The sequence below is a fragment of the Globicephala melas genome, chromosome 14, assembly GCF_963455315.2.
Source record: "Globicephala melas chromosome 14, mGloMel1.2, whole genome shotgun sequence".
Classification (NCBI taxonomy): Eukaryota; Metazoa; Chordata; class Mammalia; order Artiodactyla; family Delphinidae; genus Globicephala; species Globicephala melas.
This window is the reverse complement of record NC_083327.1, coordinates 62,434,846-62,504,228: the sequence shown is the minus strand read 5'-3', so window position 1 is coordinate 62,504,228 and position 69,383 is coordinate 62,434,846. Positions and strand designations below refer to the sequence as shown.

Sequence of the window (69,383 nt, the reverse complement as noted above, 5' to 3'; positions counted from 1 at the left end):
TCAGCAGATCCATGATACAAGAGCTAATTATGTGTTATCCAAAAGGCTGATAAATTATCCATTATCCAAATGGCTAATAACTTACGAAAAAGTTCTTAACATAATTAATCATCAGAAAAATGCAAATGAAAACCACAATGAGATAATTCTACATATCTTCTAAAATGGCTACAATTATAAAGCCTGAAAATACCAAATATTAGCAAGAATGTGGAAAAAGAACTCTCATTACAGCTGATAGGGGTGTAGATTGTTACAAGTACTTCAGAAATCAGGTTTGGCATTATTTAAGTTACTGAGGTTGAAATTAGGTATGTCTTATGATCCAGCAATTACACTTCTGGGTGTGTATCTGGCAGGAATATGTGCACATAAGCAAGAGACATGTACAAGAATGTTCAAAGCAGCACTTTTAATAGCTTCAAACCAGAAACAATTTAAATGTCATCAAAAATAGAATGCATAAATAAATTGTGGCATAGTCATGCAATGAATAACTTCACAGCATGGCACAACAGCTACAGGCAACAACATGGATAACTCTTATAGCCTAATGTTGAGTGAGACAAGCCAAATACAATAGAATACACCCTGAGTGATTTGGAGGAGAAGAGAAAGAGTAGGCGAGGTGACTCTGTCAGGTTAGAATTGTCCTATTTCTTGACTTGAGTGATGCTTACGAATGCTTACACTCCGTGATAACTCATTGAGTTGGAACAACTACCTTTGTGCATTTTTCTGTATACATATTAGGCTTCACAATTACAAAATTTTTTAAAATGCATGAACCACTTTTCAAAACAAAAACTGAAGAGTTGGAGGAAGATTTGATGAGATAGGATGCCATAGGATTTTTAATATTGGATATAATTTGATTTAAGCAGACAGCATGACAAAAACTGCTAGTGGCCCCAAACAGCCACAGAGAATGGCAGAGTGGACTAAAAGGCTCATAGAAATCCTCTAAGTACCAGATGCTTATTATTTCCCCAGAACTCTCCTTTTCTCGAATTTGTCCCCACCCCCAATACTTTTCAGAGAGCTTTATCTTGCCAGCTCTCTCCCTCTAACTGCCACCTGTCCTCTAATCTTCAGGTTTACTTCTGGAGCAATCACCTTAGTACATTCTGAGCCTGCCCTGTCCACAGCTGAGTATCCAAGAATGGACACCTCTTCTCCCTTACAGAGTAACTTACGCTAAGGAAATCACACCCATGCTGCATTTTCATAAATTAATAAGTATACATCTTAATATATGTGTTATTTTACAGTTCACCCCTCAAATGTATTGGCTTCATTTTCTTTCTTTTTTTTTTGCTGGGGGGAGGCAAACAGTCCTTTACCACATATGGTTTTATTTTATTTTATTTAACATCTTTATTGGAGTATAATTGTTTTACAATGGTGTGTTAGTTTCTGCTTTATAAAAAAAGTGAATCAGCTATACATATACATATATCCCCATATCTCCTCCCTCTTGCGTCTGCCTCCCTCCCACCCCTCTAGGTGGTCACAAAGCACCGAGCTGCTCTCCCTGTGCTATGCAGCTGCTTCCCACTAGCTAACTGTTTTACATTTGGTAGTGTATATATGTCCATGTCACTCTCTCACTTCGTCCCAGCTTACCCTTCCCCCTCCCCGTGTCCTCAAGTCCACTCTCTACATCTGCGTCTTTATTCCTATCCTGCCCCTAGGTTCTTCAGAACTTTTTTTTTTTTAGATTCCATATATATGTGTTAGCATACAGTACATGTTTTTCTCTTTCAGACTTACTTCAGTCTGTATGACAGACTCTAGGTCCATCCACCTAACTACAAATAACTCAATTTCATTTCTTTTTATGGCTGAGTAATATTCCATTGTATATATGTGCCACATCTTCTTTATCCATTCATCTGTTGATGGACACTTAGGTTGCTTCCATGTGCGGGCCTCTCACTGTTGTGGCCTCTCCCGTTGCGGAGCACAGGCTCCGGACGCGCAGGCTCAGCGGCCATGGCTCATGGGTCCAGCCGCTCCGCGGCATGTGGGATCCCCCCGGACCGGGTCACGAACCCGTGTCCCCTGCATCGGCAGGCGGACTCTCAACCACTGCGCCACCAGGGAAGCCCTCAATACATTTTTTTTTAACTGAAGTCAGAGTTGATTTACATTGTTGTGTTAGTTTCTGGTGTACAACAAAGTGATTCAGATAGATAGATATAGAGAGATATAATATAGGTTATTACAAGATATTGAATATAGTTCCCTGTGCTATACAGTAGGACCTTGTTGTTTATCTATTTTATATACAGTAGTTTGTATCTGCTAATCCCAAACTCCTAATTTACCCTTCCCCTACTCCCTTTCCTCTTTGCGAATCATAAATTTGTTTTCTACATCTGTGACTCTTCAGCACATTTCTTAATTTCAGCCCCGCCCTCCCATTATGAAGAGCATGGGACCTAGAATCAAGCCTGTGTGGAAATCCGGGCGTCACTGCTCACAGGCTTGTGGGAGTTCAGGCCGACGCCCCAACTTTCTGAGTGTCCCTTTCCTCATCTGTAAAATGGGACAATGCCTAATTGCAGATGATGAGGATTAAATGGAATCAATGGAATCAAATACAATGGATGGCAGAGTGACTGACAGCGTGTGGAGAAATAAATATCCATTCTTCCTCCGGCACTGAACTCGGACATTTCAAAAGTTTTACAGAAATGACCATCAGGCCCGAAGACCAGAATCACTCTTCAGTGTGCGTGGCTCACGCTCCCTTTACTGGAGGGAGGTTTTCCCTGCAGCAGTAATCTCGTTGGTCGCGGCGGTGGAGAGTCTCAGATTGTCAGAGCTGCGAGCCTGAGGAGCTGGGACTAGAAGTCGCGGGCCCTCCCCTCTCCCTAGCGTCCGGCCCGGGCTGCGGCGGGACGCGACTCCGCCTCCCCGGCCGCCCCGCCGACCCGAGCGCGGCGCGCAGTGGGAGCTGGGGCCCGGGGCGCCGAGGGGAGGCCGCGCTCCCACCGCCCGCGGCCCGAGGGGGCGTCGGACACTACCGGCCGCCCGCGGAGATGTGACCCGGCCCCGCCGCCCATGTGCGCCCCCCGACCCCCAGCGAAGACGGCTGCCATAGGGGCCCCGGCACCCGGCCTCCCGGCCCTGCCGCTGCTGCTGCTGCTGGTGGCCGCGCCGACGGGACGGGCAGGTAGGAGGGTAGCGCCGGGGCCGCGACGACCGCCCAGTTCCGGCTGGTTTAGGCCCTCCAGCCCCCGGGTTTCGCTTTCAAGCGCGCAGAGCGGGAGGAGCGCGGGTCAGCGCCGGGAGCCCTGGACTCCCAGGGAGAAACTCGCCGCTGCCTCGCGTGGGCCGGCTTCAGGGTCAAGTTCGCGCGCTCTGCGTTTCACACTTTTCGTTGCGGGCGAGGTAGAGGAAGGTTGACGGTGGTCGCTCCGAGCGGTCCCACAGCTGGTAACTTACGGTCGGTGACAGTGACCTTTCGCATTGCACTCGCCGGCACGTCGCAGGTTCCCGCCACCCAAGCCGTGGCCGCACAGACCTGTAGCCTTTCAACAGAGCACCCCAGGGAAGGAGGCGATGTCTGCGCTTTAAAAATCAAACTTCCTGAAAGAGTGGGCTTTGAGGGAACCGGAGCTAGAAAGTGCAGCGTTTCTAAAGTAAGATCTTTCTGGGCACGTCATTTTTTTCCTTTGCAGTTTTGATCTTGTACATATATGTGCTCTTTGATTTTTTTGCAAGTAACAAAACTTTGAACTGATCCATGATATAGGTAACTCAAGGCTTTTTGGTTTTAAGTGTTAACTCTCTACCATCTGGAATCCAGTAAACCAGAATGATTCATTAACCTGATTTCTTTTTTTTTTTTTTTCCTTCTGCATTTCTGGTGTATGAGAGAAAGAAATTTTTTAAAAGCAAGATATCTAGGACCCTCCTTTTTTTTAAAAAAAAAAAAAGTTAAAGCAACACAACTTCCCAGAATACTGTGCTTTGTACAGATTTGATCCAGGCTTCCATGTTTTTATCCCAGAGCTGAACAATAGCAGTGAATGCAGGAAGAAAGTTGTTCATGAAACTGCGGTGTCCTTAGTAGTCAAAGAAAAAGTTACTAAAGTTCAATACAGTTACAAAGGTAAGAATTGTGTGCATATAGATCTTGGAGAGATTTTTGGACAATAGACATTATACACAAAAAGTTTCTCTTCTAAATCCTAAAGTTACCAGAAATTGTAGTTCTTTTGTCTTGTGATAAATATTCTTAGGTAAGCTGAATGGGAAGATCTGCTCCTGACCTATCCAGATACTGAACCTCAACTAACAGATATGAATTTAGTTGTTTCTATTTCTAATCAAAGAAATAAAGCTTGCTCCTTAATTGGGTTGGGAGGCTGACATTAGAAGGTAATAATATTCTTGGCTTCAAAGCAAAATTGGGGAAAAAACAAAACAGAAGAAACTCTTTTCGGACCCACGAGACTCAGGTACTTTCTTAGCTCTTTTTAAAGAGTTCCTGTCCTCTTCTGGGCCTCCAGGCACCCTGAGGACTGCTGGGAAAACCAGGTGAGAAGGCATATGTGGTTACATGGTATGTGGTTACATACCTGGCTCTTAAGAGAGAGCTATTCTATCTTGATTGATCCGCCACCATATCTGCTGAGCAGTGTGAACCTTCTAATAGTTATATGACATTACCATTCTCCAGTAGGCGAATTCTTTAATTTTTCGAACTTTTAGCACAAAAGTTCAAAGTCACACAACTCTGTGATTGGATCAGGCTGTACAATACCAAACATCCAAAGAGAAAGAAAAAAAAATTCAATGGGGCATCAACATTTTAGGAAAGTTCTTCGTAGTTCATTTCAGGTAAACTTTTAAAGGAATCCAGAACGTCTGTGCCACTCCCTCAAGGCAGGAGGGATACACATCTGTACCTTCACTCTCTTATGTCTCCAGGGACAGAAGTTTCACTAGGAAGTTTATCACTGTGGTTTATCAAACTCTGCCCTGTTGGCCCAATCCCATGTCTTATTCCTCAGTGAAGATAAAGAACCGTGGTCAGCATAATATAAACAAGCATTTAAAGCCAGTAAGAGAGTGGAAGGAGATGACTTTCCAAGGTCATGTATCTCCTCTCCTCAAGCCCTTCAGAGGCTTCCATCTGAATTCTCCTACGTGGTCTTATACGGCTCAGTCCTGCCTGTGTCTCCAGCCTTACATCACTTAATTCCTGCTATCCTGGCCTTTTTCCAGTTCCTAGAGCAAACCAAACCGTTTTCCCTCTCAGGACTTCATACTTGCAGTTCCTTGTGCTGGAATGTTCCTGTCCACTCTGTCCCCGGCTAACTCCTATTCAGACTTGGCATCTCACCTCCAATGTGCGTCCTTCAAGGAGATCTTCCCAAAATCCCCAGAGAGGGAAAAAATATTGTTTATTATGCCTATGAACAAATGAGCCAAACTCTAGGTTTGGAGCTTTTGAATGCAGTCTATTACAGCATCTCTACTTATTAGAACTAATATACTATAATTAACAGAATGAGGGTATTTGTTGAAGTGTGTCTTCTTTGATATGAACACAACAGCATCAGGTATTTTATTTCACTGAGAAATTATTTCAGGATATTTTTCAAACACACACAAATTATCCCAGTGAACTAATTAAATTTTCTTCATTATTTTATTCTTTTTAGCTTTTAATTTTGAACTATTCTGAGACTTACAGAAAAGCTATAGAAATAATAGAGCTCTCATAAACCCCTCACCCAGTTTCTCTTAATTTTAACATGTTACGTAACTGTGGTACAGTGTTCAGAATGAGGAAATTAACATTGGTATAGTATTGACACTATTCACTAAACTATAGACTTTGTTCCAATTTCACCCTTTTTTCCACTAATTCCCCTTTTCTGTTCCAGGATCAATCCAGGGTCCTTATTACACTTAGTTGCTGTGTCTCCTTCCTCTCTTCCAATCTATGACAGTTCCTCAGCCTCTCTGCTTTCATGTCTTTGACATTTTTGAAGAGCTCTTATCACCTCCTCCTCAGGCTGCCCCTCAATGTGGGTTCATTTGAAGTTTCCTCTTGATTAGAGTGAGGTTATTCCTTTTGGGCAATAATACCACAGAGATTATGTTGTCTTTCCCAGCGCATCATATCAAAGGGTTTATGATGTCAATGTGTCTTCTTCCTGGCGATGTTAACCTTGATCATTTGGTTTAGGTGGTGTCTGCAGGGGTTTTCACTGTATAGTTACTATTTTCACTTTCTGATTAATAAATACATTGTGGGAAGATACTTTGAGATCATGCAAATATCCTGTTTCTCCTCAAACTTACACCCACTAATTTAGTATTCATCAGTGGATACTGAATGCAACAACTATGATGCCTAATGGTGATTTTTTTAATTTCATTTTTTCCTTCTCTATTTATTAAATTGGAATTCTAATGCAAAGAAGAGCATTTACTTCTCCCCCATTTATTTATTTATTCAATTGCTTAAATATATCAATATGGACTCATAAATATTTACTTTATTCTTTGAGTTATAATCCAATACTATTATTATTAATTTTGCTGCTCAAATTGTTCCAGCTTTGGCCATTAGAAGCTCTTTTAGTTTGGCTCCCATGTCCTTTCAACAAGCCCCATTCTTTTTAAGCATTTCATTGCTTTCTAGCAACATAATATGTTTCAGGTTCATCTTGTATTTTCCCTTCCCCAGGGCTGAATCAGCTACTTCCCCAAGGAGCTCTAGCTCCTTCTACTGGAGAATAGGATCTAGAAACCAAAATCTAGTTGCCAGGCATACTCATTGCTACTGGAATGTTGTTTCTAGGCTCTCTCAGCGGAGAGAGCTGGAAGTTATAAATATGTATACTAACCCAGGCATCCACACACATCTGTATTTCTGTATCTATATGTATGTGTCTATGTATACAAAAGACAATAAGCTTACACTGATACCTCTGATTCCAAGAGCACAGAGTTCATTGTCTTTATTTGTAGCTTCTTTCTCCAACAGTGAGAAACCTGATATCATTATCTATAATAGATTTACTTATTTCTTCATTTCTAGTTTAGAGTTTCAGAAGTATTAACCCATGCTTCTATGAGAAGGACATTTACTAACTAGATTATAGCATCTATATACAGTTCTTTTGTCTTTAGCTTTATAATACCCAGTCAAGATACTGTTGACCAAAGTTACTTAGATTAGACCGGTTTTCTTTCACCTTCTTTACTTTATTGTCTATTTGTAATAAGGTTAGGTTCATTTGTTACTGTTTGTATTTCAGTTGGGGTTTCCCACATGCTAGTTGGTTTTGTTTCTTGATTTGGGAGTATTTGAAGGGTATGTGAGACATTACTGTAGTTTAAGAGTCAGAGAGAGATGTACCAAATGGTACACTTGGAGAGGGGTTGCCCCCTCATCATCCTTACAATCTGGTTCCTATTCTCATTCCACGTCACCCCCGTAGGTAACCAGTCTCCTTAGTTACTGGTTTATCCTTCCTGTATTTCTTTTGCACCAGTGAACAGATAAGTGTGTATTTTCTCATATTCCCCTTCTTTCTCACATGAAACCTAGCATACTACAGGTTCTCTTTTCCACTTAGCATTTTTTCACTTAACAGGATATGTCTTTTCTGCTTCACAAATCTGTAATCCTCAAAGGTAGGCCCTGACTATACCAGCCAAATTCATATCAAGGCTAAATCGTTTCCAAATCTTGCTTCAACTTCGCAGGAAAGCACCTGGTTTTAAACATATTGTATGCTAAAAGTCGAGAACTTGGTCTACATCTGGGTGCTCTATTGCAGCTAAAGCAGGATTTGTCTTTTCAAATGTTCTTTCCATCAAACAAGCTTGTCCTCTTTTCCAGCTTCTCTCCCATTCCCTTTGGAGCAGACATGAGGGATTTCTTGTACATTTGCATGTACATTTATCATTTATTGGCTATTATATAGCTCCTCATTGATCAGCTCGAAGCCCATCCTCAGCATGTCTGGAGAGCATCATATACCTGAGATCTGAGCGTGTGGCTATAGGTATCACCAGCCTCCCCTTTTAGAAGATGTGCTCCTACTGCCTGTAGCTATTTATCCAGCTTCCTATAGAACAAACCCAGGAAAGGCAGAATTTGCTCCCTAGAGAACAATAAAGGAGATCTGTTACCCACAGGAGGTGGCATGGTGTACGACCAAGGCGGTAGGGCTGAGGAGGGGCGTCAGTTCCCTGAGTGCACCATTCCATACAGCTCTGACTCAGAGCCATAGGTAGGATGCAGATTTTGCATTTAAGCCTAAACTTTAGACAAAGACAATAAGCAGTCACATATATTTTAAATTTTTAGTATTAATGCTATAAAACTAATACTTTAGTATAAGCATCTCATAAAACGTTATGAGCATAAAACATTAACTATGTTTAAGTGCTTGGCATAGTGCTTTTCACAAATGTCACTCAGTAAATTTGCCTTTTTGGTTAAAAGGCATCTTTCATTATATGCATGATTTTTTTTTTTTTTTTTTGGCTGTACGTGGGCCTCTCACTGTTGTAGCCTCTCCCGTTGCAGAGCACAGGCTCCGGACGCGCAGGCTCAGCGGCCATGGCTCACGGGCCCAGCTGCTTCGTGGCATGTGGGATCTTCCCGGACCGGGGCACGAACCCGTGTCCCCTGCATCGGCAGGCGGACTCTCAACCACTGCGCCACCAGGGAAGCCCTGCATGATACTTTTAAACTGACTCTCTACTTGCATCTTTTTCTTCATGTACAATTTTACCAGGTATCTTTGACATGTTTACTTCCATGATGATAAAAAAAAAGACTGCTAAGTATTAACTGCAGCTTAAGGTAGTATATATTTTAAGAAGTGAAATCATTTTATTCATCTTATTTATAACATTACCTTTATGCTATGATTGTGATGTTCTGACAGCATTTTTACTTTTTCTTGCTCCACATTTATGATTATTTGACTCAAAAGGTGATACTAGAAAAATGAATTAAATCTCTATAATCTGTCTCAAGATGTGTCAATTCCATATAAAATTGGAGAACAAGAGAACTTTTTTAAAAAAGAATGCTGGCTGAAGACAATACAATTAAATACTTCCTCTGCTTTATTTTCAGAATTCCTTTTGATATAGAAAACTAGGCTTGAAAGGGCCTTAAAATCCCATCCAACTGCTTCCCTTGTGAATGTTCCCTGCAACATAACTTCAGAGTCATTACCTATCTGCTGTTGGAGCACCTCTCATCACAAGAAACTTGATACCTGACACCCAAGACAGGATGTCCTGTCGTTGTAGACTTCCAGCTACTAGAATGTTCTTCCCATGAACGAGCTGAGGTCTTGATCTCTCATCTTGTCACATTGTTGGTCCTCACTCTAAGCTGATGCAGTCATGCAGAACAAGCTGCTCAGCTCATTGACTGCAACCATCACATTTCCTCTGTCTTCATTCGTCTCAGCTAAGCACCTTCCCAGTTGTGTCATGCCAGGCATCTCTCTCTCTCCTGGTCTTTTCTGTATGTGTGTGTTCCAGATTGTCTGTAAGTTCTCAGGCATACTCACTGTAGATCATGATGACATGGCTGGTCTGCCAGATTGTAATCACTGCCCCTGGCATGTTGGTCCTTAAGTGATTCAGTATCAGTTTCCTGGTGAACAAAGGGTTCCTGATGCCTAAAAGTTACCCTCCCTTTTTACCTTTGCTGTCTTTTCCTATAAGACACAGACCTTGACCCCTCATTTAAACTCAGCATTTCATATTAATACAATTTCAGTTTGTGGAGGCAATTTTCTTTCTCTTTACTTCTCAGAATACAGAGAATGGAAGTATGGTATGATTTTTTTTTTTTTTTTTTTTTTTTTGCGGTACGCGGGCCTCTAGCTGTAGTGGCCTCTCACCCGTTGTGGAGCACAGGCTCCGGACGCGCAGGCTCAGCAGCCATGGCTCATGGGTCCAGCCGCTCCGCGGCATGTGGGATCCTCCCGGACCAGGGCACGAACCCGTGTCCCCTCCATTGGCAGGCGGACTCTCATCCACTGTGCCACCAGGGAAGCCCGGTATGATGTTTTATCTAGAGCACATGATGTCCGTCACGGTGGACTTTAACGCAATTAAGGAGACTCTTCTGGAAAGGAAATTTTTATTGATTACAAATATTATCTATTCAAAATCAGATCTGTTTTTCAAGTGTGGTGGTCACCACAGTGCACGTTGAGACGCCAAAATGGCTTCCACTCAGCTTCTCCAATCACTTTATGCACCGCATCATCGAACTCCAGCTCCACCCCCCGGCACAGAGAATGGGCAAACCTTGTCCTGTACAGATTTGTCAGGGAGTTTTCCTTATACTTCTTGAGTCTCAACATGTATGCCTTTAATCCAGCCCCCTGAAATTTTCCATTCCATACCATTAACATTTGTATTTTGGTGATATGAGATATTTTGGCAAGTGTATCCTCTTAGTTGAAGCATTTGTTTACATTACTTCCGCCATTTGAATTTCCTCTTTTTCAACTTTGCAGACATTTTTTTTTTCTCCTACTTCAATCCCTCCATCCTTACTTCCAGGTTACTTGGCAGCCCTTAAAGCATTCATGCTTCTGTTAAATAAACATTGTGTTCATTTTCGAGGAAAGATACAAGGAACAGACACCTACTATGTTACTTTCCTGAGGCTGCCATAACAAAGTACCACAAACTGGGTAGCTTAAAATAACATAAATGTATTAGCTCACAGTTCTGGAAGCTAGAAGTCTGAAATCAAGATGTTGGCAGGGTTGCTTCCTTCCGAAGGCTGTAGGGGAGCATCTGTTCCACGCCTCTCTCCTGGCATCTGGTGGTTGCTGGCAATCCTTGGCATTCCTCGGCCTGTTGAGCATCATTCCAATCCTCTGCCTTCACTCACTGTTCTCTGTCTCTTCACATAATCTTCCCTCTGTGCATGTCTCTCTTTGCGTCCAAATTTTCCGTTTATATAAGGATACGAGTCATGTTGGATTGAAGCCCACCCTAATGACCTCTTTTTAACTTGATTACCTCTATAAAGACATTATATCTAATTAAGGTTACTTTATGAGGTACTGGAGACTAGGATTTCAACATATTTCTTTGCGGGGCCACGGTTGAATTTATAACACCTACCACACCCTCAGCGGCTTGTAGGGCAGTGAGCAGGACTTGAGCTTGGCTTCTAAAGTGGAGAAAAGCTACCTTTTCTTTCTTTTTTTTTTTTTTTCCGGTACGCGGGCCTCTCACTGTTGTGGCCTCTCCCGTTGCGGAGCACAGGCTCCGGACGCACAGGCTCAGTGGCCATGGCTCACGGGCCCAGCCACTCCGCGGCATGTGGGATCTTCCCAGACCGGGGCACGAACCTGTGTCCCCTGCATCGGCAGGCAGACCCTCAACCACTGCGCCACCAGGGAAGCCCGAAAAGCTACCTTTTCAACCTCATGCAGTTTTCCTCCTCAACGCATTTATTAGTCTTTGTCCACTGCCAAAAGGAAACCTTTGCAGAAGTCTCACGTCTGAAAGGCTCTCCTGAGAATGTAAAGGGCAGAGATGAGTCGTCTCCTGTACTTTCCATAACATGAACATAAAAGATAGCCACCATTTTGCAATATGTACATACATGGAATCATTATGTTGTACACCTTAAACTAATACGTTGTATGTTCATTATACCTGTTTTTTAAAAAGGAGAGAAACGTCAATGGGTATGTAATAAAGATGGTGGAGTTTAAATTTCTTCAGCAGAGGGGTTCACTCTCGTCAGACCTCCATCTCTGTTGCTCTACGTGGCACGTTCATTGCAAAATCTTCACCCTTGCTCCAGCATGGACCATTTTCGTACTTGAGGCTAACTGTCCACGTGACTCCAAGTCAGCCCTCCTCCGCCATTTTAGATGAAAGTATAAAAGAAGTAAAAGGTCCTCTGAATTATCCTACCGAATGCTTTACGTTGTTATTTTTTAAATTTGCTGATAGTTTTTAGGTGCAAAATAGAATATCACATGTGCCTTAGGAGCAAATAACTTAGGGGAATGAGGTATTTGAGATGGTCAGAGTTAATGAAAAAGAATTAACCTTCACACCCCACACATTCATTTTGAGTTTTCATAAGTTAAAATACAACTTGACACAATGTGATTTTTAAATAACCTTCTTTTGAGCATTTTTCATTTATTCATTCTTTCTTTCATTTATTCAATATCTTTCATTCATACGTATCAGCAACTGTTCTCGGTATTGAGGTGAACAAGAAAACAGGGCCTCTTTCTTCGTGGAGCTTTTAACTTCGGGTGATTACATCAAAGTATAAATGCCAGAACTGAGGAAACCAAGCTTCTTTAGAAGCACAGAGCAAGGCAACGGATCTAATCTAGGAGTCAGGCAGGGCTTCCTATGAAAAGGGAAAGTGAGACTTACGAGAATTGCCAATATACTTTTTACATTTTGCATTTAAAATGCTAGCAAGAAAATAAAGTTAAATCCTTCTCTAAGCATATTCTATCTATAAACTACCACGTAGTTAACATTCCTTTTTCCCACCTACATTTCTTTCTTGTAAAACTACAAATCAACCAACAAAACCCAACAGCAAAAAGCAGAATCCTATGAAACAGGTGATTTTTTTTCTGACAATGGTATTTATTGCCGGGTGGGTGGGAGTAAGGAGCTTTGCAGCTGTAGGACAGCCCGACCTCAAGGTCACTGACAGCTTCAACAGGTCACTGTGGTCTGCGGCTCTGTGCAACACTGAATCCAACCACAAACAGGTATCAAAAGGCTCCCTTGTTACAGCTGTGGTTTTCTAGGGGGCTGGTGCCCGAGGCGCACTTTCTCACTTCCTGAATCAACACAGTCCTTTGAAGGCTCTGTTAGCTTTAACAGCAAGAGCAAAGGGAATGTCTTCATTGATCCATTCTCTGAGAGGTTCCAGTGTCGTCAGAGCCTTTGGCTCTTCGTGGGTGGCCTCTTCACCGTTGCTCTGCTTTTATCCTGACCAGTGTGTTTTAATATCTTTGTGGTAGGATAACCACCTCAGAGAGCTGATCTTCAGTGAGCCCCGCGCAGCACGTGGATCCCCTGTCCATTTTATCACATTTAGTTACACAACTTCATTGAGGCTTAATTCAACCCTGAAGAGGTGTGATCCGAGCCCCCGTCACCATCAAAAACATCAAAGCATGGACTTGTCACTGTGGAGGAGAGTTAACCTATTGAAAAATATTGCACCTTTTTGACAGTGGTCTTGAGGGCTGCTGTACACCTCTGTCTTCATCTTGTTTGACTGGAAAGTCTGAGATCACACTCTCAACCTCGTTTGCCTCAAAATCCCAATCGACGGCCAAGAGAAGTAAATACTACTAATTACTTCCAAATCTCCACTAAGTCATTATTTTTGTCTCTCTTACTTTTTCTATTAATTTTTTTCTCACATTTTTATCTTGATTTTCTCTCTGAAAATTTCAAGTGATGGAGATGTTAGTGGAAGCATCACATTCCTTATGTGAGGATATAAAGAAGTACTATGATTTATGAAAATTATTTGAAAAATAAAGTGGACGATGTATGTTGATACTTAGTAAACACCTAGTGATGGAACTGGGAGTTCCCAACAGCTATTCTTTCCAATACCTTAGTGGTTTCAAATGGTTTGTCTTTGACTCTGTTATTTCTTTTATCTTTTCCTTTCTGAGGCAAGTTATCAAGTTGTAGAGACTCCAACCCACATTTGAATCTATTTTTCCACAGTTACTATGATATTCAATTTGGATAAACACTTTGGAGATCACAAAATGTGGAGAAAAATCAAGTCCCTGGCCTCAAAAAGCAAGTCTGAAAGGGAAAGGGAAGGGAAGACATACATACAGGAGATGACATAAGGAAGTGGGACTGCTTTTCTAACGAGACCAACATATTCAAATTAATAATGGCAGCTTCAAAATAGACATTTTAGGAGGCTGTGCACAAAAATCTCACAATGTATTTCCTAAACTCCTTTTTTCAGAGTTCTCAATAGAACCTGTATGCATCGGTCAGATTAAGGTTTGCCATTAAGTGGCAAACCTTCCTCGTGGAGGTGTGGTTTAATTTTCAAAAGCATTCAAAGCCACTTCTGACCAACTTGGGTAATCAAGTAAGAAGTGCTATGTTGGGCAAAAACAAGGTGTGACTATAAAAAAAAAATGAGATGGAATTTTTTGCATGTATGCAAGCAACCGCTGAAGACAGTTGTAGCTGAAAGGAAGCATGCCCCAGATGCCAGAGCTGAGCAGTACCAGGGAATAATTATAAACCCTCCCAAGGGAACTGCTAGGACAATGCACACTCTTTTTGATGGGTAGATGCCAGTATATTTATTTTAAGAAGTAGTCTCAACCTTAAAGTCCTACTTGCTCTCAAGCATCAACAGCAATATTCCAAAACATGTTTAAGCACATAGATTTACTTATTGAGGTGTGGCTATAAAGAAATAACATGCTTTTTATGTATGACTTATATATTGCTCATCCATATGAAAGTTCACATACCTGGCAGGGAAAGCATGTATTGATGGATTGTGTCCCAGATTCAGAAAATATCTGCTCTGTGAGAGCAGGGCCTCCTGTGTGTTTCTGTCTGCCACTGACCCTAGTAACTATCAGTTTCTGTTTCTAGTAGGTGCCCAGTAATGAGGTTGAATGAATGATATGACTAAGTACCTTTCCACCAGAAAAAACTTCAGTGAAGGAGAAATACTAGGGTTTTCCTCCTTGAATTCCTTGTGTGTGTGTACATATTTTTATTCACACTGAGAAAAGATAGGGAAAAGCAGCATATGAAGCATTTGCATTTTTAAGAATTGAACTCCCCATTGAAATTCTTATATATCTCCTTAGAAGCAGTCATCTGTAACATGCACACTTTCCAATGACCATGCAATCTTTTCTTCCCACAGCACTGCTCCTCGAAGCGTTCCCTAAAGGCAGTAAGTGAGTGTCCTAGTAGAGAACCCTGTTGTCCTCAGAGCACTTGGGCTCAAACAGCTTCCAGATGGCCGAATAACCACAGGCAAATCAGTCCGCCTCTCTGGCCCTCTATCTAATCAGCTATAAAGGGAGAATAGTAACCATGGAGGACGATACTGAACTAATGATTATTGAGCTCGCTCTTTGTACCAGGCGCTATTTTGGGAACCTTATTTAATCATTCCAACAAGCCTATGAGGCAGATGATATGATTGTTTTATTTTACAAATGAGGAAATCGAGTACAGAGGCTAAATGACTTACTTCAGGGCACACAGCTTAGGTACGCTGTAGAACGGGGAGTAGGTCCCAGTGTGGCTCTAGAACTCTTGTTCTTAAAACTTCTGTCTGACCTACTCACGTAAACAATTATTAGAAGCCAGTGAGATAGGGCGGGTGGCAGTGCCCTATATAACGTTCAGTATACTATTAAGAGAAAACAGAGGCAGTATGCAAGTACAGCAGCAAGTGGGCAAAGAAATAATTAGAGAAATTGTAGCGGGATTGGTAGAGGAAGATAATCGAGTTCAGAGGAACTAACGTTAACATCAAACCGTACTGGCTCCTTTACAGAAGACAGTTAAGTATATTTTCTCAGGTAAATAGTTCCTGAATAACATTTCAAGTGTTGTTTAGATGACTCACTTTCTAAGGGCACTTGATATATGTAATATATGTCAAGGGGGAAAAGAGGAAAGGAGTTAATATTTTTCAGGAGAGACAATTGATAACTTAAGACAAAAGAAAATATGCCTTTCCTTTCAGCATGATGAAGTTACAACAATATTTAATCTGTTTGAAGGCAGTGAACTGTTTGGCTCTCCTTTGGTGGAGGCTGGGATGAGATATATCCAACTTCTGCTTCCTGAAACTGATTAATCACCCTCTGGTGCTTCTTGTACATCGATTGTTTTTAACCCCATTTCCCACAACAGAAAACTCATTCAGGAGGTGATTTTTTTTTTCTTTTTTTGGTCTTACAAGCATAGTAGGTATTTTCCTATTTTGAAAGGCACTTGTAAGATGTAGCAACCACTTGCCATGAGCTGCTCTTCCTTCATTAAAAAGCATCTGTTGAGTATCTTCTGACTGTGCTAATCCCGTGTATAGTGTAAGTTTCCCAGGGTGATTTCAAGCTATCAGGGTTTGGTGGTTCAGACTGTGTCACCCTCATCCAGATGCTCATGTGAATCCGGGTCCTGCCCTTTCTCTACAATTTATGTGAGCCCAGTGGTCCCTGGTTAGTTCAGTTCAAAAGTATTTATTTGAGGGCTTCCCTGGTGGCGCAGTGGTTGGGAGTCCGTCTGCTGATGCAGGGGACACGGGTTCGTGCCCCGGTCCGGGAAGATCCCACATGCCGTGGAGCGGCTGGGCCTGTGAGCCATGGCCACTGAGACTGCATGTCCGGAGCCTGTGCTCCGCAACGGGAGAGGCCACAGCGTGAGAGGCCTGCATACCGCAAAAAAAAAAAAAAAAAAAAAAAAGTATTTATTTGAGAGGCACTGGGGATACAAAGAATCTTATAAGACATGGTGCCGAGGGTCAAACAGCTCAGAGCCTAGTGATGCCTTCATTGCTTAGCTTCAGAAAGACAGATGGGGCTGGAGGGCTGGAGACTTTCTCTGGGCAAAGGTGGGCAGGGCTTCCTCAATGCTGAGGTTCCCTTGTTAATCAGAGCTTGAGAGACTTGAATGGCCCCAAAGGGAAGTCCCCAAAAGTGGACACATTTGACGGTTCAGCCTCTTGTAGTCTGATGGTTTTCCACAGGAGTGAATGAGCATACTGTCCATAATGGGAAACTCAGAAAGCCTCAGCCCCAGAAGAGAGAGGTTTGGGTAACCACGAGCCTGATTACCCTTTGTGAGTTCACTCCGAAAACCTCACCACTTTTTACCAGTGTTCGTCAGGCACTAATTTATGCATAGACTTTTCCCACAGTATAATGAAATGGAAATACCTTTTACTGTCAGGCATATAATTAAAACTGCAACATACTTAAGATGATGACCTTAGTATTATCTTTGAGGCCATTAAGAAAATGTCACATACCATTTCATTCCACCTACAGAAAGGTAACTATAAGGTAATTCTTGGAACTAATGTAGCAGCCACATTTTATAAAACTCCACTAATGAAGTTGTCAAAGATTTACCCATTTCAAATTCCATTTATTTATTCTCTTTCTACTAGAAGAACCCAAGAGGAGATAGAGGACTTTTTCTATTTGGGGTTATAACATAGATGAAGCTGGGCTAGAAGACTTTCCCAAAGGCCAAGATATAATGAGAGGAAAATAAACACTGAAAGGGAACAGGTCTAAATGACATGACTTACAGGCTATAGCTAACCCATCATTACTTAGGAGTTCATTAAGTGGACCCCTTCTTGCTGTTCCCTCACAGCTTTGTTAGGACAGAAGCCATCTTTTTGGTTGTTGTTCATTGGTTAATTTTTTTCCTTTTTTAAATTGAAGTAGGGTTGATATACAATATTACATAAGTTACAGGTGTACCATATAATGAGTCACAATTTTTGAAGGTTATACTCCATTTATAGTTATAAAATATTGGCTATATTCCTTTTGTTGTACAATATATCCCTGTAGCTTATCTTATACATAATAGCTGTGCCTCTTAATCCCCTACCCCTCTACTGCCCTTCCCCACCTCCCCACTGGGAACCACTAGTTTGCAGAAGCCATCTTAAATACCCATTATCCAAGGGGGCCCCCCTCAAGTCTCCCTCCATTGACCAATGTCCATACCCCGGTCAGGGAAGCTCAAAGGGAGCCTGGAGTTCTTGTCCCTTTCTGAGGTCTTCTGTGTTTCATTTTCTCCTGAAAGACCAGCCTCCCATGCAGTGACTGTCGTCTGGAATGCCCACTCCCTTTAGGGGAGACCATGCACACCCTCCACAACATCACAACATAATCACGTCATTAAAATAGTGCAAGCCAGTACTCTAAATGGAGGTACACATGGAAAAGTAAGGCGTCTTTTAGTTCCCAAAGATACTATAGGAGGAGGGTACCAAAATTGTAAAGGCATAAAAACCGCAGAGCTAGTCAGGGTTTTGCGGGTGATCTGGTGTGACTAATGAGCATAGTGCATTTGGCAGAATTACAAAAGGAGAGGCCAGACCAGACCACGGAGAACTTTGTGTACCAAACCGAAGTTGTAATGGTATAGCACTCCCAGAAATAAAATTATGTGTGCTAATCCAACAGCTTCGTGATTTGGGATATTAAATGGACGGACTTTCAGAGGATCAGAGCTGTACTTCCAGGCCATCAATCTATGCGAACAAAAATGCTTTTGTTACCCACGAATTGGCACATGACTCCTGATATCAATGTGGGTGTGACATATTTCCTCTTTGGTGTTGATTAAATTATCTTATCGATACTGGCAGGTTAGGAAAATGACTTATCTCAACTGGAACATTTATTCAGGAGTGTTTTCTTTATGTTTTCCAAACTGGAAACAAACAGTGCCTACAACTTTGTGAAGATGAAAACACCACAAAGAAATACTAGTTATAAGTTGTTCTTTTTAAAATACTGTTTCTCCTCCTCAAAAACAAAGTGCTAATTCTATTTTTTATCACTCTTTTGCATCATCAAAAGGGCAAATATTTCTTGATAAATCCTCATCTGTTGATTTAGCTTTCACAACACAGCAGCTCTCTTACTGATGTGACTCTCATAGCTCTGCTTCATCAGGGGGTACTGTTTCTACTTTGAAAAGAGAGCTCCCAGCTGCGCCCACCTCACCCTCCATATCCACAGCCAGCATCTCGGTGCAAGCTCAGCCTTCCTCACTGCGGCTGCTGCAACTGCAGTCTCTCAGGTCTCTCCAGTGCTATTCTTGCCCCCATCTTTCTTCCTTCCTCTCATAAAAGGCTAAGCCTTTTATGCAGTGGAAGCCATGGGCCTATTTGTATTTCAAATGGATTACTTCACTGTCCTGAGCCTGTGCTCTGCAACGGGAGAGGCCACAACAGTGAGAGCCCCGCGTACCGCAAAAAAAAAAAAAAAATTAAAATGAGCAGTCCGTTTACTTTATTCCAAGTTATTTCTTTAAAAATTTGGGGGTATGTTTTAGGCATTTTGAGAATTCTGTCGTTTACTTATATTAAAAGTCACACAGAAACCAATGTAGAAGATAAACCTTTGTATAGATAAACATTGAGAAAATATGCCTGGATTATAATATCTAAGATAACTTGTGTTTTTTTATTCTCCGAACACAAATTGCCACAAATCAGACTATTCTGGTTCCTTCTCAGTTAGTTCTGTGGAGCCATGCTTTGGTAATGTCTTCCGTCGCGATATTATAATACACAGTCTATTTTAATTTAGGTTTTACAAGATGCTAACCACTCTTCACATGTTAGTGTCATCTAAAAATATAAACCACAGCATTTTAGATCTGGAAAGATCCTCGGAATTGTTTATTTGACAGTGTTCCCCACTTTTTTTTGTTTTTTTTTTTTTTTTTGCGGTACGTGGGCCTCTCACTGTTGTGGCCTCTCCCGTTGCAGAGCACAGGCTCCGGACACGCAGGCTTAGCAGCCATGGCTCACAGGCCCAGCCGCTCTGCGGCATGTGGGATCTTCCCGGACCGGGGCACGAACCCGTGTCCCCTGCATCGGCAGGCGGACTCTCAACCACTGCACCACCAGGGAAGCCCTGTTCCCCACTTTTGAAGGGTTGGGGAATACTATACTTCATGGTGCTGCTTCCCCAAGTTCTCTGTTTTGTCTTAAAAATATGATTAAAAGTTAGAACCTAGTGATAGCACAGAGCAGTATTAAATCATTAGTAATTATTCATTATATATAAGCTCCAGAAAAAGCCAATACCAGTTGATATGCAGTGGTTTCAAGGAGTTTGAAGAATAGAAATCAAAGACAGACACTTTGATGGCAGGTGGCATCCTTTAGAGATCCTTTCTACTGCTCCTACACACGCACCCACACAGTGACCAGTTGACAGAGCTTCTCTTTGAGTGTTTAACTTCCCTCTCTGAAATAAAACTGAGGACTTCCCTGCTGGCGCAGTGGTTAAGAATCCACCTGCCAATGCAGGGGACATGGGTTTGATCCCTGGTCCGGGAAGATCCCACATGACGCAGAGCAGCTAAGCCCATGTGCCCCAACTACTGAGCCTGCGCTCTAGAGCCCACGAGCCAGAACTACTGAGCCCGCGTCCCACCACTACTGAAGCCCGTGTGCCTAGAGCCCGTGCTCCTCAACAAGAGAAGCGACCGCAATGAGAAGCCCGCGCACCGCAACGAAGAGTAGCCCCCGCTTGCCGCAACTAGAGAGAAAAGCCCGTGCGCAGCAACAAAGACCCAACGCAGCCAATAAATAAATATATTAAATAAAATAAAATAAAACTGAGGTATTAAAAAAAATGAGCAAGGTTAAAAGTAGGAGTCGTTACAAATGTAGCACATGCTCGCACACATGCCCAAACACAAACTCAGCCACTTACAGTTCGGTCACCCTGCCACGTGTTAAAGAGCTTACTTTGGCTCAGAATCAGGGTCATGTTACGTTTTAAAGTTTAATTCCAAAGGAAAGAATTTTTTCTTTCTTTTCATTTGGCTTGTGGGATTACAATACATTGTATAGAGCTAATCTTAGCCAAGGATTACCATAATCATAAAGCTAATTCCTTTCTCTGACATTAGTCTCAGTTGATTTATACAAGAATTATTGAACGTTAGCCAAAATTGGACCAGCCTTCAGTGACTTAGCTCAGTTTTATTTCCTGTTTGATTTGAAATATCGAAATTTGATATTTTCCAAATTCATTGACTAGAATATGCATATTTATGATAAGTTCTTCATAATATCTGATTATTTATTACTCAGGACTTTGGGATCTCTCCAGTAGTTTAAATTAATGTTTTGATTCTTTCATATCACCACAGAATTTTTTCATTTATTGTATTTAAAGGATCGTCTTTGTTTTCTTTTATAAGAAACTATTCTTCACTTTTCTTTTTTCCTTTTCTAATTTTTTGGTAGTTTCTCCATTTTTTTATCATTCCTTTACAGAGAATTTCTATAAATTAATCCTCTAGGATACAGTCTTTCTTAGAACACAATTAGGTGAACATATCAGTGTTTTTTTGTTTTCTTTGTTTTTCTTTTTTGCAGTACGCGAGCCTCTCACTGTTGTGGCCTCTCCCGTTGCGGAGCACAGGCTTCAGATGTGCAGGCTCAGCGGCCATGGCTCACGGGCCTAGCCTCTCCGTGGCATGTGGGATCTTCCCAGACTGGGGCACAAACCCGTGTCCCCTGCATCGGCAAGCAGACTCCCAACCGCTGCGCCACCAGGGAAGCCTGCATATCAGTGTTTAATTAAATAAATTGTCTTCTTTCATTAGTTCTTATTATAACTATTTCTTTATTATATACTTTAGTAAAGCTAACCCCAGCTCCAGTCTCCAGTCTCTGGCCTTTCAGTGACATCAATCCTAAATTTTATTTCTATATCTAATAAAGGGATTGTTTCAGTTATCTTCTGGTGCATAACAAACTGCCCCAACATTTAGTGGTTTAAAAGAATCATTTTATAATTTCTCATAATTCTGAGGATTTATCTAGGGCTCAGCTGGATGGTTCTTCAGCTGGTCTCTTTCAGAGCCTCTCATGAAGCTTCAGTCTATGGCACATGGGGCTGGAATGTCCACAGTGGCTTCATTCTGGCCCCTTGGTTGGAAGACTGGGCTCAGCTGGGACACTGGGACAGCCGAACCTCTCCCTCTTCACATGGCCTCTTGACATGGTTTCTCCAGCATAGTAGCCCACTTTTTACATGGCAGCTCAGGGCTTTCAAAAGGACAAAAGTGGAAGCTCGTAGGCCTTGTTAAGGCTCAGTCCCAGTGTCAATTTTGTTGGTTAAAGAGGGCCATGAGGTCAGCCCATGTTCAGTTTGGAAGGAGATACACAGAGCGTGAGTACTGGAAGGTGTGGCTCATTGGGGGCCATATCTGGAGACCAGCTACCACATGTTAGGTCTTCCTTTCTCTCTATTAAGACCTCAATTCCTCTCTACTCCTTTTCAGTTTCCTGTGTCTCTGGTGGTCTGCCTAAACCTACAAATATAACCTTCTTATCTATAAACATGAAGAATACCCTACAGTGGAACCCACCACAGGGCCTACAAGGAGTGGAAGTTACTTATTCTGTGCAGTATTTCATGTAAGTTGGTTCTTTTCGTTTTGGCTAATTTATAAGCACAAGACTCAGACTCCTATTAATTGTGCAAAGATAAACCATCTATTGTATTAAATGAGTGAGGAAAAAGAAAGGTTTTAGATATTTCATGTAAAATTGTCTCATTGTGTTTTGTTAGATTAAATTAGACAACAGTTTCTTCATGGAAACAGAGTATTGAGTACTTAGGCAAGAAGAAGTTATTTAAATGGAGAAAAGAAGTCTGTCAAAACGTTATTCTGTGGCTGAGCAAACAAGGAAATCCATCACCTCTGAAACATCTATACTTATTAGAATTATAGGATATTTTTAAGTGAAACTGAGTGCAGAATTCTGTACAACTCACAGTTTTTATTAAAGATAATAGTGAATGGACATTTTCACTTTTCACCTCTCGCTCAACGCTCACTGCAATCAAGAAAGAATGCAAAATGGTAAGTGGGTGTGTGTTAGATCCTCACTCCTATACCCACTCACCTAATATTTAATAAAGAGCTGGCTCCATTCAAAGAGTAATTGTCCCAAAGAATCCAGCACACCTATCCCTAATTACTGAAAGGGAGAAAGACAAAACGAACACAAGTCAAACATTCCTGAAAGCTTTCTCATGGAAATTAAAGAAAAATTCAGACAAATAATGGTTCAGAGTTTGAATCCATAAACAACATGTTCTCTAATGGTAAACCTCAAAGAAGGGATAACAGTCAAAGAAGAGGTTCTAAGACAAGAAGAAGAACTTTTTTAAAAAGCACGGTGGCAGAACTTAGGAAGGAGATGGAAAATAAAAATGTTATGTAGAGATGAAAAACCTATTATAGCTAACAGGTAGTAATAATTGAACAGGTAATAATGACTACCTGGAATTGCATATCGTAAATGCATGCTCTGTCTAGGAAAATTTAATAAAGATAATAGGAAGACATATCTTGGTAAAGTTATTTAACTTTGAAGAAAATGAAATGATTTATGACCGTCACAGCAAAAGCAATGATTTCTATCTGGCAACACTCAGTTCATGACAGTGATGTATCTTCTGAGGGAAAAATAATTGTGACCTAAGACTCTTACCAAGTTCAGCAAATATATTTTCTGTATTTTCAAGCAGGTTGAACTTGGGCTGTCACTCCCCTGAGACCTTCTTGCAGGCTGTGGTGGGGAGGGAACACTAACTAAAGATGATATCCAACTGACAGAGGGATAAAGATGAGCCTAAATGAACTTAGAAATGACAAGATTTTGGCAAAAAGGGAGCAGGTATTGAAACTATCTAAATGTAGAACTAAGACTAGTGTTGGGAAATATGGTTACAGAACTTTCTTGTAAATGTTTGAACCTTATCAATAATATAACAAATCAGAAGGTGGGGAAAAACTGTATATGTACTGACTTCCGTAGCATGAAGCCATTATATGTGATCCAAAATGAAAATATGTCATCATTTTAATAAGTAAACTCTCAATATCTTTCATACACAGTTTTCTTAATTTAAAAGATCTTTTTAAGAACTAATATCTCATGTGGTGATGAAACATTTGAACTGCAGTGATTCATTTCATTTTAATTTCTTTTTCTTCAAAGTTTGAATCAAGTTAAATTTACTACTTTTATTAAAATCATAAGTATGGCATAACCTAGCTTTTGTCTATATATTCAGCTATTGAATCATTCCTCTGGGTACATATAAGCATAATGAGATGTGCAGAATCATGTGTACCAAATGTTTCAGGGTAATGGGCTTCAGGGTAATTTATTTCTCTCTCGGTTATACTTTTCTGATTGCCTGAGTTTAAAAACTGTACCATATTTACAAAAAAGAATAACATCATTTTTGTCTTTGAAAAGAAAATTCTGAGGCGATATGGGGATATATGTATATGTATAGCTGATTCACTTTGTTATACTGCAGAAACTAACACACCATTGTAAAGCAATTATGCTCCAATAAAGATGTTAAAAAAAAAGAAAAGAAAAGAAAATTCTGACCATTAAAGGCAGTGAAAGACTTTGGCTGCTACTCACAATGACCTCATTTATCTAGAACTTCATTCTCATTGCCGAAGAATTTCTCAGGAACCAGTACTTTAGGGAAGAGGCATCACTCTGCCAGGAGAAATGGCTCATGAGTGTGTCCTTGTCTCCTTTTTCATTAGGTGGAGCAAGGAGCTTGTTCTATTCTTTATGTGTTTATGTGATTCAGAAAAGGATTTAAAAAGAGAGAGAGAGTAATAACTGCTCTGTGAGAGTAGATAATTTAGATTACATAAATTTCAAAAAAGAATATTTGAAAAGAAACTTGCCATGGTGGAGTTCTTACATGCCTGTGAATGTGGACAGTGGGCAGGAATACAGGGCAGTTTGTGTCACTGACAGGGCTCCAGGCTCAGTTCCAAAGACAAACAGTCCTGGGGTCATAGCCAGACTGTGAACCTAAATGGGTAGCCTTGGGCAGGTTACATATTATACTTTTTTACTTTTGAGTGAAGTTTGTTTCTAAGCAAAAAATGAAATTTTAACAAAAGTTTAAATTATATCTACCCAAAGAATTTAATGCTGAAAATAGAGTGTAGCATTAAAAGCACAAGCTTTAGCATCAGGGAAAAGTGGTTCAAATCCCAGATATGCCTGTTATACTAGTCAGACTGCCTTGAGCAGCTCCCTTAATATCACTGAGCCTCAATTTCCTCATCTGTAAAATGGGATGAAAATAACGGTACCTACCTCCTAAGGTTATTATGATAATTAAATGAGATAAAGCTTTCAAATCCTAAGCAGCAGTCCAAGCGCATAATAGGCACTTGATAAATATTTCCTGCCGTTACCAGAAATCAGAGACCACTGAGGGCCCCGCATGACTTTTTGACATGCATGAACATCATTACTATAGTATTTATTGAATGATTCATGTCTATCAGCTTGTCAGACTTACAAACCATTTTGTCCAGAATTCAGTAAAGAGCGTTTCTCCTTCATTGACATCTGTCATGGGAAGCCGCCTTGCCCTTGGCAAAGTCAGGAAATTTGAGGAGAAAAGGTCAAATAGGGGATGGCAATATTTTTCAAACCACAAGTCAAGACCTGTTGGTGGGCCATGAAGTCAATTTTGAGGGACATAACTAGCATCTTTTTTTTTTTTGCGGTACACGGGTCTCTCACTGCCGTGGCCTCTCCCGTTGCGGAGCACAGGCTCCGGACGCTCGGGCTCAGCGGCCATGGCTCACGGGCCCAGCCGCTCCGTGGCATGTGGGATCTTCCCAGACCGGGGCACGAACCCGTGTCCCCTGCATCGGCAGGTGGACTCCCAACCACTGCACCACCAGGGAAGCCCTAGCATCTTTTTTTTAACGGGAAGGATTAGAATGGCGTGGAGTGGATTAGAATGGAAAATAACTAAGTGCCTGGCATGTTGTAAAGTTTAGGTATTATCTTCCAAGACCTTTGTTTTAGTATGTTGGATATATGTGTGAACTGGGTCACACTGTGAAATGTGTTTCTTTCTATGGCTCACAGTCAATAAAAAGTTTGAAAGCCCCTCAGCATGGTGATTACTTGAATGGAGAAATTGGTCAACAAGATCTAACTATATTTCTAATGTTTTCTGGTAGCTATGGTACTTATGAAACAGGAGACATTTACTTTCAGGACTCTGCTGCCATATTTTGAAAAGAGAAGATACCCTTAAGCTTTGGCAACACTTGATAAAGTTGACATTTCCTCCTTCTCAACACCCAGTCTTCCCTTGACTTTTGTGATGTCTGTTTTTCCTTCTCCCTCTTTAGCTGCTATTTCTAAGTGTACTTTGTATCTCACCTTTATTTTTTTAATAAATTTATTTATTTTATTTATTTATTATTTTTGGCTGCGTTGGGTCTTCGTTGCTGCACGCGGGCTCTTCTCTAGTTGTGGTGAGCGGGGGCTACTGTTCGTTGTGGTGCGCGGGCTTCTCTTGTTGCGGAGCATGGGCTCTAGGCACGTGGGCTTCAGTAGTTGTGGTACACGGACACAGTAGTTGTGGCTTGTGGGCTCTAGAGCGCAGGCTCGGTAGTTGTGACGCACGGGCTTAATTGCTCCGTGGCATGTGGGATCTTCCCGGACCAGGGATTGAACCCACGTCCCCTGCATTGGCAGGCAGACTCTCAACCACTGCGCCACCAGGGCAGTCCCTGTATCTCACCTTTAAATCTTGCTGCTCCTGAAATTTTATCCTAGGCTTTGCTTTGTCTCCATGGGTAATTTCATTCATGCCTGTGCCTTCCATGAGCAGTTTTATGCCATAGATTTCAAAATCCCTACCTCCCACTCATCCCTTTCTCCTGAGCTCCAGCGCCTTCTGAGCATCCGCATTTGGATACCTTTTACGTATCTTAAGCTCAACATGTCAAAAACTAAACTCATTATCTTTCCCTCCCCCCTCCTCTCCCCATTTCCCAAACCCACTCTTCTTCCGCATTCCTGATCTTGGTAAATGTTACCACCATTCCACCCAACTAGCCCGGGCAGAAAGAGACATCATCCTTAACACCTTCTTTTCCCTCATCTCTCTCATGCACTCAATCACCAAGTCTTGTCTCCTAATATTTTTTCCTTTTGTCCTGTCATTCATTCCACTGCCACCATCCTTGTGCAAGCCACCTACCTCTTCCACCTGGACCACTCTAGCATCCTCTCAACTGCTCCCCAGTCAGCCACCCTTGACCCATTATATTCTCTACGCTACCACCAGAGTTAGCTGTCTGAAAGCCCGACACACCTGCTTTAATCCTTTCAGTAGCCTCTCACGCAACGCTGTCTCTTTCACTTGGCTCTTCCCATGTCACTTAAACTCTCAATACCTCAGTCTCTTCCACCTGAGAAATGCTAAAATATTTCCCACCTCCTGTTTTCTATGGGTGCTATGTCTTTAATAAAGGAGAGGAAAAACAGATGTGAACAACCTAGTTAATATCATCATCATCACTATGATCATTGAAAATGCTGATTTCGGAATGCACTCCAACCTAGTGAATTTTCCCCAGAACCCTTGAGGGCAAGTATATTTTTAAATTTTATGAGAATGTCAAGAAGAATTTCCAAGGAAAAAATGACTAATTTTTCTTAAAACAATCCATCCAAAAAAAAAGACGCATCAAACTGACCTTGGTATGCATGTGGGCTAAAAATTTACATAGAAGAATTGATCCCACAATCTGTAAAATGTTTACTGTGGGCCAAGCCTAATAATAAAATACATGCTTTCAAAATGTACTGTCCACATTATAATTCACAGAAAAGAAAGGTGATTATAGAAACTCTGACTCATGTTCCTGACAGCTAATGAAAAAATTTGCCAGCAGCAAAAGTAGATTCTTTTTTATCTCAATGACAAGCCCTTTTGTTGTTCTGAAGAGAAGGTCTTAAGTTCCATTCAGTTTTATATAATGACTGTTTTTTTTTTTTCCTACTGTAAAGCATAGAGAGCACCTCACTGTTAATTCACAGTTTCCTTCTCAGCAGATATGGGCAAAAGAAATGGCTGAATAAATCCGAATGCAGAAATATCAGTAGGACCTACTGTGATCTCTCTGCTGAAACTTCTGACTACGAACGTCAATATTATGCCAAAGCTAAGGCCATCTGGGGAACGAATTGTTCTAAATGGGCAGAAACTGGACGATTCTATCCTCTTTTAGAAAGTAAGTAACACAGTTGTTTGTTAAACATGTATCAATATCTAGTTCATCTGACCCCCTAATGTAACGGTCTCTGCCTCATAGATAGCCTTGTCGAGGCCAGCGCTCTGCACTCTGTCGATCAGGTGAAGTGACCAGCCCAAGGTACTTCACCTTGCTGCATCTCAGAGTCTCATCTTTAGAATGAAAGTTTTGGCCAAGTGTCTCTAAGATTGCTCCTGGATCCAGAATTGACGCTAGATGCCAATAATTTTTTTTTTCTTTTTTTGCGGTATGTGGGCCTCTCACTGTTGTGGCCTCTCCTGTGCAGAGCACAGGCTCCGGACGCGCAGGCTCAGTGGCCATGGCTCACGGACCCAGCCGCTCCGCGGCATGTGGGATCTTCCCGGACCGGGGCACAAACCCGTGTCCCCTTCATCGGCAGGCAGACTCTCAACCACTGCGCCACCAGGGAAGCCCTAGATGCCAATATTATCAAATTTTGATTTTGTTTTATTGTTTAGTTGAGATTATATAATTTGAGGAACAACTGACAGATTTATTTTCATGTTGTGGGTTTATAAACTATTTGACATATGCCCGCAGGTTGATTGAAGATTGTTCTGATCACCAAACTAAGTCTCTTCTTGTTACAAACTTGGTAGAGTTATTACATAATTTCTAGATGTAACTCAGAATTAAGGCAACATCTTCCTGGTATTTCCTTTGAAAATTTTCCATCCCTGATCTGTGACTGATTCGGCCATAGAGGACCCACTCAGAGCTGCCGTGATGAAATTTACAAGCGCTCCCTGAGTTCTGGAGCTGGAGCCTTTCCCTTGCTGCCTTTCTGGATCAGAAGTCAGCAAACTATGGCCTCGGACTAAATGCAGCACCCCCTCCCCTTTCTGTTTTTGTACAAGACAAGAGCTAAGAATGGTTTTTACATTTATATAAATAATAGTTGCGACAGAGATCACATGGCCTGCAAAGCCTAAAATACTTACGTCAGTACCTTTATGGTAAAAGTTTGCTAATCTCTGTTCTAGATCATTCTCCAAAGTTTACTTCCCCAGAGGTCTTTAGCAGCGCTTCATTTCTCCATTTCTGATTTTTACAAACACATCAAATCCTCTTAATGTTATTTATCACCAACGTTTCAGGTCCCAGGAGTGTTGCACACCCTTTTTTTTTTTTTTTTTTTTTGCGGTACATGAGCCTCTCACTGCTGTGGCCTCTCCCGTTGTGGAGCACAGTCTCTCCCGTTGTGAGTTTCAGGCTCAGCGGCCATGGCTCACGGGCCCAGCCGCTCTGCGGCATGTGGGAACTTCCCAGACCGGGGCATGAACCCATGTCCCCAGCCTCGGCAGGCGGACTCTCAACCACTGTGCCACCAGGGAAGCCCATGCAAACACTTTTAATTATATTTACCGTCATCTAGTACTGTTTAGCCATGTGACTAGGAACTACATGTGACTAAGTAAATTTGCTGCTTTAACATTCTGTCAGTGTGTGACATGATTGTTTCAAGATTCGGTATCACTTGGGCCCACCTAGAGCATTCTGAGGCATCTCAGATAAGAGGGTGGGCGTTAGAGCTTTGATCCCAGTAGGATTATATTGTTTCATCTGAGGTGATTTCTACATCTGAACATGATCATTCCCTCTCCCCTCCCCTTTAAGCACAAATTGGCCCACCAGAGGTTGCTTTGACTACTGATGAGAAATCCATATCTATTGTTCTGACGGCTCCAAAGAAGTGGAAGAAAAACCCAGAAGAAAGCTCTATTTCCCTGGAACAAATATACTCTAATCTGAAGTATAATGTGTCCATACATAATACTAAATCAAATAGAACGGTAAGCCTGAAATGGAATGGGGACCTATCATTTGTGTCACTTTTTGCAGCTAATGCTGGAACACACAGCCCTGATGCTTAAATTCTCGGCATGTGAATCTGGGAAGGTGTGACATTCAAAAGTGTCGCCATACAAGATACAGTTGAAGCTGATGTGTAGACATTTTCAAAACTGCCTTCAGATTTCCTTTACAGAAAGTCTCTGCTATGATGTTTCTGTGGGTGGGTAGAGCAATTGTCCACCTCACTTTGATGGAGAGTTTTTACTTGCTTAACATCTGTCAGTCACTCTCCAAGAAAGAAAAACATATCAGCAAGAACCCAGGACAAAGTGGAAGAAGAAATCCCTCCTTATGTCATTATTTAGAATTGTTCCCACAGTTTGCCCAGTCCCTAACTGGGACTGCCAAGCTGAAGGAAAAGGATATTTTAAAGTTGTTGCTAAAAAAATAAGCTCTTAGTGATAGTAAAGGACTTACTGGTACCTCAGTCTTCTGTTTCCTTCTAAAGTTACTTGTCTGGGGTGGTGCTGGAAAGCTCTGGCTCTAACTGCTCTTCGCAATCCCCTATCCTAGTGGTCCCAGTGTGTGACGAACCGAACGCTGGTATTCGGCTGGCTGCAGCCGGACACTCTGTACTGCGTCCTCGTGGAGCCCTTCGTCCCAGGCCCTCCTCGCCTTGTTCAGCCGTCTGAGAAGCAGTGTGTCAGTACTTTGAAAGGTAAGCTTTGAGAATCTCAGCTGGTCTGAGGTAGGAAATCTGCTAAAACTAGAAGGAAGGATGGTGGTGTAGACAAGGTTTTGAAAATCCGTGTCTACCAGAAACAGGCTGAAGTGCAGGCAGAAACAACCACCACCAGAAATGCACTGAGCAGCCCGGGACTCTACCATTGAACTTGGCTCACAGTAGGGAGTGTTTTCACCTCCTAGGGCACTCTTAGCACCAGTCCAACAAGACTCTACCTTGGGAAAGAAAAATTATAGGAATTTTTACACACACGGCTTTTCTTCTTTCAAACTATAATCACTCTGATCAGTAGAAGTTCTGTGGTCTTTAAGAACATCACATGAGTTTATTCCTAGGAACAAAGCAGTATCCTAAAAACACTTTACGACAGAGTCTTTTGCTCCCCCTCGGGAATACAAATTATAGGTGCTGCAGGTTGTGTTCAGATATCACTCACTGTGCAAGGCTGTTCAAGGGCCTGGGATCAGCAAATCAGTTACTATTCCCTCACTCTTATAGTTGCTTCTCTCTCTTTCCTTTTATTTGTCTTCTCGTGTTTTCTGAACTTGGCTGCCAAGGAAGTGTGGTTGAAGATTCTCGTTCCTGTTAGGAGACTAGAGTTATAGGAGCTTGGCGTTTGTTTAATTGTTCTCCCCTGAGGGTGGTAAGACCCTGAACTCAAAACCTAAAAATTGAAAATAAATCCTAAAGTTTACCTTCATTGAATGGCTCTTCATCCATTCTTGTTTCTCTCTTCCAAATGTGCTGGCCTTCCAAACGTCACAATCATTTTCCCCAAGACTTGGTTCCGTCACCAGCTATGGGACAGGAATGCTGACAGAACCCCTGTTTTCCTCTCCCCTCAAGCCTCCCACATTTCGAGATGAAACTGTCCTAAGGATTAAAAAGGGAATTTTGTGAATACATATCAGAAGTGAAAAGCTTTATTTTTGAATCTCCATCATTATCATACCTTTCCCTTTAAAATGAAGGGTTCTCTACCATATGTCAAATATCAATAAAATTAAAATGCAAGGCAAGCAAAAGGCAAAGCAAAGCAGATTGAGGAAATCATTTTTGTATTTGGAAAAGTGCTCTGTTTACTAACAGCTTGATCAGTGGGCAAATGGTAGGAATGAATTCCCAGTGGAAATCATTTAAGCCATTGGCAGAGCTAAAGCAACTAAAGTACAGATTAAATGAAATACTTCCCAGTAAGCAGAAGGAGCTGACCTTCTCACTAGTCCTGGAACGGTAATAACAAGGTACCATTTCATGGTCTGACCTTTCTTGATATCCCAGCTGTTAGAGCACCCCAGATACCTTTCCAAGACACAATTATGAGGGTCTACTTTTTCAAAAACTCACTATTACCTCTTTGGGGACTATTCTTTGAAATATTTCTGCTCTCCACAATCCCCCAATTCCTAAAATACAGATACAGTTTATTAGTTGGTTGTTGCAAACATGTGCTGGTATATACTAAGTGCCTTCAGTCATTGTTGTCATGGCTCTGTTTATCAGGATGAGTTTGGTCCAGAGGCCAGGGATTGTATTAAGAGGACTGGATTGATTGGGATTGACATATACACACTACTATATGTAAAAGAGATAACTAATAAGGACCTACTGTATAGCACAGGGAACTCTACTCAGTACTCTATAATGACCTATATGTGAAAAGAATCTAAAAAAGAGTGGATATATGTATAAGTATAACTGATCACTTTGGTGTACAGCTGAAACTAACACAACATTGTAAATCAACTATACTCCAATAAAAATTAAAAAAAAAAAAAGGACTGGACTGAGTTGTAGCCTGAAGTAGGGGCAGGTGATGCTCAGCCATCTGCAACATCTGCATTATTGGCATCTTTCTATGTGGAACCTGTTGACAGATGTGCTCTTCGGGATGGAAGAGCCTGCAGCTGGACCCCCATACCTGGGCTTTTCCCACTGGCTATTGTTGACCAGAAGTCCATGATACTTCTGTTTCCACTCTTTAACTAGACAGTTGACCAGACAGTAACTTAGCTGCTCTCTCCCAGGACTAGGCATCAAGAGTACCCAACGTCTGCAATGGGTTAGAATACTCCCACAACACGCCTGCTGATTGTATTAGTATGTAAGGAATGCCCTAGAACTTCTGTCATTTGTGCTAAATGCTGTAGTAGTCAGGGTTCTCCATAGAACACAATATACATAATCTTTATGTATAAATGTACACACACACACACACACACACATCAAGATGGAGATAGAGACTTATTTTAAGGACCTGGCTCACATGATTTTGGAGGTTGGTAAGTTAAAAGTCTGCAAGGCTGGAGACCTAAGGAAGAATTTATGGTGCAGTTCTTATCTGAAGGTGATCAGCTGGCAGAATCCACTCTTCTGGGACATGATCAGTCTTTTTTCTGTCAAAGCCTTCAACTGATTGGATGAGGCTCACCCTCGTTATAGAGGGCAATCTGCTTTACTCATGTCTACTAATGTAAATGCTAATCTCATCTAAAAAATGCTTTCACAGAAACATCTAGAATAATGTTGGACCAAATAACTGGGTACTGTGGCCTCGCCAGATGGACACATAAATTTAACCTTCACAATTTACAAGTATTCCACAGGAGCTTAACAAATATAAATTAGTCACAATGAGTCCTATCTATCAAGCATATAGTCTGATCCATGGTGATCCAGGGCTACTTTTCTTAAAACTACTCACCAGATCTTTTCATTTCTCTATGGACTTTTAAACTCATCATGAACCTACGGCACAGCAGGACCAGGGAGGGAGTTACTGCCATTCTCAGCACACACCAGCTCAGCTGCCTCTTCACACATCCCCAAGCTCCAGACCTACCAGAAAGCCTGGCCAGCTGTGTAAGGATGATTCTGTTTGTCACACAGAAGATGATGCCATACATTCGTGGCAAGGTCCTGAATATGTGGAAAAGATTGAGTCAAATGAGGGGCATGGAAACGTGGGGCAGCTTAATGGGATCTTCACAAGAAGGTTTTGTTGTTTGGTTTGAAGCGCTGTGAGTTACTTGAGTATCAGGCACACTTTTCTGCAAATAGAAGAACCGGCATGAATCGCATAGCCAGGTATAAAATGCTGGAATATCTGCTGACCTGGGTTGTTAAGGCATCCTTGCTGTAAAGGTTGGAGACAAGTCCAGATGATTCCTTAAGCCCATCTATTGTCAGAGAGAGTAAGAATTCTGAGATCCCTTCTAACATTTAGCTCAAGCTTCTCAATGTATAAATGAGAAAACTGAATTCCTTAAAGTAACCGATCTCTCCAAAGCTTCTTGACGTTACCAGTGTTTTCCCACCACACCAAATCACAGCTGTCTACCCCACCCTACTTTTCTTTTTACAGATCAAACATCAACACTGAAGGTTAAAGTCATCTTCTGCTATGTTTTGCCCATATCTGTTACTGTGTTTATTTTTTCTGTGATGTGCTACTCCATGTACAGATATACCTACGTCGGCAAAGAGAAACACCCAGCAAATCTGGTGAGTGCCTAGAGTGGTAGGAGGCTTTATAACACACCCAGGAAGATAGAAAAGGAGGTCCTAGAACAGATACCGTTCCTTTTATGGGCAGAGTGAGTTTCAAGTTAAAAGAGTTGATGAATTAAAAACACTTTCTGTACTAGACTAACTCAGTACCATAACCAAAGAGAAAGATTCCTTACCTTTTGACAAAGATTTTATATTTATGGAACAGATCAGACTAGGTCTTGAGGTACACAGATAAATTGTCATGACCCATGCCCCTCCGAAGGCTTAAGTCTAGTTGGGGACTAGAAGTTTTAAAGGATATGTGAAGACTAAGATGAAAGTGGGTTCTAGGGACTCTTGCGGTACAGGAAGGGTGCTGGCACCCTACGTGGAGGATCAGAAGTTTCATGCCTGGGCTTGGTCGTGAAAGTTCAGTAAGAGGGCACCTACCTCAAGCGGAAGAAACAGCAGGGGCAAAGGTAGGAGGATGTTTGGGAAAACATATAATATTGCAAAACCATGAGGTTCCTGATGAGAAGCTATGAAAGAAGAGACTGGAGGGTGAGGGGGTAAGGCCAGATAATGGGAGAATTGGGGAGCTATTCTAAGGACCTTGGACTTCATTGTGTTTGCAAAACTCTGTAGGGTTTTGAGCTGGGATCATTATGGTCAAGATTGAGTTTTAGATACAACTGGATAGTGTTAAAGATAACTTTAGGGGGAGGAAGACTAGAAACAAACAAACAAACAAACAAACCCAGCTAGGAGACTGTGGGAGTTGTCCAGGAGAGAGAAGATGAGAGTCTAAAAGAGGAGAGGGGGATATAGGGCTGGAAACAGACACGGAATGGAAACACGTTTAGGGGGAAAGCGGCCAGGGCTTAATCATTCACAGCAAGGAGAAGCAAGAAAGTAAAAGAAGGAACAAACCTTATGCTTCTGGACCATGTACTGGAGGTTTCCCAAGGCTGAGCATATTTTAACAATCAAAAACTATTTCTTTGGGAATTATCAAAATACGTGTTCACGTGTACACGATACATACATGCATTCCTGTTAGTTCTGTTTTTAAATGTTTCTATTATTCTGCCTTCATTTAGGTTTCAGAGTTAGCTTTTCAATGACGTAGGGAGACCTTTCCTAGGAGGAAAAAGCACAGGAGAACTGACAGCCTGTGACTTTCTGAAACCCACATTTTTGTAAAAGAACGATGCTGAAGTTCCTATTTTGTAGTTAAATGAAATCACATCATAGGGCGGATAATGAGGATTGTAACATAACTCATCACTGACAATCTAAACAGGCACCTTCCATGTATTGCCAGCAAAACTTTAATCTTAAACAAGTTTTCCTGACATGATTTAGAGTTCCTCTCTCTGCTATAAATTGGCAGGTGAATTTCCATTTGGGGCCCTATTATAGCGTGATCAGTTTGGTGTATGGGGGAAGTAAGTAAAAGCATCTCTATTCATGTGCTTGTTTCTCTTTTTACACCTAGTTTTCATGCCCTTCCACATTTCCTGTCCAGCGTATACGCAAAAAAGAGCTGGTAGCCCAGAGGATGGCTTATTGATAAACACATAGTACACTGTAATTAATAAAGCAATTTCAAAAACTCTCAGTCTTCACCACTCCTGACACAGCAGAAATTCTGATTTTACAGAATTAAAAAAAGGAGGCTCAAGAAATTAAATAAGCCCCCTGAATTCCCTCAGCCAGTTAGAGGAAGAGGCGGTCACACCCGATCCTTGGACTGGATCAGGACCGCCCAGGGAACCACTCTTCACTGCCATATGCATGTCGTGCATCTTGGGTCTCTTGCCTCAAGGTGAGGGAGTTTTCCCGCGTATTCCAAACATAACTTTCACTTCCATGAGTTGGTAAGAATAGGCCTTTACAACTATCTGGGGACGGTATAAATTCTAACTAACAGCTGGTTTTATTTGTTTGTTTTTATAATATCTTTATTGGAGCTCAATTGCCCTACAATGGTGTGTCGGTTTCTGCTTTATAACAAAGCGAATCAGCTATACATATACATATATCCCCATATCCCCTCCCTCTTGCGTCTCCCACCCAGCCTCCCCATCCCACCCCTCTAGGTTGTCACAAAGCACCGAGCTGATCTCCCTGTGCTATGTGGCTGCTTCCCACTCGCTATCGATTTTACATTTGGTAGTGTATATATGTTCATGCCACTCTCTCACTGCGTCCCAGGTTACCCTTCCCCCTCCCCATGTCCTCAAGTCCATTCTCTACATCTGCGTCTTTATTCCTGTCCTGCCCCTAGGTTCTTCAGAAACATTTTTTTTTTAGATTCCATATATGTGTGTTAGCATACGGTATTTGTTTTTCTCTTTCTGACTTACTTCACTCTGTATGACAGACTCTAGGTCCATCCACCTCACTACAAATAACTCAGTTTCGTTTCTTTTTATGGCTGAGTGATATTCCATTGTATATATGTGCCACATCTTCTTTATCCATTCATCTGTCGACAGGCATTTAGGTTGCTTCCATGTCCTGGCTATTGTAAATAGAGCAGCAATGAACATTATGGTACATGACTCTTTTTGAATTATGGTTTTCTCTGGGTATATGCCCAGTATTGGGATTGCTGGGTCATATGGTAGTTCTATTGTTAGTTTTTAAGGAACCTCCATACTGGTCTCCATAGTGGTTGTATCAATTTACATTCTCACCAACAGTGCATAGGGTTCCCTTTTCTCCACACCTTCTCCAGCATTTATTGTTTGTAGATTTTTTGTTGATGGCCATTCTGCCTGGTGTGAGGTGATACCTCATTGTAATTTTGATTTGCATTTCTCTAATGATTAGTGATCTAACAGCTGTTTTTAATGTCTCTCTAAAGTGAAAAGATGAAAACCATTCTCTTCTCTCTTTATAGATTTTGATTTATGGAAATGAATTTGACAAAAGAGTCTTTGTACCTGCTGAAAAAGTTGTGATTAACTTTATCACCCTCAATATTTTGGAGGATTCTAAAACTTCTCATAAGGATATAAGTGTAATGGAAAAAAGCAATGATGCATCAGACCTGAATGAGCCCAGCAAGGACCAGGAGCCCCATCAGGAGGAAGTGGAGGTGAAACACCTGGGATATGCTTCCCATGTGGTGGACATTGTGTATGACCCTGAGAAAAGCACCCAAGGGACTTCCTTAAGCCAGCAAGAGCCACCCAGCAGGACAATGCCCACAGATAAAACAGTCATCGAATATGAATGTGATGTAAGAACTAGCGACATTTCTGTGGGGCCTGGAGATCAGGAGTTCAATTTGCAGGAGGAAGTGTCCCTACAAGGAAAGTTATCTGAGCAACAGGCAACTTTAGCAGACTTGGGTCCACAAACACTACCATATTCATATACCCCTCAGCTCAGAGACTTGGACCACCTGCCGCAGGGGCATGTGGGCACAGAGGAGGGGCCAGAGGCAGAACCGTCAACCACACTGGTCGATTGGGACCCTCGGACTGGCAGGCTGTGTATACCTTCATTATCCAGCTTTGAACATGACTCAGAGAGATGTAAGCATCCTGAGTCTGAGGGACTCGAGGAGGAGGGCCTCTTATCTAGACTCTACCAGGATCGGGCTCCAGACAAGACACTGGAGGAACATGAAGCCTATCTCATGCAGTTTATGGAGGAATGGGGATTATATGTACAAATGGAAGACTAACACTCAAACGTCCCTTTGCCAGACCTCTACTGTTACAAAACACGTGAGTGCAAACAGATAAGTGACCGAATAATAAAGTACTGGAGCCAGAAGTTTACTCGGATTTCCGTGTCAGTGAGAATTACTTATTCCTTCTATTTTCATAGTGCTTGTTTCATTCCGCCTCCTGTGGTGGCTGGGTTGTGCGTGTGGGTCTCCCGCACTGATGGTGGGCGCCCAGAGTGCAGTGGCTGACCCTCTTTGTACCCAGTAAGTATTCAAAAATGTTGGCCAACTTGGATGCAGAACTTATTCAGGTGGGTGTACTGTGGCCTCTTTATTTATGATTTTCTAACAAGCACTTGTACAATTATTTTCTGGGCCCTTACCAAGCGTATAGCACTGTAAAAAATACTTCATGAAGACCATTCATTGTATAAGTGCTACTTTTTTAGAATTTGGTTTATTGCCAGAATGATGAGATACTTAAAACATGCAAATACCACTAAGTGGGTGGGAAGTGGTCACATTTAAAGACCTAACCCACTGTTCAATCATAATAATCCATGTTCAGAGTGAATAAATCAGGCACAGATCTTGATGTCATATGCTTTGGGCTACTTTAAGTGGCCATATTAATACTTTAGGAGAAGTTCTCGAGTGTAAACATAAATTGTTGTTATTAGTTTATAGTCAGAAAATGTCCTCTCACCTTCCCTGGTAGCATAGTGGTTGGGAATCCGCCTGCCAATTCAGGGGACACAGGTTCGAGCCCTGGTCCGGGAAGATCCCACATGCCACGGAGCAACTAAGCCCCTGCACCACAACTACTGAGCCTGCGCTCTAGAGCCTGCGAGCCACAACTACTGAAGCTTGTGCGCCTAGAGCCTGTGCTCCGCAACAAGAGAAGCCACCACAATGAGAGGCCTGCGCACCACAACCAAGAGTAGCCCCTGCTCGCTGCAGCTAGAGAAAGCCCGCACGCAGCAACAAAGACCCAAGGCAGCCAAAAATAAATAAATAAATAAATAAATTTTAAAATGTGCTCTCAATAACTAGCAGAGGCTTTTTAGTAAGGAATTAACCTGAAAAAAAATGCCACATTTTATAATAGAACAGTACATTTATTTCTGGAAATGTGTTTTTCAAAAGATATTTAGATAATCTATAAACTAGAACATGTTTAGTAGCTGAATCACTGTTACTATTATAATATTAAATATTCTATTTGAATGAGCAGTGCCTTAGAGATTCCTTGGAATATGTGTGAATGAATATCCCATATCTACATAATCTTAAAATCAATAAATAAAGACATACAAAAGAAATAAGTTGAGTTTATATGTAAGGGAGAGTGTATTTGACATAATTTACTGTGGGAATGAAACAATATCATAAAACAATATCACCCTAGCTAAATTCCAGTAACCATTCCCATCTCCTTCATCATTTGCTTAGAAAATTAAATTCGATAGTCACATTGTATTAAAATATAACAGAATCTGTTAAGTTGAGCCATATAAAATTGTTGATATTTGACTGTTCTTGACCTGCAGAGACAGCAATTTCGTATGATTTACCTTAGCATATGTTTGCTTTAATCATGAGCTCATGATCCATTGATGGTCTTTCAGAAAAACAGGTATCATCTGTATTTTCTTATTTATATTCTTGGCACAGACAGACAACCCTGGTAAGAGAGATGGATTCTGAAGTCATGGTCTTTTCAGATTGTCCACAAATCCAAACAGCTTCTGATCTAGTGATTTAATTTAGAGCATAATTCTATTAACCAGAGTGTTCTGTTCTTCTCAATCTTTGTAAAAATAATTCTGCTAATTTTGAAGAACAAATTTATTATTAAATAAATATGTAAGAGAGAGTGTATTAAAATTTTGACATAATTTACTGTGGGAACGAACGTATATCATAAAACGATACTACCCTAGCTAATTTCCACTAACTATTCCCATCTCCTTCACCATTTGCTTCAAAACAGCCAGTTTTGAAGAACAAATTTATTATTACTATAAAGGAAATTCAGGAGTGGGAAAGAATGAGTTGCTATTAAGAGCAAAAAGAAAATAAAATGATTGATGATTGTTTGGCTTATTCATTTCATTCACAAAATACTTACTGAGCATCTACTATGTCCTACAATGTCCTCGTTGTAGGGAGGATAACAACAACCTTAGGGTTACTTTGAGGATGAAAAAGCGTTAGAACGTAGAAGGCATTTAGAACGTAGAAGGCATTTAGAACGGTGCCTGGCACATAGCGAGTGTTAGTTGTTTGTTATCGTTTGTGCTTAACACCAGGAAAAGAAGCCATTTAGACATAGGACTATTTTGATTCAAAGGCAGAGTTTGCCTCTCTTTGTTTCTCTTACCGAAAAGTACAAGAGTAATTTGCTTCCTACTTTATGCCTTCAGATTGAAATCCATCTGTGGTTTTGTAAAAGGGAATCTAATTCTGAGTTCCTTTCACATCTCTTATCATTCTAAGCATATCAGAAGTATTGAGCCTTCGTAAAATTTTGTTTCTTTAGTACTTTGCAACATACATAATGCACGCATATATATATATATATATATATATTCAAATGTGAGTGTACAGTAGGTATGTCTTGTGGGGGAAAGTGACACAGTCTTTGATGCAGTCTACCTTTATGAGCAACAATCATCGTGCTTCCTGTCACCTCTGTGGCCAGAGCCTCAGCAGCTCCGAGAAGTCATCCTCTGGGGCCTCATTAGATTCCATCCCTAGGCCTGAGGTCCCAGTGGAGCTGGGAAGTTGAGGTTTCAGAATCTTTGACCAGCACCTTCATCCTTTCACTAGCTGTTCATCAGTTTTAGGATTTTACATACCTCTTCCACATTAGGTGATTTTTCCACATGAAAATGTCTGCTAGTGGCTCTATGTCCATACCCCATAAATTCTAAACAACTGGGTGAATAAAAATACCCCCTGCTACAAAGTGAATGAAACCTAGTGCCACATCCTGCACATGGGAATGAAGTAGAAGAGGGACATTTGTCCCCTCAGCCTACAACATGGGGAAGATCGGGTGCCCCCAGGCTGAGTTCACCTCAAAGGAAATCAGTGCAGGGAAAAACTATTTGTACAGCCCGGAGTGCAAGTCAGTACAGCATGGTAAATCTAATGAGAACATCAAATAGAGGGCTACGCCAGTATGGATCAGTGCACCTGGGTCATAAATCAAATTCTTTCTGGCCCACACACTGCCATCCCACATCTTGAGATGAATTTTTGCTAAATTACCTTGGAAAGAACTTTTTCTATTTCCTTTGTGGTTCCCACATTATATCTTCCATAAATCTTCTATCCACGGTTTTTCAAAGACTTTGCTCAAGAACATGTGCCTATAATTTTTTAATAAATAATGCAATAAATTAGAAGTTTGGGATTAACAGATACACACTACTATATATAAAATAGATAATCAACAAGGACCTACTATATAGCACAGGGAACTCTACTCAATATTCTATAATAACCTATATGGGGTAAAAATCTGAAAAAGAAATCATATGTATATGTATAACTGAATTACTTTGCTGTACACCTGAAGCTAACACAACATTCTAAATCAACTATACCCCAATATGAAATAAAAATTAAATTAACACATAAATAAATAAACATTTTTTAAATGTAAAAAAGAACAGTGTGACTACAGACAAATTACCAGCAAGATAGATTACTGCTTAGTTTCAAGCAGCCTATTGGCTAGTTGCAGTTCAGCCAATAAACTTAGAATATTTTAAAATCTAATAAATAAATAGTGCAATGGTTGTGGGTATTTTAAGACTAGATTTTATTTTTTTCTGTAGAAGATAAATGTACACATAAAAAAATGTACACATACTCATTACAAACTAACTAGAGATAAAGGGGGGAAAATTAAAATTACCTGTAATACTCCCACCCAGATTTAACCACTGTACACATCTTAGGGTAGGGAAATGATTCTCAGCTAGGGGTGATTTTGTCCCCGATGGGACACCTGGCGATATCTGGAGACATTTTTGGTTGTCACAACTCTAGGGAGAGGGTGCTGCTGGCATCTAGTGGGGGGAGGCCAAGAATACTCTTCCACATCCTACGATGCCCAGGGTAGCCCCCCACAGCAAAGAGTTATCTGGCCAAAAATGTCAATAGTGCCCACATTGATAAACCCTGGTGTAGAATTTTCCAGACACTTTCAATACATTTATGTATCTATTTTTCCTCAAAAGGGATCCTACTGAACTTTTATAACTTGCTCTTTTCACTCACTCGAAAATATATAACTGTCTTAACTATACTTAGATTAACTTTATGAAGCACCAATCTTATTCAAACTAGAACAACTGAAATGACAGGTGATGAATTATTTCTTCTAAACTTAATGCTTTAAAACTTTTTTAGTCGAACAGCAACCAAAAGTTGGCATTATTAAGAGCAAAGTGATATGAATCCTTTAAAGAAAACTGAACCTCTCCAAAATGTTATTTCCTGGAACTCACTGCCTCTGCAGAGTGGCTGGATGACTCTTAGATGGTCGTGTATCTTCCCTTTGAGGGTGTGGGACTCCCCTGTGCTTAGTTTTGACCACCTTCCACCTTTCCTCTAAAGGTCTTCAGGATCTTCAGTGACAGATCCTTGAAGGCAATCTTGGCTTTCACTGTAAATCCTGGATAAACATTCATGTTTATCACTGAGTTTCCTCCAGATTCCTTTGCCTATGGCAGCCACAAGATTTCTTTTGTACTTTACTAGTTTTAGACTGCAACAAATCTTCCAGGTGGTTTTCATTTCTGAATGCCAGTAAAAACGGCAGGTTAAGGCTCTGAAAGCATTGCTTCATCCAAGGCTCCCTTCCGGGAGGGGTTACGTTGTGTTGGTGCCAGTTGAAGGAGTCTCCTTCTGTCCTCAGGCAAGGCTGCCTCTTCATGGGTTTCCCTAAAACCCTGTCTCTGGCACTTTGCTAAATCTGGAAACAGATGAGGTATTTTCTCCCTTACTTCCTCAACAGATTTCTTTTTGACATCTCAATCCGTTGTTCTCTAGATTAAGTGGTATTTGGTATTAAGTGGTATTAAGCCATATGGCCATCGTCTGGTGCTTGTGTTTTCACGCCCAGGCCACTGAGACAATGAACGCTGCTGGGGATAGCTACCATCTGCCATTTGCCTGTTCCTGGAACTGACTTTTGTGGGACGTATGAATTAGCCACTGCTTTTAGAGGTCTCATAGAGTTAAGATAGTTTACATATTCTTCCTTCTCCTCGAGTGCATTCTTCTCCAATCTGAAATGCAGACGCTTCAGAACATTTGATGTGAGAGGGGAAAAAAAATCAGTGGGAATTTTAATCCCAACCCCCCCCAAAAAGGAGGCATGGGATATTGGATCTTCATTAAATTTGTCAACTTTGTGCTTTTAAAAGAATTTCGCAGCATTTGACTAACAAAGGGATGTATGGACTGTCTACTGAAAAAAACTGCACAACCTAAAGGGTGAGAATTATATTTTATTCGGCAGACCTTCTGAGGACTGAAGCCCGGGAGGCAGCCTCTCACATAACTCTGATAGACTGTTCCGAAGAGGTAAGAGAAGAGCCAGGCTATATAAGAGTTTTTGCAAAAAAACATCAGTCATAGAATATTGAGCAGTCCCCTGTGCTATACAGTTAATTCTTTATTGGTTATCTAGTTTAAATATAGCAATGTGTACATGTCAATCCCAAACTCCCGATCTATCCCGATCTATTGAACACTGCTCAATGTTCTGTAATAACCTAAATGGGAAAAGAATTTGAAAAAGAATAGATACATGTATATGTGTAACTGAATCACTGTTGTACATCTGAAACTCACACAACATTGTTAATCAACAATGCTCCAATATAAAATAAAAATTAAAAAAAAACACCATCAATCAGAACATCAAAAGACTACTGCTAATTAAAGAAAACCAGACATATCAAGTTAATGAATTTAGTGCTTTTCCATGTCTGGGAAGATCCAAGAGTCTGGGCTCATTGAAATCATTCCTTTGATATGCACCTTAACTATCTATGGCCAACGTCCTGCTTTTCTCCATCCTGAAACACCTCAGCATGCACCATCAGGATATGGCAGGCGACATTTTTCATCCACATTACCTTAGGCAATTTATTTAACCTCTTGGGACCAACTTCCCTCATCTATGAAATAAGGATAATAATTGTCCCTACCTCCTAGGGTTGTGGGAGGTTTAAAGGAATCAATATATTGAAAGTTCTTAGAAGAGTGCCTGACACAAAATGAGTGTATTTATCTATCAGCGGAAGAAAGCCATGGACAGGAAGGAACTACACGTCCACATGGCAACGTGAATCTCACAGGCGTGTTGAGCAAAAATAGTGATTTCTAGAGAATATACAGAGGATAAATCCATTTACATAACATCTCGAGAAATACAAAATTAAACACTAGTCATATATACATGGTAAAACTATAAAGAAAGGCAAGGAAATGATTAACACAAAGTTTAAGATCATGGATTCCCCCCGTGGACTGAAGGGGATGGGAGTGCACAGAGCTCACGGGAACTTCAGCGGAACTAGTAACAGTCTCCTTAAACATGGTAGAAGCAGTGTATTCCTTTGATTATTCTTCTTTAAACTGCACATATGTATTAATATATCCTCTAATGTGTGTATATTTAATTAAGGAAAACAATAATGGTACCCCAAAGCCCCTAAATTTTGTGTCATTCTCATAGGTTCCATAACCAGTGTCAGCTTTGTACCATTGGTAAAGCTATTTGGAATGATGATCGCTCTTAAACATTTTCCCTTGCAAGTCGGAAACAAGTATTTTATGACGATATTCTGTTTACCGATCTTCTTAGTTTCCCAAGATTTGATTATGCCTAAAATTCTGGACAGAAAAGAACTATTGACTAATTGATTCATTGGGTTTCCGTGGTGAAGGGCGTGCCTTGGCTCGGCTGAGAACTGCCATTATTCAAAGAGTGAATACCTGAGCCCTGGCAGGAAGTGAGGAGGACACGTGATTCACACAAACTTCTGAAATGCAAGCACCTTCTCCTACTCACAGGTAATAATGAGTTAAAAAGATCTCAGGCGGGCTTTCCCGGTGGCGCAGTGGTTGAGAGTCCGCCTGCCGATGCAGGGGATGTGGGTTCGTGCCCCGGTCCGGGAAGATCCCACATGCCGCGGAGCGGCTGGGCCCGTGAGCCATGGCCGCTGAGTCTGCGCGTCCGTAGCCTGTGCTCCGCAACGGGAGAGGCCACAGCAGTGAGAGGCCCGCGTACCGCAAAAAAAAAAAAGATCTCAGGCAGGCAGGCAGGCAGTCCCACTGACAAAAATTACATAGTGTAAATAAATCCCTTCCTTATGAAGCAGCTAACAGTTGATCTCTGCTGATTTTAGTATGCAGAGAAGAAGGATTACGACTTTCAAATGCCCTGCCTTTACACTCCAGCTAACTGTTCCTTTCTGTAATAAGCTTGCCTTGGTTACACATGCTTAGTGACCATTGGCAAATAGAATGTGTTTGCTTTTCCTAAGTCCCATATTTCCAGCCAGCTTGTTGCCAGCAGCTTCCAAAATGAAAAATTTGCAAAATTACAAATTTAAACACGTTCAAGTGGAAACGCCTTTAATCCAGGCATAATGATGAACTTTAAACATTTAACTTTCCCCCAAATGAAGTATAAACAGAAGTATAATTAAGGTGTGCTAATATTTCTTCTTAGACACCCACATGATCTTAACCCCAGTTTCAAAAATCTAGAGTGTATGTTCATTCTGAGCATCACCTTTTAACAAAGGCTTGAACAACCAAAAAGCGTCTCAAAGAGAGTCCAGGAGCCAGGACATAAGGGGAAGTGTGGAGGGAATCCAGGGTTTGGTGAAGTCCAAACAGCTGCCACATGCAAAGGACTTTTCTGTGAGTGAGGACATTGGCCACGTGTTTATTGCTCCAGAGAAAGAAATTAGGACACATATTTGGGAGTTGCTAGAAGGCAGAGTTCAGTTCCAAGGAAGGAAGGGCTTTCTATAATTAAGTGGCAGCTCTTAATTCATAACCATATGAGGAACTGAGTTCCCTGTCACAGGAAAGGTTCAAGCATGGGCTGGTTTCTGCTGACGCTTTTGCAGAGAGGATTCCTCCATGGGGCTGGGGGTTGACATAGGTGGTCTTTAAGTTCTCTTCTGCCTCTAAATGTCTACTATGAAAAAACAATATTTGGGATCTTCTTTATTTCCCCCCATTTTCTCCTTTTTCTCCCAGGCAGTTCACTAGCTAGTCACTCATCCTATTTTTCGTAAATTGCCGTAGACCTGCTCTTTGTGGACAGCTAAGGTGAGCCAAGTAGTGCCTTTCCCTGAATGTGATGTACAAGAGCTTAGAAATTCTTACCTGGGGGACTTCCCTGTCAGTCCAGTGATTAGGACTTCGCACTTTCACTGCCGTGGGGCTGGGTTTGATCCTTGGTTGGGGAACTAGGATACTGCAGGCCGCACTGTGCGGCCAAAAAAATATTTTTTTAATAAAAATAACAAAATAAGGGGCTTCCCTGGTGGCGCAGTGGTTGAGAGTCCGCCTGCCGATGCAGGGGACACGGGTTCGTGCCCTGGTCCGGGAAGATCCCACATGCCATGGAGCGGCTGGGCCCGTGAGCCATGGCTGCTGGGCCTGCGCGTCTGGATCCTGTGCTCTGCAACGGGAGAGGCCACAACAGTGAGAGGCCCACGTACCGCAAAAAAAATAATAATAGATAAATAAATAAGGAGTGAAGTGTTATATTTTTAAAAAAAGAAAAAGAAAAATTCCCACCTGAAGCATTTGGCACTAGACAGACTCTTCTGAGCTCTCTCCCTTACAAAAAAACAGTGTGAGTCTAAAAACCAGTGTCTTTTTAAAAATTATTTCTCCTTGTCATTGCTATCCTGCTTAAGCAAGTCTCTTTTATCATTTTTTTTTCCTTAATGAAGGTTTTGGGTTGTCAGAAAAGGGAGCACTTCACACAAATAAGGCTCAGAACCCATCTTGTTTCCATAAATCTCTTTCTGACTCTGAGACCAGGACCAGACAGCTATGTATCAAAGAAGTACAAATAAATGACAGGTTAAGAGTGGTTTACAATTTAAAAACATTGCCTATATCACCCTTCAACCTGAATAAATATTATCTGTTCTCCTTCCAATTATACAGAAAAGCCCAAGGTAGTTAGCACTGAAGTAGAGGTTTCTTTGCTGGAAGCATCAGAGTAAGCTGGTAAATACAACTTAGCCAGTATCTCATTTCTTAGTGTACTCAAGGTCTCAGGTATGCCTAGGTCTAAATATCATATTATCGTTCTTTTCCAACAGCTAGAGAAAGTGAGAATCGAATGAACAGAGATGGGAGGGAAGGGGGTCTCTTCATAGCCCAGCACCTTGAACAATGCGCAGCACTCAGCTCAAACTTGTGATGAACAAGCAAGTGCATGGGAAAGTGTGAGCAAAGACAGGGGCATTTAAGGGCACACTGTACTTAGTTGGGAAAGGAATGTGAATAACTCTAAAAATATTCTTACATGTAATATATTACCTAACTTCTAGAATGTAAACTCCATGAAGGCAGGGATTTTTTTTAAGGTTTCAAATTATATTTACCTGAATTGATCAATTTGGGTCAAGTCAATGAGAATACTGGAATATATCAACACGAACTCTTTTCAAGTACGGTGAGTTGTGTTCAGTGAGGCTACATCTCTGTTTAGATCCAAAGTTAAGATCTCTGATAGTGGATTGATCAAAGCTTTGATTTTAGTAGTTTCATGAGTAAAGATGTTTCATAGGGCCAAGTGGACCAAAATATTGAAGGCAGGGATTTTGACCTTTTTTTTCACTCTATGTTCCTAGCACCTAAATAAGTGTCTATTATATAGTAGTTTCTCAGTAAATATTTGCTGATGGAAAATATGAATAAATGAATCTTGAAAATTATGTGAATTAGTGCCCAGAAATATACCCACACAAATGTAGTTTACTGATCTTTGATCCAGCCACAAAGGCAATTCAATAATTGAATTGAGAAAGGATAATGTATTCAATAAATGGTGTTGGAACAATTAGACATTCACAGGCAAAAAAAATAACCTAGACAAAGACTTTGCACCTCTCACAAAAATTAACTCAAAATGGAGCACAGACCTAAATTTAAAATGCAAAACTATGAAACTTTCAGAAGAAAACATAGTAGAATAGGTGACCTTGGGTTTAACAATGAGTTTTTAATTACCAAACCAAAAATATATTCCAGAAAGGGGTTCTTGGCCGAGGGAAGGGCAAGTGCTAAGTCTCTGAGATGTACATGTACTTGCAGTTTGAAGGGAAGGTCAGAAGGAAGGCAGGTAGTACATAGTGAACCAGGAGGAACCTGGAAGAAGATGAGGGCAGGGGGCAGGTAAAAACCAGGAGGTTTTTTTTTTTTTTTTTAAGTGTAGTTGATTTACAATGCTGTGTTAATTTCTGCTGACAGCAAAGTGATTCGGTAATACGTATATATATAGTCTTTTTCATATTTTCTCCATTTTAGTTTATTACGGGATACTGAACACAGTTCCCTGTACTCCACAGTAGGACCTTGTTGTTTATCCATTCTGTATATGAGTTTGCACCTGCTAATCCCAAACTCCCACCCCATCCCTCCCCCACACCCCGTTCCCCTTGGCAGCTACAAGTCTGTTCTCTACGTCTGTGAGTCTGTTTTCGTTTTGCAGACAAGTTCATTTGTGCCATATTTTAGATTCCACATGTAAGTGATATCATATGAAGACCATATGTGGCAGCTGTGAGACGTTTGGGTTACACTTTAATGACAATGAGAAGCCACCAGAAAGTTTTATGCAGGAGACTGACATGATGTGATGCAGTCGACAAACATCAGTTGACTGAATCTGGATGACTGTGTGCAGGTAGATAGTGGTCACCTTCACTTTAAAAAAGGGAGAAACGAAGACCCAACACAGCCAAAAATAAAAAGTAAAAAAAAAAAAAATCCCAAAGTGAGATACAGCAACTAAAATGAAGACTCGAGATCAGAAAAACTAATATGAAGAATCAAGTAGAGGCAAAAGCTTCTGTGTTGGGAGAATCAAGTCCCACTGAAGGGGGAGGCCACTTGAGACCATGAACAAAGCTACTGTCAAAAAGAAACTGGGTTCAGGAAATTCATCTTGCAAAAATACTTGAGCAAATGAACAGGAATATAACTATGTTCATCACTGCATTGACCATAGCAAAGATTTTTAAATAATTTGAATCTCCAACAACAAAAGATGAATTTTGTTACATCCATACAAGGCAAAATTAGGCAACCATTAGAATCAAGGAACATGTTCATATTATATTAAGCAGGAAAATATTAAAAAGTGATTAAATGAATCACATTTTTACAAATATACATTTTTATAAATACTTTTTATAAATATGCATATAAGAGTGCATTGTTTTTCTTTCTGCTTACATGTTTTCTCATTTTCATCATGGTCATGCATCACTTGTGACATTTAGAAAAGTGTGGAAATTCTATTAAGAGCACATTCATGCTATTACCCGCACCACCCTCAAGGACAGAGAGGCCTCTAGCTATCGCATTTTTTTTTTTTTTTTTTTTTTTGCGGTACGCAGGCCTCTCACTGTTGTGGCCTCTCCCGTCGCGGAGCACAGGCTCCGGACGCGCAGGCTCAGTGGCCATGGCCCACGGGCCCAGCCGCTCCGCGGCATGTGGGATCTTCCCGGACCGGGGCACGAACCCGTGTTCCCTGCATCGGCAAGCGGACTCTCAATCACTGCGCCACCAGGGAAGCCCTAGCTATCGCATTTTTAAAGACCAAAGACTCACAGAAAAAGTAATTAGGATGGAACAGTGAGAATTAAATGAACTACATCCTTCCAACAATGTTATAAGTACAGGCACAGTGTATAAACTCAGACAGGAACATTCAAAAATGTATTTGAAATTAGGAAGTAAAACCTGATGGGCACGCTGACGGTGAATCGTCCCCTGAGACGTCTATCAGGCTGGAAATTAGCAAACAGCGCAGTCTACCACCCGAAGAATAATGATAGCTCTTCAACGCAGTCCCAGAAAAAGGAGCTCATACAACCTTGGGAACCTTTAATTTTAACTATTTAAAAGAACCAAAGTAAACTTTGTAGTTGTAAGTGGGATGAATTAGCTGAATATTTCAATACTGCTAGATATAAACAGATGCTCTCTTAGGAAGCCATGTTTGGTTTGTTTAGAATCTGAAATGCAAATATATTTGTAGGAGCAAGGCCCTAACCCTCAATAAGTCTGCCTTTTAAACAGCGTTCAAGGCTAGGTGGTAGGTATGATAGAAAAGAATTATTAAAGACCCTACGTATCTGATAAGGCAGTTAGTGAACATAAATATCTCTGAGTCATAGCTGTATTTCCAGGGAAAGTACAGAAATCAGCGCCTAAGGATTACATTTGGAGACCCCCAGCAAAATTTCAGACAAGCCCAGAATTCATCTACGAATGCATAAACTCGGCCTGTCTCTGACAGAGAAGGTTCCCGCCTCTGGTTCCTACATATGCCGTCAACTGCGGAGCCGCCCAAGCCGTCTTCACATCCCTGAGCATCTGCTGACTTGAGTTCCACGCTGCTGCCGGGGTCAGGACTCTGAGAAAGCCGGAGTGGGAAGCAGTTGCGAGCAGGTGCAGCCCCTGCCGCCTTTCCTTCCGCGGAGCGTTCCTGAGGCTCAGCTTCCAGGGAGGTGGCTGGCTCAGCGCGGGAAGGCAGAGCGCACCGACCGTCTTCCGTGAAGTGCAGCAGGCAAAGCCACTGACCTTTACATCCCAGACTGACTCCTTCGGGTCCAAGGGTCGTTTCAGAAGAGAGTCGGCTTCATCACCCTCCCCTAAGGACGAGGAGCCGTTCGTGACAGGAGAGCCCATTCTCAGCGCGCCCCCTCCACTTACATTCAGAAACGGTACAGGGTTAGTCCCTGCGCCCCGCGCTGCCTGCCCGTACCCTACCGCCCCCAGGCGCCTCCTTTGCCTGCCTGTCTACAGGCCCCACCTGCTCCCAGGTGAACGTTGAGCTGACCAAGCCCTCCCGCAATCCCACAGCCCCTGGTCGCGGACAGCAAGTCCAGGGAGAGGTGATGAGCCTCTCTCTGCCCCCAGGAGCTAGGCTGTGTGCCCTTTCCTTGGCGGCCCCCTTCCCAGCTAAATGCTTCCAGAATGATTTCCCCACCCAGAGGTGGCTGACGTGGGAACGGTTCACCTCTACCTGGCAACTAGCCAGCCACACTTACTGAACAACTTTCAGGTTTACAGAAAATCCCAGCTGCTTGCGGGGGACGGGGAGGGAGGGTTTCAAAAGAAATAAAAGCATGGCTTCTCCAACCGAGAGACATAAAGAATAAGACATAAAGACCAAGAAGACCCACTGCCCAGTGTCGTTTGAATTCACACACCCATATCCTTGCAGTATAGTGTTTATCCAACTAGAGATTTTGTAGTGACAAAATCTGCTATTTGATCTCACAAATTTAGCAATCTGATAGAGGAAGCTGTATTTCATGGGCAAGGATGAACATCCTCAGGAGTGTTTTTGGAAGCTGGTTTTCCTTACACAATGTGATTCTTATTTTCTCTTGTTTCTGTTCCTGCTTCAAAGCCAACTGAGATTTTATAACTCATTTTTTCACACGTATCAATCATGACTCATAGCTATCTGATAAAGGATAAAATGCTTCTGTTTCTCAGGCTTAACTTCCAAAATTAAACATTCAAATAAAAGAAAAATTACATTGCTCCAGTAGATGTCAGTGATTAAAATCACGAAAACAGTTCTTTTCAGAGAAGCTCCATAATGCATCTAGACTGTGTTTTCCCTTCATCCAACCCTGACCTAATTCTGAGCTTTTCTTTGAAGTGCATCTTGACTTAATTAATTGTTTACAAGTTGCCACTTGGAGATAAGCTTCTTTTCTGAATAGATTCCCATGAGGACTTGGTCAGGAAGGCTGAATGTGGCCTCCTTGCCTTTAGGGAATGACAGGCTCCTACTGCACACGTATCCCTGGACCTGTGAGCACGCAGAGTGCCTATGAGTACACAGGGCCACTCCCGCTGCCCTGAGGTGGCACTGCCAGTGTCCCTCCAGATCCTACAGCATCAGAGAGCGAATTGGTGTCTGCTACTTTTGTAAAAGCCACTGGAAATCTAAGGAGATGGAAAGGCTACTTGCCAGGGTCTTCAGAAGATCTGATCCAATATGACAACACAGACTTTTCAGTTGCCTTAAGAAAAATTCTGTTTGAAAGACTATGTCTGGAGCCAATAGCTATCTGCTCAAGCACGAAAGACATTTACAAATTTCCTCCGTTTTATCTTACTCCCTAAAGGGAGATGACTAGAAAAGGTCAGAGTGATTCTAATTGGTTTCTATAAGCCAAATAAATAAATTATTATTAAGCACCCACCAGATTTGGGCACTGGGGACACCAGGATAAATCATGTATGTCCTGCCCTCAAGGAACTTACAAGGACTTCTCTGTATACCGTTCATTTACAATGAGGTGTTTTATTCCCCAATACAGAAAATCACTACTAAATGGATTTCATACTTCCCTGACCTTATGTCATGACTCCCAAGTCTTCATTTAAAATGTCAGCTGTAATAAGGTGATGCCCTTATTGGAGAGATTGGAGCCTCTCACTGTTTCTTCACGCCAGCCAGAAATCTCAGAGCCAGCCTTGCCTTTCCCTTCTCCCTCACCTCTCCCAACTAATCAGTCGTCCTGAAGTGGAAATTCTACCTCCTTGATCTTTCATATCTCACACATTTCTTCATTTCCACTGTCTTAATTAGGGCTTCTTCGCGTCTCACCTGGAACACTTTAAATGTATTCTGGCTCATGGCCCTGGGCTCAGTCTTATCCAGCACTTAACCATTCGCCCTACTATATCATAATGGCATTTTTGTTTGTCAATCTTTATGCTGGATTATAAGCCCTTGTGGGTAGGCACTGAGTTTCCTGGACACCAAGCACAGTGATGGGCTAATAGGAGGCACTCGGCTCATGTTTATTAAATGTATGTGAGAATGCAAAATGGGTGCATGTGTGCATTAAATGTCTCCAAACTACTGTGGTTTTACAGTTCCTCCTTTCAGTTTCCTCTCCAATGTCAATAATCACTTTATACGTTTTAGCAGCATTTCTGCTTTCCATTCACTTATTTCCACTATCCTAATAAATTTTTGGTTTTAATCTGCTGTGGGCTGGCAAACCAGAAAATCAAAATTATTTAGAGAGAGTATGAAGTAAGGGTGAGCGGGCTTTGACTGGGTCCCGCATCTACAATTAACGCAAATGAGCTTCAGTGCACTGATTCTGTGAGAGATGTCTCAGTACCTCAGGGAACTTTGTTCCATTGCTGGGTTCCAGATTGCAGGAGTTGTCAGTAAGCCTGAATTCTAGGTAACTAAGGTGTGACTATATTAAACTTTTTGGTAATTGGTGATTATTTTATTGAAGCAGAGTGGATTTATAATGCTGTGTTAGTTTTTGGTGTATAGCAAAGTGATTCAGTTATATATATATATATATATTCTTTTTCATATTCTTTTCCATTATGGTTTATTATAGGATATTGAATATAGTTCCCTGTGCTGTACAGTAGGGCCTTGTTGTTTATCTATTTTACATACAGTAATTTGTATCTGCTAATTCCAAATTCCTAGTCTATCCCTCCCGCATCTCTTTTCCCCTTTGGTAACCATAATTTTGTTTTCTTTGTCTGTGAGCCTGTTTCTGTTTTGTAAATAAGTTCATTTGTGTCATATTTTAGATTCCACATATAAGTGATAGCATATGGTAGTTGTCAGTAATCAATGATTTTAATTTGTACTTTTAATTCAACAGGACTCTTCCAAGTTTGCTTCTGGAAATGTATAGCAAGACTCCTGATTTTAGTACATTTTAAAAATTATAGGTATGAATCTAACCCAAAAATGTTATTAAAATTTATCTCATTGGAAAATATTTATGCTGCTCTTTTTGTTTATATCTTTGCTGTTTAACTTGTTCAAATACAGTTTAATGTTAAGTGAGACAGTATGTCAGAAATCCATGTTGGAATGAATTGAGGATCCTCAGCTAAAAATTCACGGACATTGCATTATTCTGTTGAAAATTTCCACCTAATCCTATTCTTAATGGGTTCTTTGTAGATGGAGAACTGAGCAACACAGCCCTGAAATACTTGTTAGCACAGAGCAGTGGTTTCTGCTTTTCCTTTTTAAACTGAGGTTGGTTACATTTAGGAGTGAAGATAGCGCACACCCTTAGAAAAGAAGTTGAGCTTGGAATTGAAGCCAGTTATCCTCCCCATGTGCATTTTATTGTTTCTTTTTAATTATTTATTTACTTATTTATTTTGCCTGCACCAGGTCTTAGTTGTGGCATGTATGCGGGATCTAGTTCCTCGACCAGGGATTGAACCCGGGCCCCCTGCATTGGGAGCACAGAGTCTTACCCACTGGACCACCAAGGAAGTCCCCACGTATGCATTTTAATTGCCTCACTTAAGAGCACAAGCCCAGTCCTCAGCCTTTGGAATCGCCTTCCATCTCAGCTCCTGCAGCTGGAGGCCTGGACATCCAGGAACACATGTGTGGCCAAGCCAGTTAGATTCTTTCTCTTGGAAATATAGAGTCAGGGCTCTGAGATGAAACTAATGGGTTGATGTTGAGCACTTGACCTAAAAGGTCATGTAGAGTCGGGATGGAAGTGGCCTGTTGGGTTATATGCAGCCATGAAAAGCTGATTAGAGAGAAAGGAAGCAGAGAGAAGAGACCCTAGGAGAGACGCAGAGTGTGACCTCAATTCAGAGAATGACCAGCTATATAATTGGCAGGGTTCAGCACATAATGGAAATGTGGACCCCCTTATTCAAAAGCAAGGGGGAAAATGCCACTAAAGGTACTAAAATATAAAGATTTTTCCTTTAAAATTATTCATAAAATGTACAGGGGTATATTAGTCAGCTAAGGCTGCCTTAACAGGGTACCACATACTGGGTGGCTTACAGAACAGAAATTTACTTTCTCACAGTTCTGGAGACTAGAAGTCCAAGATTAAGGTGCTGCTAGGCTTTCTGCTAAGAACTTTCTTCCTGGCTTGCAAATGGCTGCCTTCTTGGTGTATCTCATACAACCCTTACTCTGTGCACGCAGAAAGAGAGACATGTCGAGCGTCTCTTCCTCTTCTTATAAGGACACTTGTCCTATGAGATTAGAGCCCAAGCCTTATGGCCTTATTTAACTTTAATTACTTCTTTAATGGACTTGTCTCCAACTACAGTCACATAGAAGGTTATTAGGATTTCAACATATGAACTGGGGACAGGGGACAGAATTCAGTCCATAACAAGGGAATAATCGTGACACATAGGAATCATTTACGAATTGAACTTACAAAATGAACAAAATAATATTCTTTTGTGTCACGATCTCATATAACACAATAAATAATAGTTTATTAGTGTGGTGGCTTGATTGATCATTAGGCTTTTCTGGCTCACTACTGCAAACATAATTATTAGGCCATCAAAATTTATACTTTTAGCAACTTCATTTTCAATTGATATTGAAAGCAATGTGAGGTGCTCTTGGAAAAGTCAAGATTGAATTTTTTTTTTTTTTTTTTTTTTTTGCGGTACGCGGGCCTCTCACTGTTGCGGCCTCTCCCGTTGCGGAGCACAGGCTCCGGACGCGCAGGCTCAGCGGCCATGGCTCATGGGCCCAGCCGCTCCGTGGCATGTGAGATCTTCCCGGACGGGGGGCACGAACCCGCGTCCCCCGCATCAGCAGGCGGACTCCCAACCACTGCGCCACCAGGGAAGCCCATGTCTATCTTCTGATAACTCCAGTTACTGGAGCCGTTAAGAGTATTTTATAGGCTGTGAAAACTTTGGGGAAATTTTCTGATTATTTATTTTGAAATACAAATATCAGTACATCTAGAGCTGATGATTCTTGCAGAACAGTTTTTCTTAAAAAATGTGATCCTTCATACAAATCCCTTTCATGTAAGTCTGGATTTAATTTTAAATGCAAATTTGAACAATGGCATGTTAACATTTCCTCTTATATTTCCTGTAACTTGTGGGGGTTATACAGAAATCTGACTTCATGATTTATATACAATTCAAACATCTGTTGATGTATTCTATCACTGTATCTTCCATTACAAGAGAAAACTAATTTTAAAATGATTTCCTTCATTAATAATTGGTTCACCTGATGCTTCATATGACAATAGTGTTCTTTTCCATCAGATGTGATGATCTTTAAGTTTAATTTCTATTTCTAGGCTTGTGCATATGTATTTGGCAACGTTGCAACAGTTTTCAAAACCAGAGATTTTAAATTATGAAGAATTCTAGCAACTCACTGATAGGCTTTATTACAATGCCCACGTGTCTTTTTTTATTTAGTAATAATTTGCTGACAAAGTTTTACCAGCTGAGCTCTGCAGTTCCTGGCCAAAGATTTAAGATTTGTGTCAGTGCCCCAGAGATAGGCTCCACGACCGGATCAGCAGACAGGCACCCACCATGGATCCTAGCATCGTCTTCAAACGCGGACCCTCCTCTCTCCAGAGCTATGGCTACTGCTGCCACTATTGCTGCTTCTGCTGCTGCTGTCGCCATCATCACCACCAATCCGGACCCAGGTCCCAGCCTTGGCGTGTGCAGCCAGGCTAACTGCTTAGCACGAACATTGGCCACTGCTCACAGTGCCACAGGACTAAGCCAGCGTGCATGAGGGCGTGTGTGTGTGTGTGTGTGTGTGTGTGTGTGTGTGTGTGCTGTGACTTCACATATCTCCTCTTTGCACAGGCATGTTCCATTATCTATTCAGACTTAACTTACAAAACACAACCTCCTCATTGGCCAGTTCTGGCACCATCCCTTGGGAATCCAAGCTGTGCTTGTGTCTTGTCCTTGGATGCTCATAAGATGGCCCACTGTATTTTTGCAAAAAATCCCCTATTGGATGCCCAGTCATTGTCCTTTCTCTCTTCTTTACTAAAAGAAAAGTTAGTCTTTTCAGGGGAGCCATATGCCACTTCCCAGAATTCCTTACATCTAAAGGTAATTATGCAACTCAGAGCCAATAAAAAATAATCAGAAGGCTGTTCTAGATTTCTGGTGTTTGTTTTCCTGATACACATATGGCCTTCTTTCTGTTCCTCTTCTTCTTCCTACAGGAATGCACACGAGGCTGGAGGTAGAAGAGCCGTCTTGCAAGCATGAAGCAAAAAGCAAGAAGGTTGAGCTGGAACACTGTTCACTGATACCATCAGGAAGCAGCTACACCAATCCCAGACTGCCAACTTCTGAACTTCTTATTTTATTAGAAACATAAATTCTTTTGGTTGGGTGCTGAATCCAGTTCTTATTATATGCAGCCAAATGAAATCTTAACTGAGATACCCCTTTGCTTACGTTACCTTGGGTGGGTTTTTGTTTCTTGCAACTTGCTGTCTTTGCACCATCCATACCCTATGGATCCTTTTCCTGCACAAGGGCCTTCCCTCAAGGTGCTTTCACTCCTACCAACCAGTACCTGCAGCTCTTTGTTAGAGGACTACTCTCAGGCTGCCCAGCCTGTTGGTCTTAAGAGCTATAACTACCCGGGAATTTACATCCCCTGGGAGCTATTTGTAACCCTTGCCTTACTCTGGATGGTTTTACTTACTGCAGGATTGAGTAAGAGTTATGCCCTGTGAGATACTGATCTGACACTCTTGCACAATCCCACTCCCCTACCAGTTTCTCCTAGGGACATTTCCTAATAAACTGCTTTCCCATGAATCCTTATCTCAGGGTCCACTTATGGGAAACTCAACCTAAGATGCAATCCAAAGATTCCTGAATAGAATACATATTCTCAAGTGCTAGGGACTGAACGTTTGTGTCCTCTCAAAACTCTTTTGTCGAAACACTTTGTCCCCAGTTTGATGGTATTTGGTGGTGGTAAATAGGAAATTAGGCCTTAAGGGTGGAGTCCCCATGATTATAAGTGCCCTTATAAAAAGAGGAAGAGACATGAGATCTCTCTCCCTCTTTTTTTTTGTGCACATGCCAAGGAAAGGTCATGTGAGGACATAACCACATGGACCCTCACTAAGGGCATCGTGGCACCCTGATCTTGGACTTCGAGCCTCCAGAAACATGAGAAATAAACATTTATTGTTTAAGTCATCTAGTCTGTTGGAATCTGCTATAGCAAACTGACTAAGATACTAAGGGACTTAAAAGTAATTTAAAAGCCAATCAGTTTTGATGTTTGTTGTACATTCAAGTCTTTAACAGAAATAAAGGTATCCTTCTTTGCATCGAGCATAAGCTCCATCCCTCTTCATATATCCCGTCTGACAGCAGCCCAGGAATTGTTGTCACCCTCAACCTCCTCATTATCTCCCAACACTGTGCTTTCTTAATCCTAAAGTCCTAATTATCTCGCTGCTCTTTTTTGGCCATTGAAGGCGGGCATATCAGACTTCTGTTTTGTGCGCAAAAGAAAATTGAATGGCTTTATTCACAGCCTGATTCTCTTTTATCCTGATGCTATGAGTCGTCTCCTTGATGTCAGCAAGGCCGGGAATTATTTTTAAAGGCCTAAATCAATACTTTCATTGAGAAAACTGGACCATGCAGGCTTGCAAGCTGCAGATGAAAAGCTGAAACCCTTTCCAATAGCTCAGTTCTGAGGGCTGAGATCAAGGCAGATGGCTCAGTGTCCCTCCATATGATTTGATTACCTGTCACTGCCAGATGCCCAGTCTGAGGTACGTGAAGAGAAGCACAGACAGCTGAAATTACACTGTTTAGGAAGCAGAGGTACTCGTTCAATTGAGTGACTGAGAAGCAAAATGCTCCTTCAGGTTTTAAGGAAACACAATTTTTCGAAAATTGGAAATGTCTTCCTGTCTTAAGAGGTCTGTCTTAACACATCGCCATCTGGCTCCTGGTTTTCACTGAATCTTTGTTATTCCAGAGTTCTACCAAGCTGGGTTTAGAAACTGTCCCAATAAAGGGGACCATTAATTCCATAGACTTATAGAACTGTGGGGCTTAAGGGAAACTTCCAGATCAGATAGTGCTGAGTTCGTCCCCTTCGTATTTTTTTTTTATTATTTTTTTATTTTTGGCTGTGTTGGGTCTTTGTTTCTGTGCGAGAGCTTTCTCTAGTTGCGGCAAGCGGGGGCCACTCTTCATCGTGGTGCGTGGGCCTCTCACTATCGCGGCCTCTCTCGTTGCAGAGCACAGGCTCCAGACGCGCAGGCTCAGGAGTTGTGGCTCACGGGCCCAGTTGCTCCGCATCATGTGGGATCTTCCCAGACCAGGGCTCGAACCTGTGTCCCCTGCACTGGCAGGCGGATACTCAACCACTGCGCCACCACGGAAGCCCCCTGTCCTATTTTTGAAGAAGGCCAGTGACATCCTGAGTGTCAACTGAAGGCTTTTTGGTTGCGTAAGTCAGAAATCTCCAACTACCTTAAAAGAGAGGAAAGTATATGATTGAAAGAACCCTGGAGGGGCTCAGAATCCAGGGGCAGACGGTGCCTTTGAGACTCATTGGAAACTTGAGAAACTCAAGAGCCCTCAAGAACCCACCCTGCAACTCCCACCTCTCAGGAACCACAGGGTTTCTTGCATAGTTGCTTGTTTATCTTGTATGTGGCCCAACACACCTGCAGCTCAGGTGCTCACCGTTGAATCACTCAAAATTCCACGTTCCTAAGTCATGCCAGCCTGGTCTCTGGTGAGTCTACTGAGGGAACCCTCTGGTCAGGTGTCCAATTCTAGAGCAGTGTCCTGATACTTGGAGTTGGGAAGGCAGTGCCACAGCTCAGCTGCGGAAGAATCCCCAAGGCAGGAAATAATTGGCATCTCTAATAACACGAAATGATTTGTTCTCCCGAAAAATATCATCAGATTCAAACAAAATTATGACATGTCTAAAAGAGTTTATGGAATACAAGGATAGTCCAACATATGGTTTCTTTTTCTTCCTGCAATGTATCACATGTATAGATTTAAAAATAAGAAAAACTATTAATAAGTATCAATAAGATACTTGGTAAAACTCAATAACCATTCATAATTTTCAAATTCAAAAAAATTGTTAAAATGCCATTAAAAAGGCAAATAACAGGCTAATTAGAATATGTAATCGACAAGGGATTAATATATTTAGTATAGAAAGTTCTTAGAGTAAGGTTTTTTCTTTTATTAGCTCCTCGATTAAAAAAAAAATGAGCCAAGGATGGGAAAAGGCAATTCATACACACAAAAATACTCAGCCTCATCAGAGTTTAACATACAAAATGAAACAACACTAAAGTATTACTTTACTCATCAAGGAGGCAAAGATTGAAACAATGATTATACCTAAGATTATTTAGCACGTGGTAAAACACATAGACTCACGCAACATTTTTAAAAGCATATATTGGTAAAACTTTCTGAATAACCATCTGGTATAATTCATCAAAAGCTTTAAAATTGATTATGCAATTTTACTAGGAACTTCCCAGAAGTATTCTAATATATAGGTAAGTAAATGTTTATTATGGCATCCCTTAAAATATAGGAAAATTATAAACATTAAACATGTATAACAATTGGGAGCTTTAATAATTTATGATAGTATAAAATTGAGAGAAATGAGAATCTAGAAGGAATAGACACAACATAGTTTATAGGTTTATTTCTAAGTGGAGTTTTTTATATTAACTTATTTTTATTTTCTTCTCTGTGCTTTTTAAGATATTTTCCAAAATTTTTATGATGTATGGTAATTTTGCTATCTGAAAAGAATAAAGCATTCAAAAAATACAAAGGGAAAATAAAATTTAAAAATAGGAAAAAGTGGGGAAATATTGGAGCCATTCTCTTTAAAGTCAGTACCAATAAAAAATGTCAAATGTAAAACTATTATTTAATATTTTATATCCTGTCAATCCAAGAAATAAAAAAGAATAAAACAGAGGTTAATCCACGGAAAAGAGTTTAGAAAAACTAACCAGACACGGTAAGATAGCATATCTTCATGAACATAACAATCACAGGCCAGAAAATGTAGATAGGAAATAAGGAGAACATACAAACTTGAGATTCACAGCAGATAATCATATCTAACTTACCTTCCTAAAACTTGTTGTGAGGATTAAGTAAAATGATATATATGAAAATCCTTTCATATTTAAAAAAATGGTATAATGGTAGTAATAATGATTGTATGAGTGTGTTGGGTTTTTTCGTTTTATTTATTTATTTTTTATTTAACATCTTTATTGGGGTATAATTGCTTTACAATGGTGTGTCAGTTTCTGGAGTGTGTTGTTTTAAGCAAAAAATATATATATATAAAATAATGTGGTCCCTTCCAAGCAATAGTCACTATTCTGCCATTCGCCAAAAAGTACATTTTATAATAGTAAAGTATACTCATTGCTGATATTCAGGAGCACAGAGATATAAAAGCAATGGCTTATAGAAGAAAAATGGTTTCTATCCTCTGACTCTCACCACCATATACCCTTCTGGGCTTGATACTTACAGAAGCCTAGATATGAGAAGAGGGCATTAGGGACGCAGTTCTAGAGAGGGCATAAAAACTACACAGAAAGCCTAGGGGCATATGTACTGATTGTCTTGCAGATGTCACACATACTATACATTTTCAGCCCACCCCATCCAGAATGGATAAGTGAGTGGCATTCTTCCCTGGAGGCAGCAGAGGTCAGAAGGGGCTAGAAGACCCAACAAGGAGGAGACAGAGAGTCCAAGGAGAGATGAGTATCTAAATAGAAAGGGATGTCCAACAGGGTAGGATGGGGCACTGGCCCTAAGGGCTGAGACTGAAGGACCATCCCTCATTTAGGAGCTAGGAGTGGAGTTTGGCAGGGTACAAAAGCCACCCCTAACCACCACCTCCCATCCCCGCCCCAACTTCCTCCTTGGGTTCTGAACTGGTTAGAAGACAAAACTCAAACTTGAAGTCAAGAACTGTTTTGTGCCTAGACTAGCTCACATACCAAATGAGAAACAAAAACATTAATTCAAAAGGATACATTCACCCCAATGTTCATAGCAGCATTACTTACAATTACCAAGGTATGGAAGCAATGTAATTGTCCTTCAGCAGATGAATGGATAAAGAAGATGTGGTGTATATACACAATGGAATACTACTCAGCCATAAAAAAGAATGAAGGCTTGCCATTTAAAGCCTCATGGATGGACTTGGGGGGCATTAAAATAAGTCAGACAGAGAAAGATAAATGCTGTATGATATCACTTATATATGGAATCTAAAAACTACAACAAACTAGTGAATAAAACTAAAAAGAAGCAGACTCACAGATATAGAGAACAAACAAGTGGTTACCCATGGGGAGAGGGAAGGGAGGAGGGGCAATATAGGGGCAGAGCATTTAAAAAAGAGTTATTATGAGATTATATGAAATCATGTGTGTGAAACTTTTGAAAATTGTAAAGCACTATAGAATTTAAAGAGTCTTTCATTCACTACAAACAATAAATGCTGGAGAGGGTGTGGAGAAAAGGGAACCCTCTTGCACTGTTGGTGGGAATGTAAATTGATACAGCCACTATGGAGAACAGTATGGAGATTCCTTCAAAAACTAAAAATAGAACTACCATACGACCCAGCAATCCCACTCCTGGGCATATACCCTGAGAAAACCATAATTCAAAAAGAGTCATCTACAACAATGTTCATTGCAGCTCTATTTACAATAGCCAGGACATGGAAGCAACCTAAATGCCTGTCGACAGATGAATGGATAAAGAAGATGTGGCACATATATACAATGGAATATCACTCAGCCATAAAAAGAAACGAAACTGAGTTATTTGTAGTGAGGTGGATGGACCTAGAGTCTGTCATACAGAGTGAAGTAAGTCAGAAAGAGAAAAACAAATACCGTATGCTAACGCATATATATGGAATCTAAACAAAAAAATGGTTCTGAAGAACCTAGGGGCAGAACAACAATAAAGACACAGACGTAGAGAATGGACTTGAGGACACAGTGAGGGGGAAGGGTAAGCTGGGACAAAGCGAGAGAGTGGCATGGACATATGTACACTACCAAATGTAAAATCGATAGCTAGTGGGAAGCAGCCACATAGCATAGGGAGATCAGCTCGGTGCTTTGTGTCCACCTAAAGGGGTGGGATAGGGAGGGTGGGAGGGAGACACGAGAGGAAGGAGATATGGGGATATATGTTTACGTATAGCTGATTCACTTTGTTATACAGTAGAAACTAACACACCATTGTAAACTAATTATATCCAAAAAAGATGTTTAAAAAAAAATCTTTCATTCAATAAAAAAGAATAAACTAAAAAAATAAATAAATAAAAAGGAATGCAAAAATGCTCAATATATGAATGAATGATGACAATAAAATAATTTTAAAGCAGTGAAAAAAAGCAATTCTAAAATAGAGAATATTTAATAAATTAATAAAGCAGTTTTTGAGTACCTATTCCCAAATATATTTTACTTATCTAATACTCTCTCCTGCTTCTCTGTTCATACCTTGTTCAAAACTTAATGTCAAAAAGAAATTTAAAAAAATTAATGTCCTTCATGCCTCCCTAGATGTAAGTGTATGTCATAGTAAAAACCAAACTCCTACGTCCAAATCCCAGTTTCACCATTTACTAGCTGTGTGATTTCGGACAAGTTGCTTAATAACAGGGAATAAAACATTTATTTTTTAGGGTTGCCAGAAAGGTTAGCTAGTAAGAGAAGGCAAGGAAATCACTTGGAGAGTGATCAATACATACGGATTGCATCATAAATATTGTTTATCTTTTAAGTAAGGCAACGTTTTGTCTTTAATATTATACTTTTCAAGTTCCATAACATCACTGTTATAAATGGAATGAGACAGAGAAAATTTACTCACTGGAATTCCTCTGAGGAAGTGCTCTATGTTTATTTGGAAAAAATATTTTGATAAACTGATTGGGACTGAGGATAAGACAAGACCTCAAGATCAGGCTTCAAGTGAGAAAAGTGCTAAATTGAGATTCAAGAGGCAAGTTGAGGAATGTGTTTTGCTTTGAGAAAGAAGGAAGAGAAGAGAAGAAAAGCAAAATGGGAGAGAGAGAGAATGAAAGGCGAGGGACGCCCCAGAATTTCATGCCCAGGTTAATTAACCAGCCAGACACAGGGAGAGGGTATCAATAGCTGGGTTGTGTAGTCTAGGAGAAAATCATCTCCTCTGGAGATTTGAGAAAGGATTTTTAGACAGTTTTGAGTAGTTCACTCGTTTTCCAAAGGGACAAATGCCAGAGCTGGATGCACAATTTCTTCTAGTCTAGAACCTGGCCAACGATAAAGGTCATGTCTCCAGAATTACGGAAAAGGCAACAAGAGTTATGAAAGTACAGGAATGCTAAGGGGGATTGGCTTAAAGTATCCACTTCCAAATAGAGATGACCAATACATTTTGAATCAGTACTTTCCTGACTTTTGTTTTCAGCCTGCCAGAGACCTACCACTTCAGGGAATTTAAGGCAGTTTAACATGCCACACACCCCATTAGGCGGGGGTATGCTTGGCTTGCCACTGTGCCTTCCTGTGTCAGTTTCTCCACCCGGAATAATTACTTGATTTCAAAACACAGGCTTAGCTTTTGGCAGTTCTACTTCCTTTGCCATCAGATGGGGCCAGTTGGAAAAAATGAACCTCTGTTTATCCATTTATATTTAACAATTTATGTATGGTCAGCTAGCCTCGTGATGCAATTTGACTATATTAATTATATCATCCCATTAAGGCAAGAACGATGAAACTCATGAGACAAATATTAAGTGACCATCTGCAAGTAAAATGCAGATCTGCCCCCAACTCAGTCACAAACCAGAGATGTGGGTTAAAGACACTATAATCCTGAGTATATTTTATTTTACGGGTCAAAAGGGATGGTGGTCTGGGACTTCCCTGGTGGCCCAGTGGTTAAGAATCTGCCAGCCAATGCAGGGGACACGGGTTTGAGTCCTGGTCCGGGAAGATCCCACATGCCGCGGAGCAACTAGGCCCATGCGCCACAACTACTGAGCCCGCGTGCCACAACTACTGAAGCCCACACGCTTAGAGCCCGTGCTCCGCAACAAGAGAAGCCACCGCAATGAGAAGGCCGTGCGCTGCAACGAAGAGTAGCCCCCGCTCGCCACAACTAGAGAAAGCCTGCGTGAAGCAACGAAGACCCAACACAGACAAAAATTAATTAATTAATTTTTAAAAAAGTAAAAAGGGATGGTGCTCAACTTCCTCCAAACTTGCTATCCTGTAATATACAGGCATAGTTCCCTTGCTACCTTTGGTCACTTCCCAAGTGTTGGGTACTGTGAATTGGGGCAACTTTGTTCAAAGAGTCATTAACCTTTCTGGAGGAGTAAAGAGAAATCAGAACAATGGCAATGAAGATTACTGGAAATTTTTTTCACCTCAAAAAGAAAAAGAAGTCCTCTCCCCACCCTCTGTACAACCTACACACACACAGCTTCCCACAACCAAAAATTCCTTAGGTCTTCATTTAAGATACTAGCAGAGATGCACACCAGTGACTGGGTGACTAACAGCTCTGCTTTTATAGTCCAGTCAGAGGCACTAGAAAGGCAACAACTGGAATCTGACTGAAGAGAGGGAGAGAAGAGCACCTTGGAGTATAAAAAAGGTCCCCCAAGTTGGGGCAAGTTGTCTAAAAGCCGAATTCTACCTGAAGTCTCTGTCTGCATATTCCTGACCCTCGTTCCCATGATCTGAGATATTCAAAGAACTTCTCTTGGGAAGCCAAGCCACTTAAAGGGCCCATTTAAAGCATCAAAACTAATGCTGGTATGTACTACTTGTTCTGAAAAGGAAATTCAGAACATTCAGATATGCAATAAAACCAAAAAAATGATATGACACACATATATCTCTAACATACAAGCAGTCTCGAGCCAACTTTGCGCATTTTTGGATTTCTGTTACATCAGTTTGGAAAACTAATTTAGTATACTAGGGCTATAATTTTACATTAAGCAATTCAATTTTAGCAATCTTTATTTGCACAGAAATAAATTGGAGTGGGTAGTCTTTAAAAGAAAAATGTTTTTATCTGTAAAAAGAATACATGTGTATTGGGTAGATACAGAAAATATACGGAAGAAAATAAAAATCAACAGTAATTCCAGCACCAAGGGAAAACCCCTGTTGACATTTTGAGGTATTTACCTTCAGGTCTTTTCTGCTCATATATTTAGACATACTTTTCATGGTTATCCTATTGTTTATGCAGGTTTTGCATTAAATTTATTTTTGAATATGTTACATTAAAGTCTGATTGAAATATACTAACTGTTCACAATTTTATCACTTTTTTCTATTGTTGCATTAGTGTTTTTCTTATTGAGTTTGAAGAATTCTGCATATGTTTGTCATATTTATTGCAAGTGTTTTCCCTGCCTTAGTATTTTTTTTCATTTTTTTAATTTTAAGGGTTTCTGACAAATTTAGACAAACATCTACTACTGCTTCTATAGTTAGAGTCTTTGACCTCCTAGGATGTAGTCATTTTTCTTCTATTTTTCTGTTTTACTTTTTCATATTTTAGGTTTAATTTTAATCCATTTGAAATTTATTTGGGGCTGAAGTGTAAGGTGTGTCCAACCAACTTTATTTTTTGTCCAAAAGAGTTAAATAAATTGTCATTTCTTGAGCAATGGTTTCTTTCCCTACAATTTTGTGATACCATCCATTATGGATTGAAATGTGTCCTCCAGAAAGATATGTTGAAAGTCCTAAGCCTCAGTATTTCATAATGACATTATTTAAAAATAGGGTCATTGGGCTTCCCTGGTGGCGCAGTGGTTGAGAGTCCGCCTGCCGATGCAGGGGACACATGTTCGTGCCCCGGTCCGGGAAGATCCCACATGCCGCGGAGCGGCTGGGCCCGTGAGCCATGGCCGCTGAGCCTGCGCGTCCGGAGCCTGTGCTCCGCGACTGGAGAGGCCACAACAGCGAGAGGCCCGCGTATCGCAAAAAAAAAAAAAAATAGGGTCATTGAGAACGTAGTTAGTTAAGCTAAGGTTACGCTGGAGTAGGATGGGCCCTTAATCCAATAAGATGCTTGCCCTTATAAGAAGAAAAGAAGCAGACAGAGAGGAGAACTCCAAGTGAAGACTAAGATACACAGGGCGAAGACGGCCATATGAAGGCGGCTCCAGAGACTGTAGTCATGTTGCCACAAGCCAAGGAACACCGAGGATGGCCACCAACTATCAGAAGCTAGGAAAAAGCAAGGGAGGATTCTTCCTCAGAATCTCCAGAGGGAGCACTGTCCTGCTGACAACTTGAATTTGGACTTCTAGCCTCCAGAACTGTGAGACAATAAATTTCTGTTGTTTTAAACCACTCGGTTTGTGGTACTTCATTACAGCAGCCCTAGGAAAGTAATGTACCCTCCGTATCACATATAAAATCCCCTTATGAACTAGTACGTATTTTGGTTCCATTGATTCATGTGTATTATTGTATGAGTATAAAGCTATTATATTAAGGTTTTTTGATTTAATCCTCAGTACTTTTCCCTCATTACTTATCTTTTCTGAGTTTTCTTAGTAATCTCACAAATTATTCTTCACAATAAGTCTTATTTTTAGAATGAACGTGTCAAGTCCTATTTCCTCTAAAACACAAAACTTGTAATTTTTTATGTACAGTGATTCATTTCTTAACGAAAAAAATTCACAGTATGATTATGTTAAGTAAAAAAATCTCCAGTTCCTTTGAACTAGGATTTTGATTTTTAAAATTGATTTACATTTAACAATTTACATTTATTCCATAAAATTGGACAAATATGTGATTTTAAAACAATAATAGATCTTAAAGAATAAAAATCTTACATCGCATATAGTTGAAGGAAACTGTATTTTTAAATGATAAATTTACTATTATTGACAATAATGCATACCTCTTTGATTTCCACATTATTTTAAATGTTTAAAAATTCTTTCCCATCATTTAGTTCAAGTAAACAGTATAACAGATGTTCTGCCTCAAAGATGTTACCACACTCATCAGCTACCCAGCCCAATGCCCCAGCTCCAATCATAAAAGTATTTCCAAAATCCTTACCTGCCTTCCCCAAAGTCTTCCCCCTCCCTATATCATGAATGCTTGGACCCCATCAATCCTTCAAGGTCCCCTCAGGAGTTGCTGGTATCTTAAAGCACTGAAGCCACCCTAGTTGGAAGGACTTTCTTCCTATTGCTTAACTAATCACTTTTTGTCTACAGTTCATCTTGCACTCACCATGTATTATGTAATAACGTTATCTTTTATCTATGTTTAGGGTTTGAACTATGATTTATTAAGTCACCTTCGTTTGAGCAATATATTTTGTTACAATGTGTACTAAACCCTTTTTGAAAGATCGGATTGGCTAATTCCGCCTACTCCTCCTAAATTTATGCTTCCAAATTACCTGTTCTTTATGCAAGTGAATGGTGGGAATTGAACTCACCTAAGACATTTCTGTAGAGGGGAATACCTAGCATTTAAAATGCATCTCTGTGTAGGTCAGGGTTGGACCCTACAGCTATCTTTCCACATACTAGATACAGACATCAGTACTACAATGATGTTTTCCAACAAAACTTCAAATATCACTTTCTCAGTGTGATGGAATAAGCACTGGGATAAGGGTCAGAGAGACTGGATTCAAGTTCTGGCTTTGTTCTAAACTTTCCTTCTCTGGGACTGTTTCTTCATCTGTATCATGAGGTTATTGCACTGGGATCACTGAGAGGTTTTCGTTGTGAGGCGTTATTTGTTGTTTGTTTGATTTTTCCTTTGTTTTGTCTTGATTGCAACAGCAGTAAAGACTTTCAAAAATTAAAGTGGGAGGAGGGGAAATAAACGTTAAAAACAAAGAGAGCTGCCCTGGTTGAAGCTGATAGAATGGGCTGGAAACCTGCCTCTTGACCTCCCCCGCTTCTCATAGCAGCCCCAGAGGCTCCTCTGCGGCTTGAATCCCAGGAGAGTTCCTGAGAACACACTTTGAAACCATTAAACTAGGTCAGGGTTTCCTAAGCTTCAGGCATCCATGTACCACCTTATGACTTTTGCCTCAATCAGCATCTATCATGTGCTACTCATTCTTTCATTCATCCATTCATCAAAGATTTGTTAAGGCCCTACTGTGGAATCCAGCAGAAACAAAGCCCCTCTGTTGGGGAGGAGGAGTGATTACATTTTGAAGAGCCGCATCTCACGGTGTTCTGGGTCCAGACGTACATTTTGGAGAGCCGTATCTCACGGTGTTCCGGGTCCAGATTCTGAATTCCGACAGATCTGAGTTTGTCTGCAACCAGACAGGTCTGCCCCTTATAACTGTGTGCATTTGGTCAAGTTATGCAAATTTTCTTTGCTCTCATTTAGTTTCCAGGAAAATGGAATTCAACTCATAGGATGGCTGTGAGAAGGTTAAATGAGGGACTACCTATCAAGCACTTAGTACAAGACTAGGCACACTGCACTTAGTATCAGCTGTCATTTTTCT

The 69,383-nt window shown here is 41.0% G+C and overlaps 1 protein-coding gene across 10 annotated transcripts; it reads left to right on the top strand.

The window, feature by feature from the left end:
• The first annotated feature begins 8,654 nt into the window (after positions 1-8,654).
• Positions 8,655-38,746, top strand: IL20RA (interleukin 20 receptor subunit alpha). Of its 10 annotated transcripts, XR_009558753.2 has the most exons (9): positions 8,655-8,780; positions 22,099-22,234; positions 27,737-27,918; positions 29,578-29,753; positions 30,328-30,472; positions 33,864-34,003; positions 36,900-37,734; positions 37,838-37,944; positions 38,395-38,741. XR_009558753.2 is itself a non-coding variant. In XM_070043454.1 (8 exons), exons 2-7 carry the CDS (start codon positions 22,158-22,160, stop codon positions 37,689-37,691), a joined length of 1,512 nt encoding a protein of 503 aa, XP_069899555.1. In that variant the 5' UTR covers positions 8,655-8,780; positions 22,099-22,157; the 3' UTR covers positions 37,692-37,734; positions 37,807-38,746. The 10 variants fall into 10 exon arrangements, 8 of the variants coding, with proteins under 8 accessions (XP_069899555.1, XP_060139603.1, XP_060139601.1 ...); XR_009558752.2 differs by having other exon boundaries at positions 36,900-37,944; XM_070043454.1 differs by having other exon boundaries at positions 37,807-38,746.
• The last annotated feature ends 30,637 nt before the right edge of the window (positions 38,747-69,383 follow it).

Excerpts from the sequence above, each read along its gene's own strand:
- IL20RA (XM_070043454.1), top strand. The coding sequence starts at position 22,158 with ATGAAGAATACCCTACAGTGGAACCCACCACAGGGCCTACAAGGAGTG. Across the intron at positions 27,919-29,577 it reads ATTCTATCCTCTTTTAGAAA|CACAAATTGGCCCACCAGAG; the intron begins GTAAGTAACACA and ends CTCCCCTTTAAG. Across the intron at positions 29,754-30,327 it reads ATACTAAATCAAATAGAACG|TGGTCCCAGTGTGTGACGAA; the intron begins GTAAGCCTGAAA and ends CCCCTATCCTAG.